A 60,948-nucleotide genomic window follows, 5' to 3' on the forward strand; every position below is an offset into this window, starting at 1 on the left:
TACGTTATTGAAATCTTTTTTTCAAGAAAAAATCACATATCTTTTAGGTGTTGAGATATTTGCTTTATAAATTGCTAGTATTTTGGCGGCACTTGAATAAATATTAATGTTGATTGTCTTGTGGAATATGGTAATATGACAATACCCTCACATGCAAATAGAAAATTCATGTGCGATCAAAAGTTATTTATATCAAATATCTATTTTATTTGCATAATCAGGAATTCCTTGACAATACTGATTTTGAAATAACAAAATCATGTCAATATTTGATTTCACTTAAATATCTTCACATAAAAGTGAAATTATATTTTGATTGCACAATAATAATAAAAAAATTATCTTGTGAATAATAATAGCAGGATACTTAAGTGCACTAATTGCACTAAAACATGATACTTTCTAACCATTTCATGAGATTGAAATTGATTTTTCTTTATGTTAAGCAATCTCACAATCATTGGGGTATTCAATGAATCCCTTTAAAACCTTTTAATTCTTTCAAGAATTTTCATATAAAATTTTATTATCTTTTTAGATATGACAATAATTTTATTATACACATTCAAATTTTTTATACATTGTCAAATCAAAAAAAAACTCGTTTCATCCACTACACGAGAACACATCTTCAAACAATAAGGTTAGGATTATTTCCCCCAAAATCTTTATCTCTCAAGGCACAAGACATTCTTTATATCTTATGGTTTTACTTTTCGCACAATAAATCATTTGTACCCCACTAACATTATACCTTGTTGTTTGGACTAAAAGTTTAAAATAACACTTTTTCAAGTGAAATAAAATATACTTAAATTACGTATTTTACTGGGCAGTCATTTATCTATCCACGTCATTTGACATATTTAAAATCAAAATCTTCGATATCATTTATAATGTTGATCGCTACATTATATCAAAAATATTATCGACATTCATTTTTATATCAGTTTCACCAAGACATAACTTATTGAGATCTCATCATCTTTTATCATTTTCAAGTATTTGAACATTTGTCAATATTTTATGAAATGTTATGTTGTGGTGCTCTTTTAAATATTTGCCTTATTTATTATGACCATCTTGATCATTTGCTCCTCTCATTCTTCAAATTTTTTTATCATTGGAACTAATTCGTTTATCACACTTCATGTGTATCATAAACCTCGCCATTCAAGAATTTTTCAAGAATTTTAACTGGCTAACCCTTCATGAAGCCTCCCTCGCCCAAGACAACCTCATCAGAAGAAAAATCCACATTATCAACAGATGCTTCATATGTCACCAGATCCTAGAGACCAATAGACATCTCCTTCTTCATTGTACAGCAGCTACGGGCATATGGAATATGTTCATCTCGATTTTTGGTCTAAACTGGGTTATGCCAAGTAGCATTAAAGATGCATTGGTTAGCTGGAGCTTATGGAAGGTCGGAAAGCCCACTAGGAAATTACGGAAGATGATCCCAACTTGTATTTTTTGGTGTGTATGGACAGAAAGAAACAATAGATGCTTTGAAGACATCTCTTTCCAGGTTACATTCTTAAGTCTAGAGTTTTAACAATCCTCTGTAGATGGAGAAATTTTTCCCTTGTCAATTCTCCTAAAAAGAATTTGGACTTTGTTAGCTCCTTAATTTTAGATCAGCCTTTTGTAATAGAGCTAGCAATGTCTTGTGCTTTTCTATGCTTTGTAAATGATGCATCTTCTTGATGCCTTCTATGAAATCTACTATCTTATTAAAAAAAATCATTAGAGCATCAATAGTTGAATTATAACATGGGGTCAACAAATATATTTAACAATTGACTTATATTATTTTGCAAATGAATTATCTCTTCAAGTTTATTTTTTATGAGGATCTAAGATAATTCACTCCACACATAATTATCAGTTGTTAATCATCTCTCTCCTAATGTTAAAAAACCTAACATAACCTATAAATCCTTATTTGGGGATCAATCTTTATGCATTGTTGTCACAATCCGAGATTACTCTCTAATCGTAACACGATACTTAGAGCCACAAGTCACTCCAAACTAACTCATGATCTGACGTGACACTAGGATTCATACATATAATCTGAAATAACTGATGTAGAAGCTGAATTTAAAAAGGGGCATATAAATCCAAAACATTAAATGGATAAATGTAGAATATCTAAACAAATCATAAAGCTGATTCTACCAGTTGATTGATTATATCAAAGCCTCTATTAAGATGGGTGGGACAAACCCCCAACTAATTCTAACTGTCTGAAAATCGAAATAAAAAATATAATTGATTTTGGGCACATTTATGAGCCCATATGCCATGGTTGCCCATATTTGTTAGGCGTTTTGAGAAGATGTTGGAGCTAAATAGTGTGTTTTGAATGAAATACCAATCAAGTGTGCACTAAGGTATGTGTTTAAGTAAATACAGGAAATTTGGAGAAGCACAAGAAATAAGGGAGAAATTTGGTCTGCAGACGCTATAGTGGCGCGCCGCGCCAGAGCCAAAACTTCAGAGACACATTCTAAGCGCTACAATGGCGCGCTGCGCCAAGAGGAAAACAACAAATTCTATGCAGGCGCTATAGTGGCACGCCGCGCCATCATACAAACTTCAGAGACACATTTCAGGCGCTATAGTGGTGCGCCGCACCACTATAGCTCAAAGAACTTTTTATTTGTTTATTATTTTGGGTCCGATAATAATTGAAGGAGGGTATTTACATAAATTTGTAGGGCTTGTGAGAGGCCAACAACCGCGTTTTGGAGGAGAAAAAGAAGGAAGGGCAAGAAGTTCACAAGCATTTTAGGTTCCTTTTCTTCTTCTTTTTCTTGTACCCATTGATTTGTATGAAATTACATACTTGTTTTCTTATTTGAATATGAGTAGCTAAGCACCCAAATTCTAAGGCTATAGCCACAAAGTCATGGTTTAATATTATTCGAGCTTGGTTGATGATGGGTTATTGATTTTAATTACTCTTGCATTTTTGGGGTTATGATTTTAATGTTTTGCCAGCATTAGAATATATGTGCTGCCTACCTTGAATTTGGAATAGGACAAGTAGATAGATCAAAGAATGAAAAGAATGTGTTTATACTAGAATAACCTAGGATGATTCGTATATAAGATGCTCGTGACACATACCTATATACCACGGTTGATAATGAAAAAGGATAATAATTTAAATGAGTCTTTATTGTTGCATACTTATCCCCGCTCAATGATGTAGTTAGGTTGACGATAAAGATAGACAATTATAGGTCGAAAGACCATGATTGGATTAATAACCCTTTTGATCAGTAATTAAATAACCCATTGGAGACTGAGATCGAAGAGTAGTAAGCTTGACTTCGCGTTATGCTATAGCCCTGGAATTTCTCGAAATCTGATTAATATACATAACTACTGCATTGCTTTTATTCTTAGAAAATTTTCTTACATCCAAAATTATTAACAAATTATCTAAAATCTATCACACAATCGCAATTAGTGTAGTTCGTTGAAAAGAAATAATTCGCCTCATTAAGGTCTCTGTGGATTCGACATCTGGCTTGAAAGAGGCGATTTACTACTTGAGAGACTACGTACACTTGCGTGTGTGATTGTAGCCGTAACAATAATATAGGGGTTGTCTTCAAAAGATGAGGACTCAACAATATTACTACTGAGCTGATTGGAAGTTGTACTATTCGTGGGCTTGATGCTGAACTTTTGAACCTATATTATAAAATAATATAGCACAGAGAGGTATGCAATCAATACTTTGAATGTACTGAATATATGAGACATACATAACAAGTCTAGTAAACTAAACATGATAAATCTGAAATGTTAAACTGGAGTAAATGAACTGGTGTAATGATCAAATAAATCAACATGCAACTGATAAGAGTACTAAACTAGAATAAATTAATACAAGGTCGATGTAATGAATTGTGGGAAATACTATTAATCTACATTTGTTTGAGTTAAACATAGTTCAATTTGTACCCCAACTGGAAGAGTGCTCTGTGCTTTGCCAGGGTACAAACATTATTCGACGTGGATCCATTAAGCCGATGTCCAAAATGAACTAAGGTGTCAGTTTTGATTTTACGGGTGACCATTAAAAACCTATGATGACACGTAGTTTTATGACTTAAAAATTGCTATTAAAGGTCTCAAATCTAACTGATGGGTGCGCCTTCATCCCTATATCCATTCGGTGCTAAGTAATATTCCTAACTGATAAAATGAGTATAAAGCTAATCATGACAATTTTTGTATTTGAAAGGTAATATGCAATTTAAAAGAATACAATCTGAAGGCATGAAATATCTGTATTTTGAGGGTTCATGAAAATATACTTTAAGTAAGATACTGTAAGTTACGGAAAGACATGTATTTATCGACTGGTAACGAAGAGAAATTGAAGTACATTACATTTAATGTTGATCATATAAACCCTGGGTTTTTATAGATTCTAATAATTGAAATACGAAGGTTTCTTTAGAAATCAATGGGTGATCAAAGGATGCCCATTGATGAAATTCCACATACCTGGAATAAACACACTTGATGAAATTTCTGAACTGAAGCTTGAAAGTGAATAATCCTAATTTTTTTCTTGAGAGAACTTAAAGCGTATTAAATTTGATTGTCTGGGTATTGGGCGTGAATAAAAAGGTTAAATCGATTAACTTTCTTTTGCCCCATTTAGTACAAGTCAAAACATTGTGGTACAGGCTTAGAAAATAAGAAAAATACAAAAATATCATTGAAAAAATATTTTCAATTCGCTGAAAATAATGAACTTCACTATACGGGGTCGTACAGTGATTCTATGAATCGTGGTACTACTCGTGATTGCTAATGTGATTTTTAAGGATCTCTAGACCTTTTCACAGGTCCAAACTACGGATCGTACTTGATTTTACCAGTTGTGATCCAACTCGTGGTTGCCTAAGTGAACTTGGGGAGTTTCAGATGATTTTCACGAGTCAAAATCGTATTTTTAAAACATGAGCCGTATTATCAATCGTGGAATCTGAAACAAAATGGGAAGGCCTCTGATGATTTTCACGAGTTTCAGTACGTGTCATATTAATGATTCGTAGTGGTTGGGCTCAAGCTTTCAAATTATAGTGTCTTTGATAAATTGATTATAACTTTTTACTCCGAACTCAAATTTATAAACAATTGGTAACGTTGAAAAGTCTCATAAATATTTAATTTGATAAGTCATGCGCCACCTAACTTTTTATATCACGAAATATATGATCGTTTGAATTTCATCTTATATAAAAATTCTTACAATTTTAAAATCAAACACAAAAATGTATCTAGTTCTCTTCTCACCAAGTAGTACTGTACTTAAAAAATAGTCTCACTGGATATTAGCAAAATATAGTTAAACAAAAAGGAAAATAATGGTCTCGTTTACGTGGCAATTATCTATTGAACGGCGCTTCCCACTCTTTTCACTATAGAGTGGAGTTGTTAATCAGACTCACATTACTTAAGCATGATAAGCACGTGTATGTTGCCCCAATTTTTCACTCTTTAAAATGTGAAGCTTTTCAAATGTCTAATTGTTATAATATAAACTAAATTACCAAAATAAGACGGAGGGAATAAAGGAGAAGAAAGTAGAAAACAGAGGAGGTAAATATATTTTTCGTGTGTATCTGCAATCTCTCAATGCCCATATATATAGGCATAAAAGATGATTAAATGTCAAGTGGGTAAGTTGCCCACTTACAAGTGGGGCCCACTTGGAAAACATCTAATACGTAATGTTTTCCACTTTGAAATCATCCAATATCTAACACTCCCCCTTAGATGTCCACGTGTAATGAAAAATTCTAGTAAAAGAATAAATATACATAGTTATCATGAATTTTCATAGATGTTGTGCCTCGTTAAAAATCTTATTTAGAAAAAACCCAGTGAAAAAAAAACCTAGTGAAGAAAAAAGAGTACACACATATGTTAATACGCCTTGAATGCTGCCTCATTAAAAACCTTGCCAGGAAAACTCAGTGGGACAAAAACCGTGGTTAAGGAAAAAATAGTGCAACGCGTATTTTATTCCCTCTGATGAAAACTTTATTTGATATTTTGGAGACGGCGCATTCCAACCTTATGCCTTAGCTTCTCAAAAGTTGATGTTGGTAATGCTTTTGTGAATAAATCTGCAAGATTATCACTTGAACGAACTTGTTGTACATTAATTTCACTATTCCTCTGAAGATCATGTGTGAATAATAATTTTGATAAAATGTGTTTCGTTCTGTCTCCTTTTATGAAGCCACCTTTCAATTGAGCTATGCACGCGGCATTGTCTTCGAATATAATTGTGGGTATTTTAACATTATTTTCCAGACCACATCTTTCTTTGATGAACTGTATCATCGATCTCAACCACACACATTTTCTACTTGCTTCGTGAATTGCTATTATTTCAGGATGATTTGAAGAAGTAGCAACAATGGACTATTTTGTAGATCGCCATGATATAGCAGTCCCTCCGTGTGTAAACAGATAACCTGTCTGAGATCAAGCTTTATGTGGGTCTGATAAATAACCTACATCTTCATAACCAATAAGGTCTGCGCAACCTTTGTTAGTATAAAACAAACTCATATCAATAGTACCCTTCAGGTATCGCAAAATATGTTTGATACCGTTCCAATGCCTTCGCGTTGGGGATGAACTATACCTTGCTAGCAAATTAACAAAAAATGTTATGTCAGGTCTAATTGCGTTAACAAGATATATAAGTGCACCAATAGCACTGAGATATGGTACTTCAGGACCAAGAATTTCTTCATCCTCTCCTGGAGGTCGAAATTAATCTTTTTCCACTTCAAGTGATCGAACAATCATTGAAGTACTTAATGGATGTGCTTTGTCCATGTAAAATCTTTTTAAGATTTTCTCAGTGTAGGCAGATTGATGGACAAAAACTCCGTCTGCTAAATGTTCAATTTGCAGACCTAGACAAAGTTTTGTCTTTCCAAGGTCTTTCATTTCAAATTCTTTCTTTAGATATTCAATTGCCTTTTGGACCTCTTCAGGGGTTTCAATGAGATTTATGTCATCAACATAAACGGCGAGTATAACAAGCTCTGATTCCGTTTTCTTAATAAAAACACATGGACAAATGACATCATTTATATAGCCTTGATTTATCAAGTACTCACTGAGGCGATTATACCACATACGCCCTGTTTGTTTTAAATTATATAATGATCTTTGCAATTTTATTGAGTACATTTCCCGAGACTTTTTACATGCTTCAGGCAATTTTAATCCATCTGGAATTTTCATGTAAATTTCATTATCAAGTGAACCATAAAGGTAAGCTGTAACTACATCCATCAGATGTATTTCAAAATTTTTATGTACAGCTAAACTGATGAGATATCGAAAAGTTATTCCATCCATAACTAGTGAATATGTTTTTTCATTCACTTGAGTCTCGGGTTCACTGATTTCTTCAGAAATACTCAAATCTTGACCTTCTTCAGGAGGTTCTTGTGTAGTATCATCTTTATTATTTCTTACGCTTCTCTTTCTAGGATTTTTATCCTTTGAACCCAATGGTCTACCACGCTTCAGGCGTGTTTGGGATTCAGAAGCTATGATACTTGTAGATGGTCCTTTTGGGACATCAATCCGGATAGGTACATTCACTGCAGGGATATGTGACTTAGTTATCCGTTTCAAATCAGTAAATACATCTAGCATTTGATTTGCTATTTTCTGCAAGTGGATGATCTTCTGGACTTCCTGTTCATATGTGCGGGTATGTGGATCAAAATGTGATAGTGATGAAACTCTCCACGCATTTTTTTTTCTTTTTCGGGTTCCTTTTTCTCTCCCCCTAATGGCGGGAAAATTATTTCATCAAACCGACAATCTGCAAATCGAGCAGTGAATAAGTCTCCAGTCATTGGTTCAAGGTATCTAATTATGGAGAGTGAGTCAAACCCGACATATATGCCCAACCTTCGTTGAGGGCCCATTTTTGTACGTTGTGGTGGTGCTACAGGCACGTATACCGCACAACCAAAAATTCTTAAATGGGCTAGATTTGGTTCATGACCAAATACTAATTGTGACGGAGAGTATTTATTATAATGTGTCGGTCTTAGACGTACAAGTGCTGCTGCATGTAAAATAGCATGACCCCAAACAGTAATTGACAATTTTGTTTTCATTAGTAGAGGTCTTGCTATCAATTGTAGGCGCTTTATAAATGACTCTGCAAGGCCATTTTGAGTATGAACATGAGCAACAAGATGTTCATTTTTTATCCCAATTGATAAGCAATAATCATCAAAATCCTTGGGATGTAAATTCTTCAGCATTATCAAGGCGAATGGCCTTAATTGGATAATCTGGAAATTGCGCTCTCAATCTTATTATTTGTGCTAACAACTTCGCAAATGACAGGTTGCGAGATGATAACAGGCACACATGAGACCATCTAGATGATGCATCTATTAGGACCATAAAATATCTAAACAATCCACTAGGTGGATGAATAGGTCCACATATATCTCCATGTATACGTTCTAAAAAGCTAGGAGATTCGATGCCAACCTTCAGGGTCGATGGTCTGGCAATTAATTTGCCTTGATAACAAGCAGCACATGAAAATTCATCATTTGTAAGAATCTTCTGGTTCTTTAACCGATGTCCAGTTGAATTTTCAAGAATTCGTCTCATCATTATTGATCCGGGATGACCTATTCGATCATGCCATAGCACAAATATATTTGGATCAGTAAACTTCTGGTTTACGATCATATTTGCTTTAATTGCATTAATTTTTGCATAATATAGGCTAGATGACAGAGTTGGTAATTTTTCCAAAATATATTTCTGGCCTGAGACACTCTTGGTTATACCAAGATATTCAATATTCATTTCATTTAATGTCTCAACATGATATCCATTTTTGCGGATATCTTTAAAACTTAACAAGTTTCTTGGGGATTTAGAAGAAAATAGTGCATCTTCTATAACAATTTTTGTCCCCTTAGGCAAAATTATAGTAGCTCTTCTGGAGCCTTCTATCATTTTTGAATTATCAGAAATTGTAGTAATATTAGCTTTCCTTCTAAGTAAATTGGAAAAATATTTCTCGTCTTTAAATATAGCATGAGTTGTTCCACTATCAATTACACAAATATCCTCGTGATTTATCATTGATCCAAATAAGATTTGATGCATTTCCATATTTTCTTCAATAAGAAATAAAATACGTATTAACACATGGTGTATTACACAAATTTTTATTTATTTACATTGATTAGAAAAATACAAATATAATATTTAATACAGATAAAAAAAATATTTACATATTATTAGTCCTGTCAATATTCATATTTTCGTCTGGAAAATTAAATAAATCAGCTACATTCAAATGCATAGGCTCAATATTATCTTCAGCGATAAAATTTGTCTCTGGATTATTTTCTGCCCTTTTTAATGATGTCTGATATAGCTGAACCAGACGTTTTGACGACCGACAAATCCGCGATCAGTGCCCCACACCTCCACATCTATGACATATTGTTTCTGAATTATTCTTCGGCAAAGCTTCTGGCTTTTTACCCTGCCTTTTATATTGCTGGTTATTTCTCGGTGCCAGCCGAGCATCATGATTAAAATTTCTTCTTTGACTACGAGCACGAGCACGACCACGACCACGATTGGGGCCATGGCCTCTTTTTCTTTGGTTAGAATTTGCTTGATTCACTTCAGGGAGTGACAAAGAACCAACTGGCCGACTATCATGATTTTTCATTAATAATTCATTATGTCTTTCAGCAATAACAAGGTGAGAAAGTAATTCAGAATATTTTTTAAATTCTTTTTCGCGATATTGCTGCTGCAGGAGCATATTCGCGGGTGGAAATGTGGAGTATGTCTTTTCAAGTTTATCTTGCTCAGTGATCTCTTCTCCGCATAAATTTAACTGAGCTATAATTCTAAATAAAGCAGAATTATATTCAGTTATATTTTTGAAATCCATTAATCTCAGATTTAGCCAATCATGACGAGCTTGTGGAAGCATGACCAACTTCAGGTGGTCATATCTTTCTTTTAATTTTTTCCACAATTTAAGAGGGTCTTTTAATGTAAGATATTGTAATTTTAGACCCTCGTCAAGATGGTGACGGAGAAATATCATGGCTTTAGCACGGTCTTGATTGGATGCCATATTGTCATCTTTAATGGCGTCTGCCAGACCCATTGATTCTAAAAGAATTTCGGCATCAAGTGCCCATGATGAATAGTCTTTTCCAGAGATATCAAGAGCAGTAAATTCAATTTTGGAAATATTTGCCATTTTATAAAAATAAAATTAAATAAAACTCTTACCACTTTTGTTACCTTGAAAAATTAGCCGGAGCCTCGTGCTGATAACGTGTTATAATATAAGCTAAATTACCAAAATAAGACGGAGGGAATAAAGGAGAAGAAAGTAGAAAACAGAGGAGGTAAATATATTTTTCGTGTGTATCTGCAATCTCTCAATGCCCATATATATAGGCATAAAAGATGATTAAATATCAAGTGGGTAAGTTGTCCACTTACAAGTGGGGGCCACTTGGAAAACATCTAATACGTAATATTTTCCACTTTGAAATCATCCAATATCTAACACTAACCTCAATATTCTAGTAGAATTAACAATTGTTTTATACATTATACAAATTTATAATACTACTTTTTTAAATATAATCCCTTAACTCAACTTTATGATATAAAACAGATATATTTTTTATTAAAAAAATAATAAATATACCTCGTTGTTTGATAAATAATGCATATTTATCTTTTTTTAGCAAATCAATATTTATTAAGTTAATAAAATAAAAATCTGAAACTATTTTTTTTTAAAATCACCTATAAACCCGAACCAAATGGAATAAATTCCCAAGTCTTCTTTCACTCAATCGTAAAATGAATGAAAGAGGGATTAGTTTTTTTAGGTGCCGTTTGGCCACGAATAGTTTTTGAGAAAAATTTAAAAAATATTTGAGAATTAGTGTTTGTCCATATAATTTGCTTTTATTTAGCAAATATAGTTGACAAATATCCTAAGTTTTCAAGTTCTAGAAAAACTAGAACTTGGGTACTTGAGAAGTTTTAAAAATTTAAAAATTATCTCAAACTTTTATATTTTATAAAAACATCCATCATTTATTGTCGGGAGGAGATTGTTCGTAGAATGTGAGGAAGATTTATAAAAGAATAGTTTGTTATTACCTCCTCCGAAAAGAATAGTTTGAGTGACAAGATTGAGAAAAAAAATATTTTATTTTTAATTCGATTAATGTAAACTAGAACTTGACAACTTGGGAAGTTTTAAAAATTCAAATCAGTATCTCAAACTTTTATATTTTATAAAAACACCATCATTTATTATCGGGAAGAGATTGTTCTTAGAATGTGAGGAAAGTTTTATAAAAAATAGTTTGTTATTACTTTATCTGAAAAGAATAGTTTGAGTGACAAAATTGAAAAAAAAAACAATTTTACTTTTAATTCGATTAGTGTATTGCTCTTGCCTTTATTGTTATTTTGTTGTTGTTGATTGTTATCAATTATGTTGTAAGATTTTTTTAACAGAACATGCTCATTATAAAATGATAACACAAACTTATGGGTATTTTTAATAATTTTAGAACTTACAAGTACAAAATAATATTTTTTGAAATAGTCAAATATTCTTGAGAAGATTTATGGCCAAACGCATGATACTTTACCAAAATTTTACCCAAAAATTATTTGCTAAGAATATTTGAAAACTTGGGGTGAAACACTAACTTAGTTGAGTAGAGTTCGGAGGGGTAAAGAAAATGTTTGAAGTAAATTTTTAAAGACATGTTTTTAAAACTAAAAACCAGCTTTAGATTTTTTCCTTAAATTAAATTTGTTAACGAAAATGGTAAATATGCGTTATTTGTTAGACGGTAAGATTGTGAGGTATATATGCCTCATTTATTAAACAATGGTTATATATGTGTGTGTCATATTTGTTAATTTAATTAGATTGACATAGAATAGACTATAGATTATTACTACCAAATAGAGAGTATGATAAATTAAGAAAATTAATTGCTGCCCTCAAACTTAAAGAAAAGTTTGTTTAGAGCCCGTTTGGATGAGCTTTAAGTTGGTCAAAATCAACTTAAAGTTCATTTTTAGCTTTTGAACGTGTTTGCCTAATGTTAACTTTAAGCCATAAATTTTTTAAAGTCAGTCAAAAATGAAAAGTTAGGATTTCTAACATTTTTTTTAAGTGCTTAAAACCATTTTGTTTGACCATGAAAATTATTTTTATATCCCTTATATTTTAATTAAATTCCCAAATTATCCTTTTAATTCTTTTAACCCTAAAATTCAAATACCTATTTTTAACATAAACACTTATTATTTATAAAAATAACTTTCAAGAGTTAAAAATTCAAAAAACACTTGAGCAATCAAAACGCTCTTAATTGGGCCGAATAAAACATTATTCTGTATATATATATATGTAGAGAATCTCAAGTACATATTTTAGCTCTTCACGCCCTCGGCATTGCTGTTGAGACTGAGGATTCTCTTTGAGAAGAAAGACAAAATGGAGGAAGAGAAGCTAGAAAACCCTTTGAAGAGAAACTTTGAAGATTTTAGTAGTGAAGCTGAACAGATGGATGTAGAGAAGAAGAAGAAGAAGACAGAGGAGTTTATACCCAGAGAGTAAGCAAAACTATTGGGTTCTTAATTTCTTTATTTTATGCTAAAACAAGTAGTTGAAGTTTGATGAAATTGCATGTTTTTTATTTTTATTTTCAGGTACCAGTTGAAGGTGTTTAAAGTGGCTATGAGGAGGAACACCATTGCTGTGCTGGATACAGGGGCTGGGAAGACTAATATAGCAGTGATGATGATTAGAGAAATTGGGAAAACACTGAGGAATGTTGATGAGAAGAAGTTGATTGTGTTCTTGGCTCCCACTGTTCATCTTGTTCATCAGGCATGTATCTTTTCTTTTTCTTTTCAGAATTTTGGTTGAATAAGAGAATGTGTTTCAGAAACTCTTGATTATGAAGGATTGGTGTATGAACTGGCTGCCCTTTTCCTCCTTTATGTTATAAAAGCACTACATTTCTCAAAAAAGATAAGAAAAGAAGTCCCATTAAGCTCGACCAACTTACTATTCTCCTTCTATATGACATACTTCCTTAGTCTTGATGGTTTCAAAAAACATATATAAATCAGTACCTAAAAATAATCTAGTCAAAGGGAGTAAACTAGACTAGTGGTGGAACCAAAATTTTCACTAAGGGGAAGAAGTAAACACACTAAGCCCCGCTGGGAGTTTAACACCTACTATATATACATAAAAAAGCAATTTTAATTATGTAAAATTGGTGTAATTTTCTGCTAAGGGGTTTCAGATGAACCCCTTGGCCATACCTGGCTCCCCCCCTAACTGTACTAGGTAAAGTTTTGTTGTTGTTTTTTCAAGCATATATCTGATCAAGCAATACTAAAATCTTTTCCTTTTCGCCAAACAATACTCAATCTCGTAGGTGGTTTTTTAAGGCATTGCTTTCACTTACACTGTACAGTTAATGTGCATTTCTTGTCTAGACAGTCTCTGTTGTTTTTGGATAAAGTTTCTTTTTTTACTTCTATTTTTAATAGTTGTTACTTTGATTTCTGCCTAGAATCATCAAAAAGTGGGTTACATGTATTCCTAGTTCCTACATACTTATACAATAGAAGTCTAGAATCATCAAAAAGTGGGATACATGTATTCCTACTTCCTACAGTCTTTTTCAGAATTTTTTTGAGGTGACACACCCAATCATGAAGCAGTGGGATACATGCATTCCTAGTTCCTACAGACTTATACAATCGAATCTCTAAAAGACATGAAAGGAGAGAAAAAGAAAATAGCAATCAAATTTGTCTTCCAAGGAAAAGTATTTGATTCCGAACAATGCCAAGATGTTACTGTAGGTTACCCTAATTTCTCTGACCCATACCCAGTTTTCCAGCAAGCTTGGAACAAGCAATTCATTTGCTTCTAATTCAAGAACTCAAAACTTTTAGAGCTTCAATTGTGCTGTATTCATTAAACTCCTTAAACAGCATGCTTTCCCCCAAAATTAGAATTGTTAGAGGGGTTTTGAGCACTAAATGATTTGCATCAACTTAAAGGTTGAGTTTGAGCTGTATCAGTTTGCTACTTTGGAATGTGTTCAATTGTTGATGATGCTAGTCCTTATTTATTTACAACATTATTGCAGCAATATGAGGTTATACAACATCATACACACCTTGCTGTTCAAGAATACTATGGGGCCAAAGGAGTTGATGAATGGAATGCAGAATCCTGGAAAAAAGAAACTGATGATAATGATGTAAGTGGTTCCCTTTTCTTGGTTTTCTGTACTAAAGGTGTTTGTGCTGAAATAATTGTGTGATAATCGATATGTGCCAAGCAAAGTTTACTTTTACGATCTCAAGATGACTAGCTCAACTGTGGTTCTGTAGTCAAGATATCATCATTTGATAAATAGTCATATGTAAGAATCAAAGGGCTTCCCTTGATCATTGAAGTAAATCTCTTAAATAGGTCAAGTTACACTATGCATAAAGCTTCGTATTCTTGATTCACATATTTATATGTAAAAGTTATTTATTGTCCTTATTGAGGTTATGGGCACTGCACTAACATGTTGATGAGTGATGAAAAAAATTGTCAAATAATCAGCCTTTTGATTTTATGATTGTAGTGCTTAAATTTCTTATGCATTTATGCATTTATGCTTTTACTGAGCCGAGGGTCTCTAGGAAACAGCCGTCCTACCTTGGTAGGAGTAAGGTCTGCGTACATTCTACCCTCCCCAGACCCCATGTTGTGGGATTTCACTGGGTTGTTGTTGTTGTTGTTGTTGTAGTGCTTAAATTTCTTGGTCTAAACAAGAACATATTTAAAGTCGAACACTTTGTGCCTAGCATGCCGCTTTTTGGTTGTAGGTTCTGATGTCTATGATTAGTATTTTAAATGTAGTGCCACTCTCAATGTTCTCTGCATGTTATTTGTCATCTTAGTCTGATGGAAAGCCTATTTAAGCCAAATTCGCTAGTCAGGTCTGAGCCCCATAAAATTTCCAGACTAGTCTGACCAATTTCTCTGCAGATCACATGAAAAAAATGTTTGCGTGATCTACCTTGGTTACCAGAAATTAGATATTTGTTTAGTAGTCAATTGTAGTTAGCAAAAATGTGCATGCATTATTGTACGAGATTATTCAATCCTTCTGTTTCCTCTCATTTAGATTATTTGTGAGTCTGGCACACATTCCTTCTCTTATTATCCATAAAAGCGACTTTGGAGGGCTCTTAAGTGGGTTAGGTTACAATAAAACAAGATTTTTATGTGCTTGGAGGAGATACATTTGGGGTGAGGGTGATCCTATTTCTAAGTCTACATCCAACTAGAAATTTGTAGACTCTATCAGATTCAACATTGGACTCGATCAGACTACTTTGACTTGAAACCTCTGCGATCCTTTTGTTTATGTTGACTTCTTCTTGAGCAAGGCTACCACATGCTTTTTAAAGTAATTTATGGATGGGCTTTAAATATTAATTGGTGTGCAATTGCTATAGGTTTTGGTTATGACACCCCAAATTTTCTTGGATGCACTGAGAAAGGGTTACATAAAATTTGATAGAGTGTGCTTTCTGATACTAGACGAGTGCCATCGTGCCAGTGGTAACCATCCCTATGCTAGGATTATGAAGGTAAGCCTCACTTCTTTCATGTGACTTTTCCTTATGTCCATACTTAAACTTTTCTCATCTTCTCGTTATCCTTTTGAACATGCTCCCCGTGCACTTTCTATAATCAACCAAGGAATTCTATCATCTATCCAGAAAAAGATCAAAGGTTTTTGGGATGACTGCTTCCCCTGTGATTAGAAAAGGTAACTTTTGGCCTTCCTCGTGCTCTGCCTACTTCTCTTTGCCCAAATCACTCACACATCAATAAATAAATAATTAAAACATGGATAAAGGTGTTTCAAGGCAAAAGAAATTCTATAATGCTTATGATGAAAAGGGTACAGTAACCCCCCCTCCCCCCAATGTTTTCTTCTTTCCTGTGATCTAGGCTTGTGGAATTCAATGTTTTCTTTAATTATCAATGTGTCACATGATGACTCGAGTGACAAATATTATGTTTCTGGTGACTTGTGCTATCTGAAAAGATATAGAAGAGATCTTTGTTCTTCCTTTGCACACCATTTTCTAGTTTGATACAATTTTTGTTACATGTATCTCAATGTAAATGTTGCAGAAGTGAAATTAGATGCTTGAAATCCCTGTTTTTTTTTTGGTCCAAGTGCAGCACGTGGAAGAGTTTTGCTGTTCTTAACCACTCCTTACATACCATAGCTCTTGCTACTTTGCTGTCTATTCGCTCTTCAGTTTCCCATTATTTTTTGCGTCTTTACTGTATCTTTTATTATAGAAGAATTTGTTGCCTTCCCCCCTGCCATCTGTTGATCATATTCTTGTTTAACTAATTGGCTATATTTATTCTCTTATTTTATTTTTTCTTTCATGAAACATTAAAAGAAAATTGCCTACTGAAAATATACACATGTCTTCACGTGTGCATACTATGTAATCAGTTCTCAATCTTATTGAGGACCTGACCGAAGATCTTGTTGTTGGTTGCTTCTGTTTGTTATATTTTTATTAAATTGAAAAATTCTTATTATTAAAGCTAATAAAAGAAACCCTCGAATCACTCGGTATATATACCAGAGTCTTTGACTGCCACTTAGATATTCTCTGCGCTTTCTTGAGCCACATTTTCATCAAATTTTGTGAGGTTCTTCAGGATGTATTCCTCTTTAAAGGATTGGACTCCTAACATTACGTCCAAAGCCTGTGATGAGTGTGTATAAAAGGTCTTATTTACTTACATGGATTGATGGGATATATTTGCTTCATAAATATATGATTGTTGTAGTTTGTCTAATTTACTTATCCTTGATTCCATTTATCGAAGTTTATGATTTGCCTGCATGATACCTGTAATTTCTTTTTGTGTGTGGATAAACTAATATAAACATGTAAAGAAATATGCTAAACCGGTGTGTCATATATAATAATAAAGGACACGATGTAAAATATCTTATGCCATACCATAGTTTAGCTAGTAGTAAAATAATTTGTGAAGTAGGTAATGTCACATGCTAATTCCTAGTTCCTACATGATATGTCATTTGTAACAAGTGCACAAGTATAATTTTGCAATCATTTAACTTTTCACAGTAAATATTATAAGAATGAAAATAGAATAGTGACATCAGACATCAAGACTCGTGGGGATGTCACTTTGATTTAGTGAATTTGGTGAGAAGTACGATACCCCTCGAAAAAAGTTGCATCTGCTAAGACAGTATTTATGTGTAGTAGGATCATAATAGTTGTAACCCTTTTGGTACGAGAGTACCCAAAAAGATATATTTGATGGTCTTTGTTGAAGTTTGTCATTTCTGGGGGCGAGATCTTGGACATATTAAGTATACCCAAACACGCATGGGGGTAGAGAAAACAGAGGTTGATCCGGATTAAATATAGAGTAAGGACTCTTGCGTTAATAGAAGAAGACATGTGATTGATTAGTTAACAAACTGTGAGAATTACATCACGCCAAATGCGAAGCACAAATGAGTGTTAATCATTAATGTTCGAGCAGTCTCGATCACATTCCTATTTTATGTTCAGTAACTCCATGTTGGTGAGAAGTATATGCACAAGATGACATATATAGAATATCTTGTGAAGGCATAACGGAAGAGATAGGTGAAGAAAAATATTCTTGTGGATTGTCACTGATTAATTTCGTTATAGAAACACTAAACTGGTTACGAATTTCAACTCGAAAGACTAAAAAGATAGAAAACAACTCAGTTTTTTTTTTTTTGATAACCGTGGTGTTCGCTCCAGTTTGCGTGCACCTAGTACACTAAGAATATTCGTCATCAAAAGTGACAATACTGAAAATCTGAAGTAGACTGACATGACTTGGATCCCATATATCTGAATGGACAATAATAGAGAGACAACCCTATTGTTAATTTATTTCAGAAAGTTGTTGAGTGTGTTTCCCAAGCTGACATGATTTATACTCTAAAGAAGACAAATGAGAAGGAAAGTTGGATGTCCTAAACAACTGTGATGAATATCAGGAGAGGCAACATAAGTAAAAGCAATAGGTGTGTTCTGATTGGATAATTGGTACAAGCTGCGTGACTTATGCCTTGTTGCAATCATCTGTCCCGCACTCCTGGTCCTACACAATAATAGAGTAATCCAGAAAAGTAACAGAATAATTAAGGTTTTTGGTTAGTTTAACATGGTTATAAGATTATGTGGACATTCTATCACAAAAGAACTGAGGTTAAAGACAATGAATGATAAGGGCGGGATTCATTTATAACTTTTACTATTGTTTTGGATACATTAGTTAGGGTGTCAGTAGAAAAGACTGTAGAAGGTTTAATAGCATGAAAAAGATTTCAGTTACTAAAAATGTGATTAGAAGCACCAGAATCAAGAATCCAACTACCAACAGAAGAAGACTGTGTGATAGGAAAACGAGTTACCAGGTTAGGCTGTGCAAGTTGTAGATTAGGATGATAACTGTTGCTTTGCAATCTGATACCCAAGATAGTCTGCATCACCAACTCTCGCCTGGATAATAGAATGAGGTATTTGGTTCTTTGCATCTGGTGAAGGTAGAATTTTAGCTCCATAGGTCTGAACCACCATATTCTTTTGTTTTTTTGATAGGAATAAGAAGAAGCTCTTTTTGGAAAAGAAACAACCCTTCTCTTTTAAAAACATGGAATAGAAAAAGGGAACTTTTGGACAAGTTTTTTTTTTTTTTGATAAAGTAAGTGATGGTATAAATGGCATCAAGAAGATGCAAGTTAGATAGTTACAAAAGTAGTGAGATTGTAAGCTCATTTACAAGTGTCTTATGTAATGACTAAAGAGCTTACAAAGTCCAAAAGGTTGACATTAGAGTTTAAGGGGGCTAACCTATCCCAACTATATAAAGTTAAAAGACAATTGGTCTTAAGCTATTGGACAAGATAGTTTTCTTAAGAGTAGATACTCAAATCCTCATCTTTGATACCATGTAAAGAAAAGTGAAGGAGAAGTTTTGGGGAATGAATTGCTTATTTTTCCCTCAAGCATGTTGGAGTTTGAATGTTGTTTACAATTAATCTTGAAATGTAAAGGAAACAACAACAACAACAACAACATACCTAGTGAAATACCACTAGTGGGGTCTGGGGAGGATAAAGTGTACGCAGAACTTACCACTACCTCATGGAGGTAGAGAGACTGTTTCTGAAAGACCCTCGGCTCAAATGTATCAGCTCCAAGCGAGACGATGAAATGTAAAGGAGAGTAATTCCTAAATGTTTAGAAGGTGGAAGTGGATGGAGAAGGGATTAGTGGTCTAGCATTTTCGAGTAATGTGTGATAATACACAATGAATTTTTGATCTTTGGCATTTCTTAAATGGATTTTGGTTTATCGAATCAGGTTGGACTAGTGCATTGGTTGGGAATTGATTTTGGGCTGGTTAACCCAGAAGAAGGTTTGGACCAGGCATCCCTGGGCTGAGCTAGTCTAATCCCCTTAAGTATGGGATTGGGTTGGTTCTGGTATTTGGTCCGGGTTAATCGTAGGAAGATCCATCCAATTGACATGTTTGACAACGACCATAAATGTACTATACTCCTTTATCCAAAGTTAGTTTAATTGAAATAGAAATAGATAGAGTGACAAAATGATTTGGTGAAATCGGGTGGAATTTGTTTGAAGTTCCAGGCAGACCGGATCATATATATAAATATATAAAACGGGTGGAATTTGTTTGAATTTCAAGGCATACCGGATCATATATACACACATACACACACAAACACACTTGATAAGGTAAATAATTTTATCAAAAATGGGGAACCCTTTGTACAAGCCATATACGAAAAAAACAGAGCCCACAACATATGTTCTCAACAAAAGAGATCCAATCCTCTATACATAAGGGGACCTCGAAAGTACACCAAAAAGCAATTAAAGGCAAAATACTACTATGCAATTTTACAAAATCTTGTTCCACCCCATCAAACACTCTCTTATTTCTCTCATTCCAAATGACCCACATGATATCTAAGTGGGCAACACTCTTAAGCCTTTGTGCTTCTCTTTACCTTCCTATGAGTCCAACTTTGCAAAGCCTCCTTTATCGAGCCCGGCATCACTTATTGCATGTGAAACATCTTAAGCCTTTGTGCTTCTCTTTACCTTCCTATGAGTCCAACTTTGCAAAGCCTCCTTTATCGAGCCCGGCATCACTTATTGTATGTGAAACAAATTGAGGGCCACCCTCCATAACCGAGAAGCCACCTTACCTTGCAAAAGAAGATGATCAATATTCTCACCTGCATGCTTACACATAAAACACCTTTCTGCTGTTAAGATCGCACCCGTAGCCGCCAACCAAACAAAGAAACACACCTTCCTTGGTTGTCTAGGAATCCATATAGGCATGGTGGAAAGTACATGCCTCTCACTAGTAGCTTATTATAAAAAGTAACCTTGAATAATGCATCACCACCTCTTCTGCCATTTCCCCACTCCCGACAACCCAATTTCTAATGGCCTTCGGTGAACCTACCCATTTAACGAAAGACCAAACTAGACAAGATTTCAAAAATCCTTTCTCGTCGAAGTATGTTCCTATGATAGGAAGAAGGGCTTCTCTCGATGACGACTTCTTTTGGCATCTTCCTCCTAAGTCCAAAGTTGGCCAAGCTAAAGCTACCTTGAAAGACGTGTTCTCCCTCTTCCTTGTCTAGAGAGAAGCTTAACATACTTTTCTTACTATAAAACTAAAGCTACAAAAGACAAAATTGAAATATTGAAAATCATCGAATTATGGTAGCTTGGAAAAGAGGAAAACAATTTTACTTAACCAAATATTAGAGTTGGACAATGTTCTGGAGCAAAGAAGTCTTTATGATGAAGAGTTACCTTTGAAGGTCAGCTTGGTCAGGGAGATAGATGAGGCTATTCAGAATGAGGAGATATCCTATCTAGAATTCAATGGCTAAAATAAGGAGATAAAGACACATTTTTTTCCAAAGAATGTCTAATGCTCATAGAAGGTCCAACACAATTGATAAGTTGGATATCAATGGAGAAGTAAAAGAGGATCCAAGAGTCATCTCCCTTTTAGGGGGGGGAGATATCCTTTTGCCTGAATGTATACACTTAATTAGAATAATGGAGGCAACTTGAATTCACTTATGATGAGTGTCCTAAGAATATTATGGATAAGACATTATCGATGTGGAGACTTTTTAAATATCAAGAGGTGCTCAATTGCATTAAGTTATGTGCAATTGACAATGCCCCGAGGCAAAATGATTCAATCCACTCTTATTGGTATATTCTTAAGTAGGATATAATGCAAACTTAAGATAATTTCCACTTGCAGGAGTATTTTGAAAAAACATCCCATGCAACTTAATTGCTTCAATTCCAAAGGGAAATGGAGCAACAATACTTGGAGATTTTAGACCTATCTGCTCGATAGGTTGTGTATAAGATCATCTCCAAGCTACTTACTGACCGAGTGAAACAGGTTGTGCAATAAATTGGATGAAGGCTATCAAATGACATTCATCATAGGCAGACAAATCATGGATGCAACTTTTATAGCAAATGAGTATTAGATACTAGACAAAAGGGGAAAACATTAGGGATTTTATGCAAATTGGATATTGAAAAAGGCTAATGATTATGTTAATTGAGATTTCTTGCTTTAGATTCTAAAGGATATGGATCAAATGGATATCCTTTTGCTTCAACACTGAGAGATTTTCTATTATGACATATGGTATCCCAATTTTTTTTCTTTCTCAACGGGGACTTCGACGGGGTGACCTCTTGTCACCTTTTCTTTTCATCATTTGCTATGGAGGGTCTTAACAAATGATTAGTTTGGATTAAAAAATGATTAGTTTGGATAAGCAAAATGACTAGGCAAAGGGACCTAAAGTTTCAAATAACATAGGTAACAAGAAAATCTCCCATCTTTTATAGGTTATGACACTGAATTTTTGTAAAGCTAATGTGGAGCAACTCAGATATCTAAGACTCATTCTTATAGCTTTTGAGGCAGTTTCTAGACTACATGTAAATGGGCATAATAGTCTTATCTTTTCGGTCAATAATGTCACTGAAGTTCAAATTTTAGTAGGGATTCTATAATGTGAAGTGGGTTCTTTTGGGAGGATTGGGTGAGGTTGTGAGAGGTATACCACCCACCGATAAGCTATTTGTAGGATGAGATCTCAATGGACACATTGGGACAACCTATAGGGGCTCTGACGATGTGCATTGGAGGATTTGGTTTGGGGGGATTGATACGAAGGAGGAGTTTCACTTTTGGATTTTGCAAAAGCTTTTGAGTTGGTAATTGCAAATTCGAGTTTTCTGAAGAAGAGAATCACTTGGTTACCTTTTTTTGCGCAGTGGCTAGGACTCAGATTGATTACTTACTTTTTAGGAAGGGTTATACAGGCCTCTGCAAGGATTGCAATGTTATTTGGGTCGAGAATCTTACAACTCAACATAAGTTCTTGCTGATGGATTTAAAGATTAAGATGAAGAGAAAAAACCGGACTTTTTATGATCGGCCAAGGATCAAATAGGATAACGTGAATCCTGTTAGAGCTTAGGTTATGGAGGAGAAATTGGTGATGATAGGGGCTTGGGGGATCATTGGGGATGCGACCATTATATGGGATAGTATTGTCAGTTACATAAGGGAGGCTGACTAGGGTTGTTGAATGTCATTTTTAGGACAACAAAGATGCCCGAAGAATGGAGGAAGAGTACAATGATTTCGTTGTACAAGAATAAAGGTGATATAAAAAAATTGCAACTATAGGGGTATCAAGCTGATGAGCCACATTGTGAAAGTGTAGGAGAGGGTGTTGGCGATGAGGTTGAGAAGGGAAGTGTATTTTAGGGTATCAATTAGGATTCATGCCGGGGAGATCTACCACAAAAGCTATTTGCTTTGTGAGGAGATAAATAGAGTAGTATAGGGAGTGGAAAAGGGATTTACGTATGTTGTTCGCCGACTTAGAGAAGGCTTATGACAAAGTCACAAAGGAGGTTTTTTGGAGATGCTTCGAGGCTAGTGGTGTACCTTTGGCTTACTAGGTCGATTGAGGACATGTACAATGGTGACAAGACCTGGGTAAGGATATTGGGAGGAAACTTGAAGCACTTTCTAGTAATGATAGGGTTGCATGGTTGCACCAGAGATCATTGCTTAGCTCGTTTCTTTTCACCCTGGTTATGGATGAACTGACACGACGTATCCAAGGTGAGGTTCCATGGTGTGTGTTATTCGCAGATGATATAGTACTGATGGATGACACTCGTGTCGGAGTTAACAATAGGCTGGAGGTTTGGAGACAAACTTTATAGTCTAAAGGGTTCAGGCCTGCAAGACCAAAACCAAGACCAAGATTGAATACTTAAGTGTAAGTTTAGTGAAGCTATACATGAGGTTGGCGTGGACGTGAGAATGCTTAGGTCATCCCCAATAGAAGATGTTTCAAGTATCTGTGGTCTTTAGTTCGAGGTAATGAAGAGATCGACGATGACTTCACACATCGTATCGGTGCGGGATGGGCAAAATGAAGGCTTGCCCTTGGAGTCTTGTATGATAAGAAGGTACCGCCAAAACTTAAAGGTAAGTTTCACAAAGTAGTGGTTAGACCAACTATGTTTTATGAGACAGAGTGTTGGTTGGTAAATAACTCACACATTCAGAAGATGAAAGTTGCGGAGATGAGAATGTTGAGGTAAATGTGTGGGCATACTAGTAGAGATGGAAATTATTAATGAGGATATCAGTGAGAAGGTAAGAGTGGTCTCCGTGGTGGATAAGATGAGGGAAGCAAGACTGAGATGGTTTGAGCATGTAAAGAGAAGATGTTTAGATGCCTCATTGAGGAGGTGTGAGAGGTTGTCAATGGTGAGCATCAGGAGAGGTAGAGGCAAGCCGAAGAAGTATTAAGGAGGTTATTAGACAAGATATGGCGCATCTTGAGCTTACCGAGGATATGACCTTAGATAGGAGGGTCTAGAGGTCATGGATTAGGGTAGAAGGTTAGTTGGTAGTTGAACATTCTCTCGCTTTCCTGCGGGATAGGATTGATGGTCGTACTTAGACCTTTTTTCTTACCAATGGTATTAGCACTATTCTCGTAGTTTCTTGTTCTTCGATTTCAATTATAACCTGTGTTTTTTGTGCTTTGGTTATCACATTATTTTGTTGTCTTTACTGCTCTTAGTGTATGTTGTGCACTGCTCCCATTTCACATTGTTTCGTTGTGGTTATTGCTGTCATTTCTGTATTCCTTTTTCAAATTGCTTGGAAACGCTTTATTTTAATTTTAAGTTGAGGGTCTATCGAAAAAGCTTCTCTATCTCTACGAAGTAAGGGTAAGGTCGGTGTACACTCTACCCTCTACAGACTCCACTTGTGGATTACACTGGGTATGTTGTTGTTGTAGTTAGAAGAACAAGGATGTATACTTTGCTTGTTTTGAACTTGTAAATATGACTTCTGTGCTGGAGATTTATGTATTTAATTTGTTTATGAGTTTCTTATACTCATTTTAGAGTTTCTGTATTGACTTTTTTCTTTCTCAACATATTTTTTCTACTCACCGTCTTTTCAGTTGGACTATGCCTAAGCTTTGGTTAGTCATCCTTCCAATTTTTGATATGGATATATGCTAATACTTTTGATTTCAGTTGTCTTAGTTTATTGGAATGTAATATATATGGGTTTAGATCTTTTGTGGATTTACTTAGTATACCCTCTCGATCAGGTGTTTCATCTTCAACAGATTGCGAGGAGCAAATATCAGAACTTGAAAGTCTTCTTGATTCCCAGGTAATCTTCTGGCAAATCCTGTCACTTTATTGCAGGTGGTGACTGGTTTTCTTAACCCTAGTTAGAGTAATGGTTCCTAATGCATCAGTATATGGTTTCTTCTTGTATAGATATATACACTCGAGAACAGGGTGGAGCTGGATGAATTTGTTCCCTCCGCAAAGGAGACTTGTAAATTCTATGATCCAATAGTGTCTTCCAATACAGAATTAAAGGCAAAATTGGAATTTTCATGGTCAAAGGTAAATGCCCATATGCAGATATCCTGTCAAATAGGACAGTGTAGGATATTACTGTTAAATAACTGATATGGCCCTTACATTTTAATCTGCTGTCTCCATTTAGTTCTTGATTCTTATTTTTTTCTTTCATATCCCCAATTCTTTAGATTTTGAAATCAAGGACGACCTCTTCTCATTGTTCACTATGAACAAAATATTATTTTGAGGGAGAAATGACCGTTTTGAATTGTGAGAAATGACAGAAACGGGAAAGAAAAATTGAGAGAATGCGTAAAGACAATTCTCTTATACCTAAAAGCATTTATGCACATTTTACAATATATACATCCAATAGGAGACTTCACATGCTATTCCTATGTACATTCTTAATAGCTAACTGCTCTTCTCAAAGTTAGTGCTTGTAGATTGTATGTACCTAACTTGTTATATATATATATATATATTCAGCCGCAAAGAAACACAAAGTATATGGTAAAATCTTTGCTTCTAAAATTTTCTTCTATTAAAAGATAAGGAAAGTAAACGTGGAAAAAACAAACAAAAAAAAAGAAAAAGTATAAACTTGACTCAGGTTGGTGAATTGCAAAAATAATTTTTTTTTTGGTGAATTGCATTTCAGTTATGTATTTAACTTTAGTTATCTTTTTTCCTTTATCTTTTAGGTTTAGAGCAATAAATTGACGGTGGATAGAAAAGTATGATTAACATAAAATTTGAAAAAGGGGACATTAAGGAACTTCAAATGCTGTTGACAAATAAAAATGAAATAGAAAACATATAACTCAAAGATAACAGAAACTCAAAATTTGATGTGAAATAGAATACTCATCGGATGCTTTTTGAGAAGTTCTCATCATATCTAGAAAATATCTGTTTCTTCAATCTGTATGACTGTATAGTAGTATGGAGACAGATATACATTTTGATGAAACTCTTTTTTTATTGAAACATTTTATCAACAAAGTGATGAGAAAACATTTTCTTTTTCTTCTTTCTTGAATTGAACCTTATTCTACCATAAGAAATTATAAATGACGGAAAACAAATAAATGAGCAACAGTTTGTTGAACCTCAAAAGTTATTTTCTTGAGTTTGTTCATCAATTAATCACCCTTCTATCCATGTTTATTTTCTCTTCATTAATGATCCAGATACTTAATGAACCTTTAAATTGGTATCAACATCATTTTGAAAAATCATGGATATCAAGAAATGGCCTTAAAATACCTGCATTACCTTTGACAAATTCAGTCTTGTTAATAGCTTGTGACATAACTTTTGGTCTGAGAAATATCCTTCTGGATAAACAGACAATTAGCCTGTTTGGATTGACTTATTTTTAAGCAGCTTATAAGTTGAAAACTGCTTATAAGCAGACCAACTTTTTTTTTTTTTTTACTTATAAGCTGTTTTCAACTTATAAACTGCTTAAAATAAGTTCATGCAAATAAACCCAACTATTTATTGGGGCTTATTTTAAGCACAAAATGACTTTAAGTTGGCCAGCCAAACACTCAAAAAAAGCTGAAAACAGCATATAAGCAGCTTATAAGCCAATCCAAACGACCTCGATATAATAATGCTAGTCCTCAACTCAAAAAAATGGATACACACTGCTAGTCTCAAGTTATTTATTAATCTTTCAATTATACAACCACATATAGTATGTTATGCTTATGACCTACAATAATTCATTAGCATTTCTGGACAGTAAAAGGTGAATCCAGTTGACCATAAAATTTAATGAACTGTCAACTTTTTTTTTATAAAAAACTTAATGAACTTCCAACCTAACCGATGCTAGTTCCTACATTTCCTAAAACAATCACTACCAACAAAATTCTTATTAGCAATCTATTGCCCAAACTTTGAGCATTAAGAAAGAACCATTTTTGAGTGTAGAGGCAAGTCTGGAATTTAAAGCCCGTATAAGGTGCACATTCCATAGTTAAATTTTTTTTATGAATAAGTGACAAAAAAGGGCGAAATAAAATAAAAATAACATGTTAATTCATTTATAAAAGTACTGAGCAGTTAGTTATAATAACATACTTAAGAAAAGATAAATATTGACAATCCCTCCTATGCATCTGGTGGTACTGTGCTTGAAAGCAAGATTTGTAGTAGAATATTCAAAACTTTTTAAGCAAGATGGATCCAGTTGTCCCCCTGCCTGTACCCTCCACAACAGAAGTACATAAAAACCTTGATCCTTTTACCTCCTTCTTTGATAAGATCGGGATGAAGAGTAATCTTTTACTGACCTCGAGGATCATGTTAAGCTTAAAACTACTTCAAAAGAAAAGATTACGCAATATAAAATAATTCATGGAGATCTTAGCCTTTGATGAAGATTATGCAAACTTTCATTTTCATCGTTGGTTGTTGCAATATCATGAGTAACACAATCAAGTAAACAACCAAGGAAACACCTACTGAGAATCCCAATTCATGTGACAAATAGGTAAAAGGGAAGTCAAAGCATAGAAATATTCACAAGTTTGAACTTGTAGAGAAATTCACCATCTCTGATCATTATTGTAATATCATGAGTCAACTTTCCTTCTTTACTCCTTCAATAGCACTCTTAAATCAAAATAAATAACCAAAAATAAAGTTGATAAAGCATTAGAAACCTTCCTTCTATAAGCATATGGCTGGAAGTTAGTCAGAAGTCCAAACACACTCAACTTAACCCACCTTTTGAATCCACAAAAATATATTTCTCTAGGAAATTACATGCAATAAATTTATTGAAAATAATTAACCCAAAATGACAATTAATATATCCAAGTTATACATGAAATAGAAGTGAATTCTTATAATATCTTCTTGGATGTACCAAATATCAATATTGTCCGCGACAACGTAAAAATCCATCCAATGCCCCTGAGAATTTCTCGAAAGTATAAAAGTTGTTTCTAATAGAGTATGAAAGTGATTTCCCAGAAATTCTCTTTATACCAAACAATCTTCATGTTCAAAAATGGGGTAGAAAACAGGGGCATCTGTGAGGCCCTAGATTTGCCGTGTGAATTCGGAAACGGGACCTTGAATCCTTCATTAGTATGCTTAGTGCAGTGGTGGAAGAAAGGGAGAGGGGAAGTGAACGGGTAACATTAGAAAGAGAGATAAAAAGGGGAAGAGGTGTATAAACTACTGGTTGCGAAACAGTGTTGTATGCTTTGATGGACCTTATTTTTTTAAAAAAGATAAAGATAAATGTAACTTACGTGCTTAGGATGCGACACGTCACCGGGTATAGGATCCTCTTTTATATATATATAAGATTAGTTCATGACCAACAAGGAACTTTGTGAATATTTTGCAAGTTTGTCATTTGACTTGGCAAACTTAGTGACAGTGTATCGTGACAATAGTTTTTCTTTGGTAAAATGATAGTCAATTTCGATGTGTTTAGTCCTCTTATAAAACACAAGATCTATGCAACATGAAGCCTGACTCAAAACTTCAAGAAAATTTGACCAAAAAAGGAAACACCCAGCTTCTGTCTCAAAGGAAGGACTCACAAGCTGGAACAGAGCTGGAAGAACTGTTGGAACTCGCTGAAAAAATTGCTAGAAACCTTACCGAAAAATTCAAAGTTAATCAGAACTTGAAGAAAATTGTATGGATGAGCTCAGAATCTCCCGATGACCCTGATAGGAAAAAGGATTGATCCAAAAGGTGGCTGGAAACTGGCTCACGCGTCTGGCGCACAGTGTAGATCTCGCCGGAGAAGATTGCTTTTGATGGCCCGTGGGAGCGTGTGCAAGGTTTTCTGTCTGCTGGGTTTTATAGGTTATTGTTGCAGGAGAGTGGGGGATCCCGAGGTGGTGTTGGTTTTTATTCAACACTGACGACACGGAGTTGTCGCAAAACAACTCAAGAAAGTCGCCGGAGTTTGATGCACAACGACTGTCTTGACTAATCTTTTCTTTCGCAGATGTTTCTCACAATCGCTCTGATACCATGTTATGGATCTTTGGCTTAACTCAACCCAAAATCTAGCTCAAGAGGTAAGGATTGCCAAAGACCATATAAAGAGACCAAATTATCCTCATCCTACTTCTGTGGGACTCAACAATAACAAAAAAGCAGGGAGCATTGTGGGCCATTTACTTGACATGTTACGGTGTAAAAGGAAAGACACTGAGAAAAAACCATAAAGTTTTGCGAGTTGGGTTTTTAATTTTTAGGAAGTTGTCTCTAGGTTTTAAATTAACTTCCCTTGATGGGGTCTTATTGCAGACCTACTAGATGGTTTTGAGTGCTTGAAGTTTAACGATTAGGGTCCTCAATATCTTGAAGTTTTCATGTGTTCCTTGCACAGTCCTGTCTATGCTTTCAGTAGATTTTGGTGGTGTTTTCAAAACTTAAATGACATCTTGTTTTGCTGAACTCCAGGAATGTTAAGCTCAGGTCCATAAACTTCAATCTTCTGTTTTACTTTTTCTCTTCTCGTTTACCGGAGTGGATGTAGTGATGCCCTTGCTTATGTACTTAGATATTGGTAAAGATTGCTTGCTTAGGAGTCTTGAATGCTTTTCTGGATGTTGATTATTTAGTACTTGTTGACACAGTTCCCCATATGAATAATATGCTTCTTTGGAATGTGACGTTATAGATTGTTTCTCAAAACTCAAGCCCTTATACTTAATTCACCACATTTTCATGAACAGTTTGATACTGCATTAGCTGACTTGAAACTGTCACTGCCAAGTCAGTACAAAGATACAGATGATATGTATAAGAAGCTTCGGAAGAGATTGTCCAATTCTTATGCAAAGATATTGTGTTGCCTTGAAAATCTAGGCATCATCTGTGCTTATGAGGTAAGATTAAAGTTTCATAACCTGGTATTTGGTTTCATTTCTCGGTAATTATATACTAATTAATTGAAGGGAAGGCGTGCAACTAGCTACACCTATGGTGGGATTACTTTCATCTTCTGTTTCTATTTATTGAAGCATAGAAATTCATGTTACACGCAGATATATATGCATAATTATTCATACCTTTCTGTTAGAGTGAGAGATGCTTAGGCCTCTCGTACGATCAGAAACACTTCATTAGTGAGGGTTTGAATCCAACTAATATTAATTCGTTGACATGGTGCTTCAAATTGCATTATTTACAACTAAAGAATGGGCTGTACTTTTGGTTAGCTGGTTCTATCTGTTTTGAAGCTTGACCTTTCAGATTGGATTGGTCTTTGCCCAACTGATCATCTTCTCTGCCTGACCTAAGCGAGGATGTCCATTTCGTAAAATATGATCTTACTACCTTCTACTTTACTGGACACTGTGAGAAATAGAACATGCATCTATAATCAAGGCTACATAATTTCAATTCTCAATATCTCCATAATTGATTCTAACTATATACACAATATCCTTAACATTCCCCACCTCAAGATGGTGCTTACAAGTCATATGTACCAAGCTTATTACAAATGTAATTAATTCGAGAACCAGTAAGAGATTTGGTGAAAGTATTTGCACACTGATCATTTGACTTCACGAATTTTGTGACAATGTCTCCTGAGAGTATCTTTGCTCTCACAAAGTGACAATCGATCCCTATGCTTCGTTTTGTCATGAAACATGCATCCGATGCAATATGAAGAACAACTTGATTTTCACACACAAGTTCAGTCTCTTTAATTTGTCCAAACTTCAATTCTTTAAGCATTGTTTGATCCAAACTAGTTCGCAAGTTGCCACATCCATCATTCAATTCTTTGTTTCTGCACTGGAACGTGCAACAACATTTTGTTTCTTGTGTTACCAAGACACCAAATTACCTCCAACGAGAATAAAATATCCACAAGTAGACTGCCTATCAAAAGGTGATCCTGTCTAATCTTCATCTGTGTATCCAATAGGTGCTCATGGCTTCGATCCTCAAAAACTAATCCTTTCTCGGGGGATAATTTTATGTATCTAAGAATACTTACTACTGCATCCTAATCCCATCACATTGGAGTTTATAAACTGACTTACAACACTCACTGAAAAAGTAATATCAAGTCAAGTCATTGTAGGTAAATTAACTTACCAACCAAGAGGGGTGACTCCCCCCTCCCATGCATTCTGGTCCATGGGGATAGTAATGGGTCTACAATCTCTCGTTCCTGTCTCTTCAAGAAAGTTTAGAGCGTACTTACGTTATTTTTGATTTGGAGTGATCTCAATGCCAAGGAAATACTCCAATATGCCTAAAACCTTCATTTGGAAGTGCTGATAGAGATGTTGCTTCAACTTAACTATACAAGCCTTATCATTGTCTGTGATATTATCAACATAAACGAGCAAATAGATACACAAATTTGGAGCAGTGTGTCGATAGAATACAAAATGTTGCCTCAGATGGAGTCATGCCAAATTTCTGAATAACCATGGTGAACTTACCAAACCATGCTGAAGGAACCTATTTCGGACTACATAAAGACCAACACAATCATCATACAAGACCACTACAATCAGGTGATTGCTCCATATTTGTCATCCTAAATATTATAGTGGAGAAAAAACATTCTTGAGAATCACATTTCCTAATATGTATATCATCTCTTGTCAAAAGAAGATGTCAGTCCATCGGTTATGGAGTATGCAAGGGGGAGAAATTCTTTGGGTTGGAGGTTTAGGAGGAATCTACAATACTTGGAGGTTAAAGAATTTCAGAGGATTGCTTTACCAACAAAAGTTTTTATGGATACTGTTTATTTATGAAGATGGGGGATTGGAAGAAGTGGCATTTTCTCGGTGAATTCTTATTATGAGAAACTCCTATCTAGGGAGGAATAGACTTTTCCTTTGATATGGAACCCTAGGGTACCCCTAAAAGTTTGGGTCTTTACTTGGTTAGCTGTGAGGGGGTGGGGGTGGGGTGGGGGGAATCTTGACATCGGAGAATCTGAGGAAGAGAAAGATCATGTATGTCAATTGGTGTTTCATGTGTGAAGAATCTGGAGAAGACGTAAACCACCTTTTTTTTACATTGTCGGTTAGTATCTTCTCTGTGGGGTAAAATTCTGAGATGGTTTGGAGTTGAGTGGGTGATGCCGGGCACTGTGAAAGACTCAATGTTAGTTGGGCCCTTAGAAGACCGAAGAGAAGAAGCAGAGAATGGGATGTTGCTCCCTTGGCACTCGTGATTGTATGGAGAGAGAAATAGGGAGCTTTTGAGGGCATAGAGAAAGGTTTTGCTAATTTGAGAAGTTGTCTATTTGCTCTTAATTCTTTTTGATGCAACCATGAGGTTCCCATGGCTTTTGTATAAAGCCATGTTCTGCTGTGAGGTTCTCTACTTTTTCAGTATACCTCTTGTATACAAGCACTTTTTACGCCTTATTAATATGAATAATAGTACTTGATCGAAATAAAGAAAACATTTTCTTGATGCCCAGCTAATAAAAAGGCCAATGACGAACAACCATGGATAAAAAAGGCAGACAAATGCAATTTTAGCCACAGTAAGGAATATATCGCTGTAATCACGCCAAAAAGTTTGAGTATAACCCTTGGCCACTAGACGTGCCTAAGTCAATCAATTTCACCATCCGGCCAACTTTGACTGCATACACCCACTAACAGCAAATAGACCTTACGGAAGGAGCAAATTAGTATAAAGGTTTGAGATATAGAAGAGAAAAGATACTTTTATTCACATACAACATGCTCTTTAAATAGAGCAGATATGGAATTGAAAAAATACCTATCTGATAAGGTACTAACCAACAGAAACCTAGAATATAGGAAACTATTCAAGTCCTAAATAGTACAGATGACTAACTACGTATATCATCAGATAGCTGAAATATAGAAAACTAATAACAGACTCCTAAATTGAAGGGTAACATTTATTATTTGTTAATACGCCCCCGCAAGTTGGGGTTGAGGGGAACAAGAACCAACTTGTGAGAATGGCGTTGAAAAGTTGTACGTGGAAGAGACTTGGTGATGACGTCAGCGACTTGATCAATAGAGTGGAGGTGACGAACCTCAAGTGCCTTTTGTTGAACTTGCACACGAGCAAAATGGAAGTCAACGGCTACATGCTTCATCCTACTATAAAAACAGGAATAGCACAAATGTAGGTGGTGCTAACGTTCACAGAAAACAATTGGTGTAGCAAACAGTGACAGGTGAAGCTCCTGGAGCAAATTTGTTAACCAATTGACTTTAGAAATAGCTGCAGCAACAACTTGATACTCGGCTTACGTAGATGAGCGGGAGACAGACTTTTGCTTTTTAGAAGACCAAGAGACGGGTGAGTGACCAAGGTAGACAACATAACCTGTTGTTGATGTTCTGTCTTGAGGATTTCCAGTCCAATCAGAAGTAAACAGCCTGTTGGTTGGTGACTTAGCTGGACCCCCAATGTGCTAGTGTGTTTCAGGTAGTGCAACAAACGTTTGATAGCTTTCCAGTGAGGTGAGACTTTGGGCATCCGATGCAACATGGTGTGTTGCCCCTGAATCGACTGTCCATGGGGCAGATTGCTGCATGCGTTGTCCAGCAAAGTTGGCCTGTGCCTGAAAATGATTATGAGACTGAGAGCGACAAATGCGAGCAGAGTGCACAGGTTGGTCACATAACTAACACACTAAGTTGACTTCTTGCGAATTGGTGCGACGATTGCGCCCTGGCTGAGAACGTTGTTGTTGGTAGTTGTTTGGATACCTATTGTTGTTGGTGGCGCGGGTCCTTGTTTGAGAGCTGGACTTTTGAGCAACAACAACAACAATTATGGTGAATTGAGGCGGAGCGTTGTGTTTGAGGAAAAGCTCATGATCAATAAGCTTTTCAAACAATTCAGCATATGAAATTGGGTTGTCACGTGCTCGAATTGCCGCTGAGATTTCTCGATATTCGGGTCCAAGATCAGTGAAAATCTTGACAAGGAGCTCGGTATTGGGGACAGGAGCTCCTGCAGTCGCAAGCTTATCGCAGAGAGATCGAACTTGGTTGAGATAGTCCGTTACAGGGAGACTCTCTTAGGTGAGATGAACAAGGTGATCTCGCAAGCTGAATATGTGAGTCTACAGCTTGTTGTCATAAGCAGTATGGAGGGAATACCATGCTGCTTTGGCAGTGGTTGCAGCGGTTACAATGGCAGAAAGAGTTGGATTGACTGATGCTAAAATTGCATTTTGGATTAACTGGTCCTGACGAAACCAATTAACATAATCAGGGTTGGCAATTGTCTGGTTATTGTTTTTGGTGGCCTTGACAGGAGCAGGCATAGTCCCATCTAGATGTCCATAAAGATTGTGTCCTCTGATGAGCATGGACACTTGTGCCTTCCACAGTGAGAAGTTATGGCTGCCAGAAAGTCTAATCAGAAACTGGTTAACCGAGTTGAATGGAAAAATGGTGGTAGTGTTGGCTGCATCGGAATTGGTAGCCGAGGATGCCATTGGTGGTGGGTGGGTAATACGAAACTTAGTACTCTGTGAGGAGAAAAAAAGCTCTTGATACCTAAAGGTTTGAGATATAGAAGAGAAAAAATACTTTTATTCACGTACGACATGCCTTTTAATTAGAGCAGATACAGAACTGAAAAATACTGATCTGATAAGGTACGAACCAACAGAAGCCCAGAATACAGGAAACTATTAAAGTTCTAAATAGTGCAGATGACTAACTACGTATATCATCAGATAGCTGAAATATAGAAAACTAATAGCAGACTCCTAAACTGAAGGATAACATTTATTATCTGTTAATAATTAGTAGATTTTTTGAGGGATTTATTGTTTGAATTTTGGTGTAACCATGTGAATATAAAAGGAGTAGGTAGCTTTATATATTCTGAGGTCCTTCGAACCATAGCCACCTGTGCATATATGCACACTAGCTTAGTGCTCATTTTTGACTAAATTTTACTTATTCAAAAAGAAAGAATTCCTTTTTATGGCTAAACGCGTAATTTTTATTTCAAAAGGAAAGAAGGATTTTTTTTTCTTTCAAATTGTGCTCGATTGCCCTTTTTACATCTTTTCTTTTTTGCGTGAAAATCACTTTATTCCTGTAAGTCAGTGGGGTATAGTTGCTGCAAAGAGTTAATTCATGGAATCCCAGCTCAAAATCTTCCTTTGATTTACTAATTAAAAAAACAGAAGCTGGTGCTTTTGATTTTTTCATCTTGACTTATATCAATGAGCATCCTTGTTCTCTTACCATCATTTATCACTAATAAAATATCCTCTTCTGTCCAAAAGCAGAAGTGGAGTTCTCTTCATAGAAAGTTTAGGAAACCTATTGGACACTTTATCTTCCAAAGTAGCAAATCAAAGTAAGTAATTAGGAAAGCCTAAAAGAATTAAGTCTTCAAAAAGCCATATGGAAGGTGTTCTTTTTCTCTGATTAATGTACTTGAAATCTTTTTCACTGTTGCACGAATGTGCTTCCTTGGCCTCTATTCAAACTCAGTATCCCTGCGTTTTATGGCTACCTATGGAATATTTAATTGGTTCTAAGCTTGGGTCTATTCTGGTCTATCAGAACATTATATTCTAAGCTGTGGGTATCTCTACCAGTTTCTATGTTTTCTTCAAGAGTTCTGCATCTCATGTCTGTCACTCTTTTTAGATCTATCTAATATTATGTTGGAATTTCTTAATTCTGTCTGTTTCCCCCCCTCATATTATAGGCTGTTAAAATCTGCTTGGAAAATGTGCCTAATGACAAAGATGAAAATGAGATTCTTAGGAAAAGTTCTCTACAACATAGATATTTTTTGGAGGAGGCATTGTCAATTGTCCAGGAATCAATGCCACAAGGTACCTGAGTTCGTTCTATCTATTGCTTATGTAGATATGTGGCCATTGCTGACCTGTTTGTTGTTATATTTATCAATTTTATTTCGATTTGTGTTCTTCAATTGCAAACCCGCATATTTGATCATCTGGCTAACAGATCTTGAGTTACCATTCTTTTTGGTGTAAGGTTTGTCGCGGTGAGTGAGGGGTTGCCATACTTCTCGTCAAGCGTTGGCTAGTTTTCCTTACCAGTTGTATTATTATTATTATTCTATTATCTCTGCAGTTTTATCACCACTTGTTGTTTCCTTTTGCTTCGGTTTTATCATATTATTGCTGTTGTCATTGTTCTTTTCTCTATTGTTTTCAACATGGCTTATTTACTACTGTATATCTTTTTCAAACCTGCTTTGAATTGTTTTACTTGAGCCGTGGGTCTTTTGGAAACAACCTCTCTACCTTCACAAGGTAGGGATAAGGCCTGCGTACACACCTTCCCTAGACCCCACTTATGGGATTACACTTGATTTGTTGTTGTTGTTGTAGTGGGAGTATTCATTCAGCTCCTTCTTGTTATCTCAGTTTGCCTTGCATCTGTTACACATTATATTTTAGTATCAGGAGCTCATAAGGTTCTTCAATTGACTGTATCGTAATTGTTCTCTTTTCTTTTTTCGAATAGACCACCTATTATGAGGTTATTTCTCGCTCTCTCTATTTTACTATGCCATAATTTACATATTTCTTTCTATTTACATGCAGATCTTTTATCCCTATATGCTACTTCTTTTCTCTATACTATGGACATCATTGGATCAAAATCATTATGTTTCCCACAGAAGTTTCTCCTATATCAAATAATCCATCAAGCTAGGACAGCTATGTATGCTATATTCATTCTTTTGATATCTATTTGTCCTTATTCGTTTCTGAAAAAAAGTAGTTAAAACTTAAATACATTACTGTTTTAAGTATCATTGTGTCGCAATTTGTTCTGAGCTATGACAAAATTGTAACTTGGTCGGTTTCCTGTGATGTGCGATTTTCTGTTGATTGATTATGCTTGTTTATGGCGCAATTAGTGTGAACACTGCTAGAATGGCTTCTGGTCCAACTTTTTAGTTCTTATCTGTTATGCAGTTGATAATAATTGAATTTTCCCATCAATCCAGCTGAATTGACTTTTACCATATTAACGCAGTAAAAGTTCCAACTTTTGAGTTCTTTGCAAAGTGTTGATTTATTATCATTTCCTCAGACTGTGAGAGTCTCTTAGATGTTGGATATGACCCGTTAGCAACTCTGTCAGTGGGCCATATATCTTCAAAACTGCAACTGCTTCTTGAAATTTTTCAATTCCTTAGGTAATGAACACGACATCTGATTCTATTACCAAACTTATAACTGTCGTTAGATGCATCTTTTATGTATTCTCTTTGCACGAATTTGAGGTTCTGATTCATGGATGCAGGAAAGCTACACAAGTGCGCTGTCTCATTTTTGTTGAAAGAATTATAACAGCTAAAGTAATTGAAAGAGTTATGAAGAAAATGACCTGGTTTTCACATTTCACAATAGCATATTTGACTGGAACAAACACATCTGTCGATGCTCTGACACCAAAAGCTCAAAAAGTAACCTTGGAATCTTTTCTTTCTGGAAAGGTACTTACATGTATACATCGCATTATATTTGACATAAATACTTTCTTGTGAGTCCCTTTAACTAGTTTGATCTTAATGTTATATTTCCCCCCTATCCCCTTATCATCACAGGTCAATTTATTATTTGCCACTGATGTGGTTGAGGAGGGAATTGATGTGCCACACTGTTCCTCTGTAATACGATTTGATTTACCAAAAACAGTTCGTAGTTATGTCCAATCTAGGGGACGAGCTCGTCAGACTGAGTCTCAGTATATACTAATGCTTGAGAGGTGAAGCAACGTGCATATTTGACCTGATTTTGGCTTTCATAAATCTATTTATTTCGAGTATCTAACCTTTCATAATGATTTCAGAGGAAACAAGAAGCAGAGGGAACAGATGTTTGATATTATTAGGAGTGAATATTCTATGACAGATACAGCTATAAAGAGAGACCCTGATGATTGTGTGGTGAAACCTTGTCTACTGAAGGAAACTAAAGCATATTATGTGGAGGCAACTGGAGCATCAGTAACTGCAGATTCTAGTGTCAGTCTCTTGACTAAATATTGTGAAATGCTCCCTGGAGATAAGTATGTATTCTCATCTCTTCAACTTAAATAATGTGTTCACTGGTGCATCTTGTTTTTATGTATACAAACCAAGTTATGGTTAACCCCGGAATCCAGGATCCCTTATTAGATTAATATGAGTTTTGTTGTGTTACCTGCTCAGAGCCGTTTGGTAAGGAACGAATTGTTTTGGAAGGATATAGAAATTAATCCTGGAACAGATGGGATTATATGATGTGATTGTTTTGGTATACTTGATTGCAAGCAGGGTCTAGGCTGAAGCTCTATTATCATCAATCACAGTCAACCTTCAGTTTCCTCATTCATTGTTTGCTTCAAAATTTTGTATTAGATAGCTGCTGGCTTCCAGTGTCTGGGCTATTCTTTCTGCGTCACACATGAACCCTAAGATCAGTAAGTTATGCATAGGCCTGTCATATAAAATGTCCTATCAACTTAGCCAGTGAAGTGGTACATGGAGTATAGGAGGTTTATGTGTAGGTCTTAGGTTGGATATGGTCTATTTACATCTCATATTGGACCATGGTCTGGTGATATTAGTGTTTCATGTTGAAATAGACTTCCCGGATTCAAGGGTCATATACAACAATACAGCTTGTGTGCAAAAAACAAGATTTCTGCTTATCATAATTTGCACTTCTTTAAGATGCATAATACTAATCTGAAAAAGGAAAAAAGAAACGAGGAAGTAACTTAAAAGAAAATTACAGAAGTAAATCAGTGGCTGTGTGATGATGAAAAAGGAAATTTTGGGTTGTTGGTCCAGATTACTGTGTACTAATGACATATTACCACTAAAGTTCAACCACAATATTAATTTTGATCCTGTTATTTGATGTTGCTCTTGGCTTTAAGTTCTCCTCTTTACATTTAACAAATTTTATACTTTTCCACATGTCCCTTCTTTTCTCTTGTATTCCAGTTTAAGGGTATGCATAAAACGAAAGGATGGTATCTTTATCTGTTTGTTGTCTAAATATGATAATTGTTTCGCTCGACAGGTTCTTCTCTCCAAAGCCAATATTTCAGTACATTTTGTCTGGAGAGTTGTACCAGTGTAATTTGACATTACCTCCAAATGCAGCTTTCCAAACAATTGTTGGTCCAGAATGCAGGAGTTCTCAGTTATCAAGACAGCTTGTCTGCTTGGATGCATGTAAGAAGCTGCACCAGATAGGTGCTCTCAACGATCACCTTCTTCCTTTCAATGAAAATCCTCCCCAAGGTGATTCTGATGTGCAGGACAGAAAATTAGGGGCAGGTAAACTGGAACAAGCTCTTAACTTTTGACCTCTGTCTTCTCTGCTTTTGAGTTCATCACATTAAACTCTAGCAACAGTTAATGGGACTAGAGGCTATCTGAAATGCACTTGACAATTTGCTTTTATCAATTCTTCCTTGTCAAGTTGTTGAACATAAGTTGACAAATCTATTCGTTGTTGAAATATAGACGAACTTCTGCCAATCATAGAACAACATTTGTAGGGATGACAGCTCGTGGGTTCTTATAGGATTTGTAAAAAAGGGATATGTACTAATGACTTGATATTAACAGAATACAAGACGTGGCTTTAATAGGTGGGAAAAACAATAGGCAGATATTTGTTCAATTGTGGGACAATGAATGTGTTTGGATTGGCTCAAAATCTGGTCAAGCAGCTTAAAAGCACTTTTTGGCTTGTTCAGTGTTTGGCAAACTCAAAAAGTGCTTTGAAGCCAGTTGCTTTTTGTCATGATCCGTCCGCTAAACAAAGCCATGACTGGCATCCGATGCCTTATTTGACCGAGCAAACTGACTTGACTGTTCTAACCTGTACTTTCATATCACATTCCCCGCATGCATATACAAATAAATAACTTAACTCTTTGTTAGAAATTCCAATTCAATTAATTCTTGAAATAACCCAAATAAAGATTGAAATCTATAAATACTGGAATGTACTTAAAATAATCCCAAGTAACGTGATCAACCATAACCCAACTGAAAAAAAACATCTATGAAGCCTCTACCGGAGTGCTAAGAGGAATGCACAGGACATAGATTTCCTAGCTAATCCGCAAAAGAAATGCTGGATAAATGAATAAATGAATGAAATTTTCTAACTGAAAGAGAAGACACTCCACGGTCAAGGGCAGAGCTCACCGAATCAACTTCTGGAATCAGCAACCTAGCTCGTAGTCTGTTCGTCTATGAAATCTGCATCTACGTTCACCCAGCAATCTTTCACGACTTTTAGCAATTAAAATTCACATATCATTGGAGACTTTCATGTGCATTCTTGGTGAAATTTATTTCTTTTTTACGAATAAGTAGGCAATCATGGAGGAAATCAAGGAACAAGAAAGTAAGCTTTTACCCTTATGGATACTCTAAAATTTAGACCACCGTTAAGCTGCACCTGTTTTCATGCCTGGTAGATGCTCAATGTGGATTTTTAACTTATTGTGATTAATATATTTTTAGGAACAACAAAGTTGAAAGAATTACACGGGACAGCTTGTATTAGTGCATTATCTGGGACATGGGGAGATGATCCTAGTGGAGAAGTATATCAAGTGTATAAAATGAACTTCCCTTGCAACATCAAAGAAGTGAAATATTCCAGTTTTATCCTTTTGCTTCAATCAGAACTAGATTACGATGTGGGTAATGTGGAAGTCGAGCTTTTCTTAGTTTCCAAGTTTGTCAAATCCTCTGTGTCGCATTGTGGGAAAGTACATCTGGATGCCCAACAGGTTGGAACCTAGTCAAATATTTATGAGCTTTTTATAATTCAATCATGTTAGCATTTGCATTCATATCTGATAAGCAGTATAACATTTTCATTGTCAGGTGGCAAAAGCAAAAATTTTCCAAGAACTATTCTTTAATGGGCTGTTTAGTAAATTATTTATTAAATCACCGGGTGGAAGGAAATTTCTGCTTGATACAGAAAAGTCTTTGTGGGAGCCATCAAACATGTACTTGCTTCTACCGCTGGATCCTTTAGATTCAAGTTGTGAACCCTACAGAGTTGATTGGGAAGCAATTGAATCTTCTGTTTCAGTTGTGGAATTTATGAAAAAAAATGCGTGGTTAAGCACTGAGAAATCTGAAGCTAAACGGAAGAACTCCTTAGCTGATAGGACTGCATCATTTGTGGAAGATCTCGATCAAACAAATTTGATTCACTTTGCCAATATATCAATCTCAAGAAGCAAGCTTAAGGACATGGTTGTTGTGGCCATTCATACTGGAAGAATATATTCTGTTCTGGACGCTGTTGCCAATACTTCCGCAGAGAGCCCCTTCGAAGTAGATTCAGAAGCTACTGTATCACCCTTCTCATCATTTGCTGACTACTTCCATAAAAAGTGGGATTTTTTTTTTACCTAAATTACTGTTTCTTATTTAATGTTTGAAAAGTCCCGCATAAGTTAAATTTGTATTGTTTTGTCTGTTTATTAGGTATGGGATTGTTTTAGTGTATCCTGGACAGCCTTTGTTGCTACTGAAGCAAAGCCATAATGCATACAATCTTCTCGTGGATTTTAAAAAGGAAGGTTTGTCAAGTGATTACCGATTCTTAGTCATTCTAAGTGTTTCCCTATGTGCCATCTCTTTTGGAAATTTATATCATTTTTAGAAGCTCAAGACACACTAGCATGTATTAAACTTAACAAATTACAAACTTCTAGGTGGTTTTGTTGTTGTAAACAACGAAAGGAACTAGCAAACAGAATTTTATTATATTAGCTTTAATATGCCACAAAGTTAGGGGTAAGGTTGTGTACATCCTACCCTCCCCATACTCCACTTGTGGGATTACACCGGTTATGTTGTTGTGCCATTTTAGTTTTTTATGTGACAGTTTTTAGTTCTTAAAATATGTTCTCTATACATCCCCATTTATAATGGAGTGATCCACATCTGTACCCCTAATTAGATTCTAAACAAGTTTGAGATAGGTTAGAGAGTATGGAAATTGGTCGACAAAGTTGTTCTACATACGTCCAGTGAAAAAGCATGTGCACTGCTATTTGTGTCAACTTTTTTGGAACAAATGATATTGTTTGAGAAATGCATAGTGCCTCTAGGCATAAGTAGGTGTGTTCTCTAGATAAATCAGATAGCAGTTGTTGCATGTCCCGGTGAGAGGATCATAGGATGGTCTTTGGAGCACATTAAACCCCACTCACACTTTATCTGCAAATAGGCTAATTGATGTCAGCAACTGCAAAACGACATTTGCATGCATCCTTCATAATCTCTTTCAATATATTAGCTATGGCTATTCTTTTCCCATGTTCATAAGTAAAGCTTTAGTCATTTAAATTAAAATAGATCTTGTAGTATATCCAACTGAATTTACTTTAGGCAGCTGTGGACTTTCTGCTGAAAAGTCAGGCGTGATTAGTAATTTGTAAACATCTGCTACAGAACTTGTTGTGAAAACATCTCTACAATCATACATTTTACATTTTTAATTGGGCGTAAAAGTTCACCACTTGAAGATAACCTTTCAAGTTCAACTTGCTAAAGTTCTACCTGAGTTCTCTAGAAAGAATTATCTTCATTGAACTTGTCACTGCTACCTGGTAAGTGCACTGGGCTAAGTGTTTCAGATTACATGAATCTGATGTTCGGAGAGTATTTAAGCAGGCATTTCATGTGGACCGAAATCAAAAGATAGTACAATGGTGGTTCAAAAGCCACTGAATAATGTTCACATGCCACCAGAACTTCTGGTCTGTTTTGACATTCGGATAGACATCTTGAAATCCTTCTACTTGCTACCATCATTAATGCACCGTCTGGAGTCCCTGATGTTGGCTAGTCAGTTGAGGAAAGAGATAACTAGTCATTCAGGCGACTTACATATATCAAGCTCATTGGTTCGTCCTATCCTTTGCTCAGCTAATTAGATGACTTACCCTTGGCATTTATCTAACTAAATGTATTTGACGGTCAGATTCTGGAAGCTCTTACAACTCTTAGATGCAATGAGAGTTTCTCCATGGAACGTCTGGAGTTGCTTGGAGATTCAGTTCTGAAGTATGCTGTTAGTTGTCACCTCTTTCTTAAATATCCCAAGAATCACGAAGGGCAGCTAACTGGTGAACGTTCACAGGCTATTTGTAACTCAGCCCTCCATAGATTGGGAACTAATCAACATTTGCAGGTATGTAAAGCTTTGTCTTCGTACTTCAGGAAAAAGAACTAGTTGAAGACCATTTCTTGAATCCAGTCAAGAATGTAAATATATAATATCTTAACTAGTTCATTTTTAAATATATTCTTGAGGTAAAAATGAAACTAGTTGTCATATATTTCCATCTCAAGCTAAAATGGTCACTGCTGTATGATATGAGTATAAGATATTGATGACACTATTGTGTGGTAGTGCAAACAAACTTACTGAAAATCAGGTTTGTTTGAGATGGATTCTTCTTTTTGATGTGTGTGTGTGTGCGGGGAGGGGGGGGGGTATAGCTTATTTTATTTGGTTCAGTTTGTCCAAATTCAATGTGGATGGATGGCAACATTTCATTCTTTCAGCCATGGATAGTCTTCAACGGCAACATTTTTTTTTGCTTGTGTTAGTGGAATCCTTCTTGTTCTGTTGATCTTCAAAGAAACGTGGATATTCTATCCTTTCCACCTGACTGAAGCTTAGCCTTTACAATCTTCTGCTTTTAATCATGCTTTACATGTCTGATTACAGGGTTATATACGGGATGGCGCTTTTGATCCACGCCGATGGACTGCTCCTGGGCAGCTTTCCCTACGGCTTTGTCCTTGTGAACACGGGGTTGAAACTTCACAAGTGCCTTTGGACAAGAAATTTCTGACTGAAGATCCCAAAGAAGTAGTTGGGAAGCACTGTGACAGAGGACACAGATGGATGGGTTCAAAAACAATATCTGACTGTGTTGAAGCGCTGATAGGTGCATATTACGTTGGTGGTGGGTTTGTTGCTGCCCTCAAATTGATGAAATGGCTTGGTGTTAAAGCTGAGCTTGAACCTTTATTAGTAGAGGATGCGATCAGTACTGCATCTCTTTATTCTTATACACCTAAAGGTAAAGATATTGACGATCTTGAGTTGAAGCTTGCCTATAGATTTTCTGTTAAGGGATTGCTACTAGAAGCTATAACACATGCTACTATGCAAGAGCTGGGCGTTCATTACAATTATCAGGTTGGTTAAAGATTAGTCCCTAATTTAAAGAGTTATCCCTAATTTTGATATAATTATCAACTAATGCTGATTATACATCATATTAAACATGTTTCTCTTAAGAAATTGCATTGTTGTCAGCTTAGATTTTTTCTTTTTGTCAAACCTGTGTCAGAGGCTTGAATTTCTTGGCGACTCAGTACTGGACATTCTCGTTACCTGGTACCTATACCAGAAGCATAAAGATATTGATCCTGGGGAACTAACAGATCTGCGTTCTGCTTCTGTCAATAATGATAATTTCGCTTATGCTGCTGTGAGAAGGGAGCTTCATGTTCACCTCCAACATCATTCTGGATATCTTGAAAGTGAAATATCCTCGTTCGTGAAGTCAGTCTCTAATTCTTGTTCACTCCAAGGAAACAAGGCCCCAAAGGTTCTATTACTGTTGCTCCACTGACATGTCACTGTAACCATATGTTATTGATCTCAATGCCAACTGTAGTCTTGAATCTCCTTAGGATACAACATTGTTGAACATATGCCACAGTAATCCACTATTATCTATCAAATGTTTAGAGCGGGCTGCTTGTATTCATAGGATATTATTTTGTCACAGGTACTTGGAGACTTGGTGGAGAGTATTGCTGGAGCAGTACTTATTGATACTAAGCTTAACCTAGATGAAGTTTGGAAGATCTTCAAGCCACTATTGTCTCCCATCGTGACTCCTGATAAGCTTGAACTACCTCCATTGCGTGAGCTCATAGAATTATGTGACTCGCTTGGCTACTTCTTGAAAGAACATTGTGTGGTGAAGGGGGATACCGTGAATGCTGAGCTTAGATTACAGCTGAAAGATGAACTGCTAGTCGCTGAGGGATCTGCACAAACTAGAAAAACTGCAAAGGCGCAAGCAGCTCTGAAGTTACTGAAGAACTTAGAGGTATGTCTTAGCCATGAAGATGATTCTCATCCTATGTATGGTCCTTTTTTTGGCCATTAATGGGCCATAATTTGTGTGATAGGAACATCCTTACATAATATGGAAAAGAAAATCATGTTGGGTGTGTTGTACTTTTGTTCGTGAAAGTTACCATTGCAACTACTTAATGTTAAACTTTCGTGTCGGCAGGCCATTGTTTTTTTTTCCTCATTTTGCTTTTGAAATTGATTCTTCTTTTCTGGGTTCAAGTGGAGACTAATGAGTTGGTTGCCTTCCAAGTCGCCTGATGTCTATCTTTCACGCCCCGAGCCTACACCCTGGATGTGGTCGGCACTCGAAAAGCATTACTGGTCCCAAGCGAACCCTTGGCCTGACTAACTCATCTAGTGGAAGACTCAACTCATAAAAGAATAACTCAAGTGGGCATCCATAGACATTCTCATCAATCTTTAAATAACAATTTAAAGTACTCGAATCAAAATATAACTCAACGTCATAACTCATTAATGAAAATCATAGTTTTAAGACAGACTCTGAAAGACTCTTACTAACTCCACTCTATGAAGCCTCTAACTAACTACCAAGAAGGTGCCGAGACAAGCCCACAACTACCTCAAAAGAACTAATAAAACAAAAGAAAACTGATAATGAAGGAGCTCCTTTGAATGCAAAGAGTCCTCACCAAAAGCTAGAGAAGATAGATCCTCAACGATGCACCTGTTGATGATCTCTAACACCGATTCTGCATCATAAAACGATGCTGGTCGAATGACGTCAGTACATGAAATATACGGTATGTAAATTGGCTGAAAGGAAACATGCTCAAGAATACTCAAAGGCATCAACATTGGAGTAACTCAACTCAAGATGAAGTATGCAATATATAATAGGACAATGCTTTATAAAATACAATATGCAATACAAATCAGTATAAAATAATATTTACTTCTGGAAATTTCTCTAAACCGACAATCATCACTTATGAGCTATGTGATGATACAACGAAACGATGTCGTTGCCACAACCATCTGATACCTTGCTAGGGTAAAGGACGTCACATCATCTCATGGATTCATATGAAACGTCCTTTTGGGACAACTGAGGAGTCGCCCGAATCAACGGTACGATCCTATCCTATGTTGATTACTTAGTTTATGGGATTTGAGTTATCTAAACTCTTACCCAAATCGATGCTCAATACTACGAAAAATACTTATTATGCTCATATACATCAAGTGAGTAAAATACTCAAAATACATCTCATCTAGTCTCATTGGACTTTACCAATTTACTCAAGCTCTTTCTCAATCATATATGCTATCTCTTTAAATCTCATCAAGTTGTAGTAAAATCATGCTTAACTCAGAAAACATCAATACTCATGGTTCAATATAATATATGTATTTGGGAAGCTCATGTTCCCTAAAAACTCATCATTTACATCAATGCAAGAAATTTGTCATCTTTAACTCAAGATAATGCATACTGAAAGCAATGAACATCGATTCAATGAGGGTTCATATGAATGTAAGCATGAACAATAAATTCGTCAATGGAATTATAGTGTGAGAAATATAGGCGAAAAATATTATTGAATTGTGTAAGAATAATATTACATAAAGACCCTATTTATAGACACTATAAACCAATCCTTTTCCACATAGGATACTATAAACTATTCCTATTTCTATTCTTATTCTAAGTAGGATTGTGTACACCTATTCCTATTATAACACTCCCCCTCAAACTGGTGCATACAAATCATATGTACCTAGCTTGTTACAAATATAATTAATATGAAGACCGGTGAGGGACTTGATGAAGATATCTGCAAGTTGATCATTTGACTTCACAAACTTTGTAACCTGCAAGTTGATCATTTGACTTCACAAACTTTGTAACAATATCTCCTGAGAGTATCTTTTCTCTGACAAAGTGACAATCAATCTCAATATGCTTAGTCCTCTCATGAAGCACTAGATTTGATGCAATATGAAGGGCCGCTTGATTACCACACACATGTTCCATATGACCGGTTTCTCCAAATTTTAGTTCTTTCAGCAACTATTTGATCCAAACTAGCTCACAAGTTGCCATAGCCATTGCTTGATATTCTGCTTCTGCACTAGATCAAGCAACCACACTCTATTTCTTACTCTTCCACGACACCAAATTACCTCCTACTAAAACACAATACCCGGATGTAGAACATCTATCAGAGGGTGATCCTGCCCAATCAACATCTGTATATTCAGTGATATGCTCATGGCCGTGATCCTCAAAGAGTAGTCCTTTACCGAGAGCTGACTTTATATATCGCAGAATACGAATAACTACATCCCAATGACTATCACAAGGAGAAGTCATAAACTAACTTACAACACTCATAGGAAAAGAGATGTCAGGTCTAGTCACTGTGAGATAATTCAACTTTCCAACTAGCCGTCTATACCTTTCAGGATTACTGAGTGGCTCCCCCTGTCCTGGACGGAGTTTAACATTCGGATCCATAAGATTGTGAATGGGTCTACATCGCCCTTAGCAACAAAACCAGGTGGTTGCTCCATATAGACTTCTTCCTCAAGATCACCATGCAAAAAAACATTCTTAATGTCCAACTGATGAAGAGGCCAATGACGAACATCAGTCATAGATAGAAAAAGACGGACATATGCTAGTTTAGTCACCGGAGCGAAAGTGTCACTATAATCTAGCCCAAAAATCTGAGTATACCCTTTGGCAACAAGGCGAGCCTTCAGTCGATCCACCTGACCGTCTGGGCCAATTTTGACTGCATAAACCCAACGGCAACCAACAGTTGATTTACCTGCAGGGAGGGAAACAAGCTCCCAAGTACCACTCGTATGTAAAGCAGACATCTCATCAATCATAGCCTGCCTTTATCCAGACTGAGAAAGTGCTTCACCCGTAGTCTTAGGAATGGAAATAGAAGACAAAGATGATACAAAGGCATAATGTGGTGAGGATAGGCGATGATAACTCAAGAAAGTATAATGTGGGTTAGCATTTCGAGTGGATCGTATACGTTTTTGAAGTACAATCAGATGGCTAGGAGGAGACAAGTTCGCAGTAGGAGCAGGGTCTGGCACATGACATGAATCATCTGGGACTACAACTGGACGGGGACGACGATGATAAGTCAGGAGTGGTGGCACTACAACTGGAGATGTAAGAGAGACCATAGATTCCTCAAAAGTTGGTATAGGTAAGACCTGAGGTATGGGTAAGACCTCAGATACATCAGGATGATCAAAAGATGTATAGTAAGGTTGAGACTCAAAGAATGTGACATTAGCGGACATAAGGTATCGATGAAGTTTAGGTGAATAACAACGATACCCTTTTTGAAATCGGGAGTAACCAAGGAAGACACATTTGAGGGCACGAGGTGCTAATTTATCTTTTCCTAGGGCTAAGATACAAACAAAACATGTGCTTCCAAAGGCACGAGAGGGTATAGAGTAAAGACGTGATTGAGGAAATAATATGGAATGTGGAACCTGATTCTGAATAGAGGATGAGGGCATTTTATTAATTAAATAACAAAACGCAAGGACTGCATCTCCCCAAAAGTTCAACGAAACATGAGATTCAATGAGAAGAGTGCGAGCGGTCTCAATGAGATGCCTATTCTTCCTTTCTACCATACCATTTTGTTGAGGGGTGTACAGACAAGATGTGTGGTGAATAATTCCATGGTGAGTCATAAATTCCTGAAATTGGGAGAATAAGTATTCTAAGACATTATCACTACGAAAAGTACGAATAGAAACTCCAAATTGATTTGGTATTTCAGCAAAGAAACTTTTGAATATAGAAAATAACCCAGAACGATCTTTCATTAAGAAAACCCAAATGCATCTTGAATAATCATCAATGAAACTAACAAAATAACGAAATCCTAAAGGTGAACTAACATTACTAGGACCCTAAATATCAGAATGAACTAATGAAAAAATAGACTAGGAATGACCCTCAGTACTACGTGACAATGTAGCACGAGTGTGTTTCCTAAGTTGACACGACTCACAGTCTAAACTAGATAATCTAGACATACTAGGCACTATTTTTTGCTGCTTGGATAGACTCAGATGTCCCAAACGTGTGTGAATTAGGTCTGGAGGATCTGTAACGGAGCATGCTGTATATGAGTTTGAAGAGGTAAGATAGTGAAGGCCTTGTGATTCATGCCCTGTGCTAATCGTCTGTCCCGTACGACGGTCTTGCATGAGGAAAAAATCATCAAAAAAGAATATGCCACAATGTAAGGCACGCGTCAAGCGACTAATGGATGCCAGATTAAAAGGAGAGCCAGCGACATAAAGAACAGAGTCTAGAGTAACAAAAGATATTTGTTTTTTTTTGGATCCTATTAGCTAAAGTAATAGCTAGAAGAGATTGTGAATAAACAATATCAGACAAAAGTGATTTATTACCAGAGATATGATCGGAAGCACCTGAGTCCATGACCCATAAACCAATAGTACTAGATTGTGAAACACAAGCGAAAGAATTATCCGTAACAGAAACATCAGGTTGTGCAATCGAAGCTACTTGTGGTGACATTTGCTTACTTGCTCGATACTGGAGGAACTCATCATATTCTGTATGAGAAATATGAGCATTATTGGATGATTGATTAGGCTGAGCTACAGATGCTACTTGTGGAGATGTCTGCTTACTTGCATGATTTCGAAGGAACTCATTATATTCCTTTAGAGCAATAGGATCATAACTAGATGGTGGATCATGCAAAATATAACATGTGTCACAAGTGTGCCCAAGTTTATGATAATGACTACACTTGGATCGAGGTTTTCCAAAACGCCCTTCTCCTCGCCGATTCTCCATAGATTATATGTTCGTTTTTTATGGTTTGAGATGCAAGAACAGAGGAGTCAATGGTGGGTGATGAGACTACTTTGTGATTGGGAGGCCCAGCAAGACGAAGTAGACGAGAGAATAATTCAACAATTGTAGGAACTACAAGACTAGCTAGAATCTGATCACGCACTGAATCTTGGTCAGTAGGAAGTCCATTAAGTGCAAGAATTAGAAACAACGTCTGTTTGTTCTCTTGTTGATTTTCCACATTCGTAGTAACTGGCATCAACATTTCAAATTCCTCCATGACTGCTTGTACCTGTCCCAAGTAAGTAGATATGTCGGAATCTTGTTTCTTTAAGTTGGTCATTCGAGATATCACATCATAGAATCGAGATATGTCATTAGTGTATAAAGCACGAGCCTTTTCCCAAACTGAATAACATGTCTGGGATGGGCGAAACAAGGGCATCAACTTAGAATCAATAGATCGCCATAGGAGACTACATAATTGAGCATCAACCTTCACCCATTGTGCTTTGACTTTTGCATCTTCCTCACTAGCCTTGGCCTTTTCGTCTACCACACAAACATATTATTGGTTAAGTGATCTTGGACGCCTTGACCCTTATACCACAGCTCAACCGAGGAAGCCCAAGCTAAATAGTTTGAGCTTCCCATTAATGATTCCGAAGTAATCATAGGGCTTGAACTTCCTATATTTTTGGAGCCAAAAATATCAATCCCAAAAGACATTATGAAATATATATATATAGAGAGAGGAATCTAGAAATGTTTTTTTGGAGAAAATTCAGTCACTAGAAACTGAAAAGATCTGACTACCGAAATCTGGTCTGGAAATCCTGATTTGCCAGAAACTCACCGAAAATTGGTTGAAAATTGCTGGAACCCTAATTTCGAGGCCGGATCTAGACAAAACTGGCTGGGGTTTGGTTGGAAAGACCCCAATCGAGAAAAAAAACTCAAAAATAACTGATCGAAGAAGCCTCACGTGCCGACGCGTAAACCAGATCTTGCTGAAAAATTTCACTTTTCCGATGGTTCTGGCTGGGGTTTGATCGCTTGAGCTTTCCGAGCTTTGTAATGGTGTTGGTTTTCTCACAAAACCCACAGAACAAAAAACTGACAAAATTCAACCCCCAAAAGTTGCCGGAAAAATAATTGACACACGGTGACTTGAAGTTTCTCACCAACGTTCTGATACCATCTGAGAAATTTAGGAGAAAAATATTGTTGAATTGTGTAAGAATAATATTACATAAAGACCCTATTTATAGACACTATAAATCAATTCCTTTTCAAGTAGGATACTATAAAACTATTCCTATTTCTATTTCTATTCTAAGTAGGATTGTGTACATCTATTCCTATTCTAACATATTGGAACAATTCTAATCTCAAAACATTCACATGGAACTCAACAAAGGAAGAATTAATTCATTCGAAACTCAAATAGTATTAAGGCTAAAACTCAACTTGAAACTTCTAATGATGGAATTTAGATGTAGGGCGCGTGGACGACCTTACATACCTGGAACAACGATTGTTTGATCGAAATTCAAAAATGTTGGCAAGAACGCTTGAACCCTAGCTTCTCCTCTTCTTCCCAATCCTTGCTCTCAAAATATTCTAAGTAATAATGAGACAAAAGACACATTGGGTACTGATAAGGGACTAATTTTAGTCCCAAAATAACTAAGGTTTAGTTTGGGAAAGGTGGGGAAAAGACCAAACTAACCCTTATTAAAATTGATTCTGGGCCATCTACGGGCACTTCTACGGACCGTAGACGGCCGGTCGTAGAACCTAGGTACCAAAAGTTGAACATTCTGGAATTTGCATAATGGGTCTATGACCACCTTTCTACGGGTCGTAGACCCTAAGACGGGTCGTAGAAGCATGCTCATAGGACTCGACTGGGGAAGTGCTTGGGGTCTGCAGACCATCTCTACGGCTCATACAGAGTCTTAAGGGTCTTAGGACCCAATCGTAGAACTTAGGTACATTTTCCTGAGCTACTAAAATTGTGTCACTGGGTCTACGAGTCCCTTCTGCGGGTCATAGACCCTTTGACGGGTCGTCATCTTGGGCTCGTAAGGTTGTTCAACACTTAGAATAATTCTAAGTCTTGATGGGGGTCTACGAGTCATCCCTACGACTCGTAGAACAGTTTATGGGTCGTAGGTTGCACTCGTGCCCCTACTGGCAGTGCACTTCTAATCTTTTCTCTGATTTTTGGACTTGGTCTAGGCTAGAATAGTACGGGGTGTTACACTATTGAAGTACTATAAATAGAAAGAGAATGCTGAAATAACTAGGTGTTTAATTTTTTTAATCAGAATTAGCTTATGAAGTTATTCTTTGCAGTTTTTCCTAATTTGGAAAGAGAACTTTCTGATTTAATGAAATCCCTGAAGACGCTAACAAATTTTTTCGATAATAATTTATGTGCTTCCATGCATTATACATTGTTGAAAGGTCAGTGACTAACTCACCATAGATCTGTATTACATGGTGTGATAAGTTGGAACAAAATCCCCGCTTGCTTGATAAGACGACCTTTTTCTCTGTTATTACCATTACAATTAATGTTGAACTAGATTTTGGAAGTTTCCATCTAGAATTGACTGGGTGAATTCTTCAATTATGTATTGCCGGTTATCCAAGTTTGGATTGAGTTATTTCTCACATTGTTTGACCCTGGTTATCCAAGTTTGGATTGAGTTATTTCTCACATTGTTTGACCGTCGTATTCTAATGACAGAAAAAAGGAATTTCATCCAAGAAGAAAAAAGAAGAGGCCAGCCTTGTTGATGTGCCACAATCTTTAGGCTTTGATGGTGACATCTGCATCCTAGCAAATACTTCTTGTCCTGATATGGCTTCATGCAAAAAGCAAAAGACAATATGTTTGAATTTAAAGCCGGATGAAGCTCAGTCTGTTAAGAGTGCCTGCTCCACCAGTGCTTGTTATTCAAATAAGGACATCCAAGGTATGCACTCGAAGTTACTGTAGCAAAACGGAAATTCTTATTACTTCTATGAATAAGCCTTAGGAAGCTTTTCAGGATACCAGCTTAAGAAAAACTTAGCAAGAAATGGCCATCTACTACCAGCACCAACATAACCGTTCAACGATTATCACTTTATTTGATTTTCTAGGGCATATCTGTTTAGGGTTTAGCATACAAGAATCTGGAGCTCAATCAGAATAAATAGTATTTTTATCTTATGTTTACGTAGATATATATCCTTCTATATATAGATGATTTTGTTTGACTAGCCAAGATTAAAGGAGAATTGCATACATTGTTAACTGGAGCAAGATAGAGAAGTTTTTCATGTAACAGTCAAATTTTAATAATGTATTAGGTGAAAGAATGTCTCATCAAGATGAATAATTGAAGTACACTTAGTTTCTGAAGGTTTCTATTTGAGGAGAAGGGGCCAAACATTTTGGAAAGGGCTATATGTAATTAAGTCAATGCAAAGTACCTATTATTCTATAGTTACACTTATTATCTCGTTTGAAAGCGGAATAAATGACCATTCTAATACAGTGGCAAGATGATACTTCACAAACAACAATCAATATCCTTGAAAAGGTCAATCAGATTTGAAATTAAGTGCTCCCACCATTTCAATTTGTTTGTCTGGTTTTGACTTGGCATGGTGTTTAAGAAAATATAGAAAACTTTTGAATCTTGTGGTCTTAAACTATAGATACATTGAATCTTAAACATATCATGTGGAAAGTTGAAATTAAAGAGTTGCCAACAAAGAAAAGAGATATTCTTTTTGAAACAAACTAAAAAGTAAGACAATCAAATTGAAATGAAGGGAGTATAATGCATTGTATTGACGTTGAAGCCTAATAGTCAGCGATAATTCCTTTAGTTCTACTACAATTTGCTACATTTCTGTTTAGCTCATTATATGCTGAAAAGTGGCTTCCGCTGAATATGCTAAAGTTGCTACTTATGCATAACTTCTATTTACAAGGTAATAAGACATTGATTGAAAAGAGAATTTCCTCCATAAAGGATCCATACAGAAGTATATGTACCCTATACTTTGCAAAAGGTTACCAAACATCTGCATTAACTGGACTGTCACAACTGCTTCAAACCGTTTGCTAATACCTTTTTCCTGAGATTCCATTCCCCATTCCATGTTGCCTCTCTCCTCAATACCCTCACTCGTTTCCCTTGCTGTTCTTCATTTGCATGGATATCAAAAGGTCAGCTCATTAGTCAGGGGTCAATTTCTGCTTCCCAGTAGCATTTTTACCTCTTATTTATATACTTGCCTTGGTCCTTCCACTCCCAGCTTCCTCATCATTTTTTCGAAATATTTCATCCTTAAGAACACCTTGCTCCCTCTTACCTCTCAAATCTGTCTTCTTCGTCAGATTTGTCCAATGAGGGCCCCTTCCCAAAGTATCACAATCTGAGGCACATGGTATAGGTACCAATATCCATTTGCTCCTCTGAGCAGTAGAATTGTGAAGCAATGGGGCTCAAAGTCTTGCCCTTAAGCCTCTCTAGAGCTGCCTGTTTTTCAGCTATATATCAATTCCTTTCTGTGACAATGTGAAAAGCCCCAGCATCCACCTGTCTTCTTGGTGAATCTTGCACCTGTCTCCTTGTGAATCCAACAAAAGTTACAGCACTTGGATTGAAATTTTTGTTGAGGCAGTTTCCAGAATTTTATAATTCCCTCGTGTAAAACTAATGGTTATCCATCTTAGAGATTTAAATTTTTAATGTAACCATGCATTACTTTATTGTGGTTTGTTTTATGTCGCTCTTTCGGATCAGTACCTCACCAGTGAAGCGTTGCATAATGGGGAAATGTAAGTCCTTGAAGTTGAAAAAATTCAAAGAAATTGGAATACCTAGTTCAATAAGTTTCACCAACACATAATGGGGGATTCTGAGTCTCTTAACCTTGAATATCCACACTGCTCACCTCAATTCCATTTTCTACAAAAAGGAAAGCAGGATCCGGAATGACCTGAGTTTCAGCTCCTGAAGTTTACTCCTTTTAAACAATGCATGTAGCTCTCTGAACATGAAAACTCACAAATATGTTCTTAAACCATTGTAACCATTCCCCGCCCTTTGATTTGTCAGAATATATCCCAAAGTTAGATAATTAAAGAAAAGTTAGTTTTCGAAAAGTCTGCTGATGTGAATCACCTTGAACTTTTGGATTTAATGGTCTTCTCTCTTTTACTTGGCAGTAATTGGGCCAATCAACATGAAAAGGGGTGGACCTCGCATATCACTTTATGAACTATGCAAGAAACTGCAGTGGCCAATGCCTAGTTTTGAATCAATAGAGCGTACATCCAAGTAAGTAAAGCCAGTTTATCTGCTAACCAGTTCTTTCCTTCTTGTTTTTATCGAACTGTTTCCTAGATTGTTGCTTATTGAGTGTAATTTCTGGCCAGATCACTTATTGAATGTGGTGAAGGCTCTGATAAAAGGAAGGTTTACAACACTTTTGCATCTCAAATCTCTCTGACAATACCTGATTATGGTTTCATAGAGCTTACTGGGGATGAAAGAGCTGATAAGAAAAGTTCACTTGATTCAGCGGCACTTTGCATGTTATATGAGCTAGAACGACAGGGAAAAATAGTCATTGGAAATCAATGAATTGTCGTTAGTGTAAATTCTCACAATCTCGCACTAGGGCGTAGAATTTTTAGCATATAGCATTTTAGGTCTACCTCTTAGGTAGGGAAATCCAGAAATTGTGGTGTATATTTGCATTGAGAAGTAGTACCAATCTCAATTCTTGCGTATCAGGAGGTCATTGTTTCTGTTCCAGCATTATTGGAAATCCAATTGAAAATAGGGATAAACTTTCTGAAGTGTACAACAGGGATCGTTCTTATGGCCCCCTATTTAATCCTTGATTTGACTAATCTATTGGGATTTCCTTTTTCATGTGCAGCACTTATGTTACAAGTGAAACTTCAGGATCATGGCCTAGAGTTCAAAACGTGTACCTAGTGAACTCTAGGACTATTTGAACTTCAAATCTTACATTGCCCTGAAGTTGGATTCTTGCAGTTCTACGATTTACTTTCAAAGTTGTGGCTATAATTCAATTATTTTGCCAACGTCTGTATATTCTAGGCATAATAAGACACTCAAATGACAAAGTAAAAACTTCAACTTTGAGTGCACATTTAGACACCTCAACTTGCCTTCACTGTGTCAGATGAACATTCCAACTTATAAAATGATCATCTAGACATTTCCAAAATTGATGTGTCACATCATTGTTAGGTGTCCACGAGACAGAGTAGGGATGAGTTGGGAGTGTTTAGTTGTCAGTTGGGGTGTCTAGATATGCACTCTCAAAGTTGGAATGCTTACTTGTTAGTTGAAGCCAAGTTTAAATATTTTGCTTATGTATTATGTCTATATTCTAATTAACATTTCTAAAAAGTGTAATTTGCCAAAAACATCCTTGGAAACAGGCTAATTGCAACGCAACATTTGTCTTCATATGGTTTAACTAGTTTATATATCTTTAGTTCTTACTCTGGTTGTCTCGCATGATTTAGGTTTTCTTGGTGGATATGTTAGATTTTTATTTTTTAAAAAAGAAAAGGCAAAGAGTATAAAATTGTTGCATAAAATCAAATTAACGTAGTTATATAAAGACAGGATTCTGCTAGTCTAAAACTTTGTGTCAATTTTTGACCCAAAAAATAAAATCATATCAAACTAAAACAGAAGTATTTCCTCTTGTTATCTCATAAAACTGGAGTTAAGTGTTTAGAAGGTCGTTTAACTAAGGGTCGTTCACTCAGAAAATCACATTTTTTTGCTTAATAACAAAAGTTACTCAACTTTTGATATTTCAGTATAAAATCACTCAATCATTTTATATGATTTTTTCATTTAATTTTTGGTAATATGGAATTTTTTTATGAACATGGCTTCATTAGAATCTGATTCGTCGAATATCTGCACCAATACAATTTAATGAACTCTTCATTACAATTTTGTGTTAGGAAATATGTTACAACAATTTGGAATAAGATTATGTTTTGTAAGCAAAACTTTAATTCAATCAAATTAAATGTTTGTAAACCAACACAATGTTTGGAAGAAGATTATGTTTAGCAAAATTTCTTGTATTTTGGACGGAAAAAGAAAGCCTCTATATAACCTAAACCGCAGTTGACCTAAAAATTAAGTAGATTTTACTTAAATTCCATAGTGAAAAAGCCCAATTACAATTTATCTTTACTTTTTCTTAAATTATCCGATTTCTCAGATTTTTTTCAGATTTCTAATACATCAGTAGTACGTCTGATACATCACGTTTTGATACATAATAATTAATGCTGTTGATTTTTTTATGGAAAGGTAATGTAAATCAAGTTAAGTTTTCTTCTTTCAGTCAATTACTTAGTTAAATAAGGGAATTAACCCATACAAAGCGTAACAGTTATGAGGGACTTGAAAAATTCAAAAAAAAAGCATAGGATCGTACCGAACTTCAATCCAAAATTCAAAATTCATCAAGCAATTAGAGATGAATATCTCGATTCTATTGAGACATTCTAGAGTTTGGCAATCCGAGGTGAGTTATGAACAATACAAAATTGATGGAATCGTAGTGGGTGACAGGATTGATTTAGGATTATTTGATACAAGACACTACAGGTGTGTTGTTGTAGATGTATCAGAAGCAGTAAAATTTGATACATGAGAATTTGATACATAAACTTTCATCTTATAGTTGAATTTGATACATTGATAACTGATACATGATCATTCGACAGAGTTAGGGTTGATACATTGAAGATTGTTGTATTAGCTTTCAATTGATTTATGGTTGATACAAAACATCTCGTATTGATATAAATTGTAGATGTATCAAAAGCAGTAAAGTTTGATACATGAGAATCTGATACATAAACTTTCATCTTATATTTGAGTTTGATACATTAATAACTGATGCATGACCATTCAACAGATTTATGGTTGATACATTGAAGATTATTGTATTAGCTTTCAACTGATTTATGGTTGATACATAACATCTTGTATTGATATAAGTTGTAAATGTATCAGAAGCAGTAAAGTTTGATACATGAAAATCTGATAAATAAACTTTCATCTTATATTTGAGTTTGATACATTGATAACTGATACATGACCATTCGGTAGAGTTAGGGTTGATACATTGATAACTGATACATGACCATTCAACAGAGTTTGGGTTGATACATTAAAGATTATTGTATTAGCTTTCAACTGATTTATGGTTGATACATAACATCTTATATTGATATAGGTTGTAAATGTATCAGAAGCAGTAAAGTTTGATACATGAGAATCTGATACATAAACTTTCATCTTATATATGAGTTTGATACATTGATAACTGATACATGACCATTCGACAGAGTTAGGGCTGATACATAAGCATTGTTACAATGCACCACATATTAGAAAGGTTATGTATCACGAACAAAAATTTATATTCAACAACATCTGCTAAATTGCCTAAATAACTCTATTGCTTCTTCACCTATTGATGATTTGAAATCATCAATAAAATTAGCCGTATATGCAGTGCCGAATCTCAAAGAGTGGAAAGGAATCTTTTTGATGACGTACTTCAATCCCTACATTGACAGAAAAAATGATTAAATACAACTTGAACTTGATATATTGTACATCTGATATGATACATTAGAATAGATGATACAAAAGTGACCTTATGAATCAGATGCATGGCTAATCATTATACATATAGAGCTTATGTATATTGATATGAGACACTTTATTTTGCCTTTAGATTTTAAAAATAATAGAAAAAGCAGAAATTAATGTATCGTAAACAATGCTAAAGTAAGAAATGCCTTATGTATTTTGATTAGTACTTGATATATCAGAAAATTATAAAAAATATTAGACCTTATATATCAGAACAATAATAAAAAGCCATATCAGAAGCTTAAGTATCAAAATAGGAACATTAAGAAAGGTACATTGAAATGTATTAGAAAAATCGAGATTTTAAAAAAAAAATAGAACAAAGCTTAGATGAATTCATACTTTTGGGAGATTAGGGCGTGTTGTAACCCCTTCAATCTTTTTCTCTACTTCTTTGGGTGCATGTTGAACTGGAGATTTCGAATTCAATTTCGAACGTAACTTATCCATAACTACTGGACCGTTACGAAGTTTGGATCTAATCTCGTGTTAACCTTCCCAAGATGAATCAGAACCCGGTGAAATAAGAATTCCTTGATTTTTATTCAACTGTGTGAAACCAACACTAAAAAATGGAACGGATTCCATATGTATCAGTGAACAATAAGAGTAAAAACAACAAAAAATTATAGAAGAAATCAATGGAAATCGAAGGAGGTGAGATTGAAATGAGATTCCAGATAAGGAAAAACTTGAATATACCTTACTTAGAAGCTTGAAATTGAGTAATACTTGGATTGAAATTCAAAATAAAAACTGTCGAAGCTCAAGCTTGAAATTAGACGTGAATTTAGGGTAGTTGAGAGAAGTTAAATGTGATGTATTTGTGAGATGGAGAGAGAGTTAAAAAAAAAGGAATTGTTGAGATTTTTACAAATTGTGGGGAATATTAGTAAATATGGTAATATAACATGTGTAAATAGATAATTTTTTCAAAAAATAATCCATTCATTTGACAGATTTCATTATCTCTTATGGTTTGAATTACCATTGTTATTACAGATAATATTTTCAAAATAAAATATTAATAGGAATGGTTTAGGAGAGAATGAAAAAAATGAAAGGATATATATTTGACTTATATAATTTTAGCCGGTCGGGTCAAGTTGGGTGGATCAACAAACTGATTAAAATGGGTAGCTTTTTATTTCTTAAAAGTTTGATTTAAAATGAAATTTTCATATAAACAAAATTGAAAAACTCACATGTACTTTTTTAACAAAATAGAATAATCTTATGTACTTTTTTAACTGATAATATATGTCATATATATTATTAATTTAAAAATATAAATTATTTTATTTTAATTGATAAAACAACATTAAGAAGAAGAAATTACTTCCCAGTTTTTATTAGTTAAAGAGATTTTAAACTAAAATAAATAAATAACAAAAATAGTTTTTTAAAATTAAAATTTACATAAATCTCATAGTGTTAAAAGTTAATTATATTATTTTTCTAATTTTTTTTTAAATTACAAAAATCCCTTAAAATTAAAGAATTTTGAATACATCAGCAAACATGCGGATACATAGAAGAGGGATATATCCGATAGGGGAGGGATGTATCGGAGAGGGGATAAAAATGTATCCAAGGGGAGAGGAATATATCCGAGAGAGGAGGAATGTACCCGATAGAGAATTTTTGTAATTTTTATAAATGACAAAGAATTTTAAAAATTATGATAAAATGAGATGTATTTGGTAACTTTTTCCTTTTAAAAATAATATTTTATAAGAGAAAGAATGTTTTTTTTTTAAAAAAAATATGTTTATGAGGAAAATAACATGTTAAACCCAATTAAGTAACAAGAGGTGCTGGATGATTTAATTATTCATAAATAATACATAAATTTTTCATAACTTATACATATATTAATTTTGTGAATTTTA

At 35.5% G+C, this 60,948-nt stretch overlaps 1 protein-coding gene across 1 annotated transcript; it reads left to right on the plus strand.

The window, feature by feature from the left end:
- Window positions 1–12,546: 12,546 nt before the first annotated feature.
- Window positions 12,547–56,260, plus strand: LOC129889352 (endoribonuclease Dicer homolog 3a). The gene is made up of 25 exons (XM_055964623.1): window positions 12,547–12,744; window positions 12,841–13,021; window positions 14,304–14,417; window positions 15,673–15,807; window positions 15,920–15,989; window positions 25,017–25,081; window positions 25,192–25,323; window positions 30,006–30,158; window positions 35,983–36,112; window positions 37,350–37,455; window positions 37,563–37,755; window positions 37,867–38,027; window positions 38,112–38,330; window positions 39,332–39,591; window positions 40,795–41,066; window positions 41,164–41,684; window positions 41,779–41,873; window positions 42,973–43,205; window positions 43,283–43,492; window positions 44,036–44,512; window positions 44,667–44,927; window positions 45,111–45,437; window positions 53,068–53,296; window positions 55,549–55,660; window positions 55,759–56,260. The coding sequence occupies exons 1-25, from the start codon at window positions 12,626–12,628 to the stop codon at window positions 55,964–55,966; spliced, it is 4,983 nt and encodes a 1,660-aa protein (XP_055820598.1). The 5' UTR covers window positions 12,547–12,625; the 3' UTR covers window positions 55,967–56,260.
- The last annotated feature ends 4,688 nt before the right edge of the window (window positions 56,261–60,948 follow it).

Source organism: Solanum dulcamara, chromosome 5 (assembly GCF_947179165.1).
Source record: "Solanum dulcamara chromosome 5, daSolDulc1.2, whole genome shotgun sequence".
Lineage (NCBI taxonomy): Eukaryota > Viridiplantae > Streptophyta > Magnoliopsida > Solanales > Solanaceae > Solanum > Solanum dulcamara.

Coding starts and splice junctions, on each gene's coding strand:
- LOC129889352 (XM_055964623.1), top strand. CDS start 12,626: ATGGAGGAAGAGAAGCTAGAAAACCCTTTGAAGAGAAACTTTGAAGAT. Junction 12,745..12,840: donor GAGGAGTTTATACCCAGAGA/GTAAGCAAAACT, acceptor TTTTATTTTCAG/GTACCAGTTGAAGGTGTTTA. Junction 37,756..37,866: donor AATCTTTTCTTTCTGGAAAG/GTACTTACATGT, acceptor TTATCATCACAG/GTCAATTTATTATTTGCCAC.